Consider the following 72089-nt stretch of genomic DNA (forward strand, 5'->3'; position numbering starts at 1 on the left):
ATTAGCAGACTTGTTTTCCCTTTAAGGGAAGCTCTTAACTTTGTTTTGACCAAACCTTATTTCCCATTTTGGGAAGGTCTAGGAATTTTGATTCTCTCTAGGTCTGCATCTACATATTATGTTTATGTGGTCTTTAGTTAGGCATGTTAGACCATTTTGGAAAATGGATCACTAGTCATAAACCAAAACCTACCTTATATTATGTTTTGATAATCTAATTAAATAAAAACTAACTTTTGGAAAAAGAAGAAAGTAAAGTATTCTTTTTTTCCATGTAACTTAGGCCCCATCCTCTAGCCTATAAACATGGGTAAGATATTCTTCAGGACTTAAGGTCATTGAATAACAAGGCTCTAAGCCATTACAACAATATACTCTTATAGAATCAACATGTCATTAGCCAAAATTGAACTTGTGTGGGAAGAATAACAATCATTCCTCCCAACTAGTCAAAATAAACTTAATTTACAATTTTATATATATATAACTTTTACAACTTTTTCTTAAATATTTGCTGAAAATTAAATTAAGTGTTTCTATGACTTTTATAACAAATAGATAACTTTCACACTTTTACTAATTATTCATCTAAAATTACATATATTTACAAGTTCTATTTCATATATAAAATTAAGCTTATATTTTTATTACTATAAAATAAAAATTTATCATTTCAATTTATATATGTATATATATAAATACAATAAAAAAATTTAAACTAAATATAAATATTGATTAACATCATTTTAACTTTACCAACACCACAACAAAAACATAAACTCATATGACTTAGAGTAATAAAATTGTAACTTCAACTAATGTCATATCAAATCTATTTCCTCAAAGAATAATCATAAACAATATTAGTTTTCCCAAAAAAATGACCATAATTTTATTTTTGGTTCTTTTTAAACCATTATTGACCATTTTCAATTAATATCAATCTATAACTCAAACATAACAATGCTACACACATAGTCATTTTTCAGGGCTAGAGACCCATTTTTTTATATTATATCTGCAAAGATTACAAGATATGCCAGGTATCTAGTTGTAAATATTAGGTAGAAAATGCCCAAAGTAAGACAACTTTTAACTTCTTTGAAAATTATTTAAAAGTTTTTTTTATTATTTTTGAACAATAAAATTTAAAGAAATAAAAAAAACTTTATTGTTTTACTTTTCAGTTCTTTTTGGAGCTGAAATTTATTGATATTATTCTGTGTGAAATCATTATTTTCCATTTTATTGGATGACATTTTTATATTTATTTTGAAATTTATATTTAAATGTATAAATAGAAAACACTTATTTATATAAATTTAACTAAATCTATTATTTCATATTATTTATGTGAAAAAAATATATATACACTTAAACCTGTAATACGAAATTTATTTTTCTCTAAATAGAACATAACATAAATTAATATTTAAATTTAAAAAAAATAATAACTAGCATTTTGCACCAGATGTTGCAAAGGAAACGCCGTAAGGTATAAATTGAAGAACACAAATACAACAAAAGAATACTTTGATAAAGAATAAAAATATATTGAACGCTCAAATCAATGCCCCATTAACTGGGACCACTTAGTAGACATATCTATCAACATTAAGATTACACACAATGATCAAGAAATTTCCCATATACAAACGACACCTTTATTGACCAAAAGACCCTGATTTGGCCTTTTGTTGAAACATCCATATATATTTGCATTGGCAATGCTTGTGTTTGAAGAATTTTACTATTTAAATGGTTGGAATTTATCCACACCCTATTTGTATATGCCAACTTTATTTGGGATTCAATATTTCCATGGCCTCTTGTGTGGTGTGAATTCATGTCTCTTATTATTCGAATTTATTATTCTATCTACAATTGCTATTTATCATTAGGAGATTAAATTGTTTTAAGAGATTGCTAATAAAACATAAGAATTAGGGTAGAAGTGATTGTAACAACATATAACGGTGGTAAATTAACAATATCAATGTACCATTCAAACACAATATTTATAATAAGAAGGAAGTACAACATTAGGAGAGAAACCCATTATTAAAATGGCACAATACTAATCTTTAAATCAAGCTAGAGGATCTAGATGTATAATATTGACCACTCAACTCTAAGTGCTTAGATCATCAATCAATGTGTAATTAGTGTAATTACAATTTCATATGACTATGTCTATTTATAGTTTAAATTCATTCCACAATATTAATTAGTAAAATCAAAATTAATTATACATTATATGCATCTTAACTTTATACAGCTCTACCAAATTTTTAAAATTGGAAATATACATTATTACACTGAGGGATCAAAACCCATAGTATTACATTGATATCAATTTTTTAAATATTTTCTTATACTACAGTATTTTATTCTCTTTATTTTATTGCCCATTTCCCTGTTTGTTTGTAAAGGGATGTATCACATTTTTCTTATGGAGGGATGTAATACATTTTTCTTATATTTCCATATTTTACATATGTCATGTTAGGAATCAATGTCAGAAGTGTTTTTCAAATTTATCTCTTTGTGGAATGCTAGGACGAAAGCAGATCTTGCATTGGTGGCAAATTATGTGGTGTCATTACTGAAAAATAATAAGCCCGAGAAGGAGTTGCAAAAGATCCGCGTTACTCAACTTAAGGAGATTTTAACATTTTTGTGCTTATTATTTAATTAGAATTTCTGATGTTATATCTAAACTTATAGACCAGAAATATTTCTAATGCCTATATATGTGCAGTTCGTGTTTTTTATTTTATTTTTACTGAAATGGAAGATAGCACGAATCTGGCTTCTGTGGATGATATAGAATTTAGGAATCTTGTATTATGCTTTTTCTTTCTGAGAAAAAAAATAGAATTTAGGAATCTTGTATATTCCACTACTACTATTGTCCTTGCTGATTCTGCAGGTATGAGTTCGTCTCTTCAGAATTAGAGACTTCCTACTTCCTAGTGCTATTGTTGATGCTTTTTCTGAACATGATGAACAGGAGCGAAGTAATGATGAAGACGCTGACCGAAACTCTAAACACAGAAGGCAAATTGTTGACTCTCCATCATTTACACATGGTGAAGATTTAAGAGGTATTTGAAACAGGAGGGTCAGGTCTCATTCTAACTGTTTGGATATCAATAGGTTATTAAAATAAACTTGTAATAATGGAAAGAGAAATAAGGTTCTGGAATTTAGTTAATTGTTTTACTTTCAGAATTATAAGTATTAAATCTGTGAAACTACAGTGAAAATGAATATTAACAAATATATAAAATAATTAAACATAAAATAATTATAAAATTTTCAAAATCACAATGATAATCATGATTACTGAATTGAAAATTACAGCGAAAACAGGTCTTTTGCTGATACACCAGTCCTAAAAACATCCTTGATACTGAACATATGATTCCCTGCAACATTTCATATGTTTAACCATTTTCAACCTGCAAAGTGGTTTACCAAACTTTTGGGTGTTAGTGACATAGATATGTTTAAATGAAGTTTATACCATTACTTTCTCTCTTTTAATGATTAATATAAGTGGACTGTAGACTAATTTGTGCTCATAGGGAACTGAATACTCAACAGTGGACCAAATTATCTGATAAAATAAAGCGATGTCTTGAAAGAGGAACTCTTAAATTGCCAACTTACACAAGTTCTGGAGATATCCAGCTAGGTGCCCCAAATGAAACCTTCATTCCTGATGACTTGAAGTTGAACGAGTTGTTCATGGGATCTTCTGCAAGCCCAAAATTTGCATGGCATCCTAACCCTTCTGATCCCAGGATACCACTGGACTCATTGCTCTCAATTTATATCCATTTTGGAGCTCGGAACATATCCCAAGAAACACAAAAGGTTGACATATCTTTGCAAAAGATTTCTGCAGGAAAGGGGATGGTCGGAGTAGGACTATCCAGAGTTATTTTAGAATATCTTGCAAACCCTTTCGCCAAATTGCCACCTAATACAAGGCATCAAAATCTATAATAAAAAATGAGTTGCATTAAAACACTAAGCAGTGAGGGCAGAAAATCTATAAAAAAGAATAACAGAATAACAATCTCACCCATTTTTTTAACAATTTGAGAAAGAACAGTATGAGGGTTTAACCTCTGGAACAGAGCATAGCATATTGAACTTTTGGGTGTTAGTGACGTAGATCTGTTTAAATGAAGTTTATACCGTTACTTTCTCTCTTTTAATGATTAATATAAGTGGACTGCAGACTAATTTGTGCTCATAGGGAATTGAATACTCAACACTAGACCAAATTATCTGATAAAATAAAGCGATGTCTTGAAAGAGGACCTCTTAAATTGCCAGCTTACACAAGTTCTAGAGATATCCAGCTAGGTGCCCCAAATGAAACCTTCATTCCTGATGACTTGAAGTTAAACGAGTTGTTCATGGGATCTTCTGCAAGCCCAAAATTTGCATGGCATCCTAACCCTTCTGATCCCAGGATACCACTGGACTCATTGCTCTCAATTTATATCCATCTTGGAGCTCAGAACATATCCCAAGAAACACAAAAGGTTGACATATCTTTGCAAAAGATTTCTGCTGGAAAGGGGATGGTCGGAGTAGGACTATACAGAGTTATTTTAGCATATCTTGCAAACCCTTTCGGCAAATTGCCACCTGAGTTTTTGGTCCTTTAATTATACATATGATCCACATTGTTTTGGTCCCCTCCACATACTATTTAGGTCTAGCAACGTGATCTTGTAAAAAGAAAAAAACCAAAATGTCATGAGTCTGTCATCCACTCTAACGAGGTCAACTTAAAATTACATTGAACATCATCACTTCATACATGTCACAAGGATGATGATCCTTAGATAACAAACTTATGTCCTTTGCATATATCTGGGAGTAACGTCTCGCAGGTCCTCACATATAATGTGTCTCAAGATTCAAATATAATGACAAGAGGAATTGCTATAAAAATGCATAAGAGATATAGACACATATTGTCACAGAATTCACTAATACATAGCCATAGAACTTCGCACAAGTTCTCATAGAATGGAATCTTGGATTCTTCCACAGAGAAATTTATCATTTTACTGCTTAGAAAATTTCAAATATATTTCAGTGTCACCATAAAGGTTTGATGATATAGTAAGCTTAGATGTCATAGAGAAATATTACCACAAAACCTTCGTATTGATCTCATGAAAAATGCTTCAGATATCCGCATGTCACGGAGAAATTTGTGCCTCATATTTGTATTAATTATAGTGCATCAGAACTTTTCAGAGTAGAGATGATTAATTCCAGAACTTTGCTTGGATTTATTGTCCTTCTATATTTCGACCTTCATTCTTTATGAATTTTGCAAAGATGGATAACTTGGTATCAAATTTATCTCTTTGTGGAATGCTAGGACGAAAGCAGATCTTGCATTGGTCGCAAATTATGAGGTGGCATTACTGAAAAATAATAAGCCCAAGAAGGAGTTGCAAAAGATCCGCGTTACTCAACTTAAGGAGATTTTAACATTTTTGTGCTTATTATTTAATTAGAATTTTTGATGTTATATCTAAACTTATAGACCAGAAATATTTTCAATGCCTATATATGTGCAGTTCGTGATTTTTATTTTATTTTTACTGAAATGGAAGATAGCACGAATCTGGCTTCTGTGGATGATATACAATTTAGGAATCTTGTATATTCCACTACTACTATTGTCCTTGCTGATTCTACAGGTATGAGTTCGTCTCTTCAGAATTAGAGACTTCCTAGTGCTATTGTTGATGCCTTTCCTGAACATGATGAACAAGAGCGAAGTAATGATGAAGACACTGACTGAAACTCTAAACACAGAAGGCAAATTGTTGACTCTCCATCATTTACACATGGTGAAGATTTAAGAGGTATTTGAAACAGGAGGGTAATATAAGTGGACTGTAGACTAATTTGTGCACATAGGGAACTAAATACTCAACACTGGACCAAATTAGATGATAAAATAAAGCGATGTCTTGAAAGAGGACCTCTTAAATTGCCAGCTTACACAAGTTTTGGAGATATCCAGCTAGGTGCCCCAAATGGAACCTTCATTCCTGATGACTTGAAGTTGAACGAGTTGTTCATGGGATCTTCTGCAAGCCCAAAATTTGCATGGCATCCTAACCCTTCTGATCCCAAGATACCACTGGACTCATTACTCTCAATTTATATCCATTTTGGAGCTCGGAACATATCCCAAGAAACACAAAAGGTTGACATATCTTTGCAAAAAATTTTTGCAGGAAAGGCGATGGTCAAAGTAGGACTATCCAGAGTTATTTTAGCATATCTTGCAAACCCTTTCGCCAAATTGCCACCTGATACAAGGCATCAAAATCTATAATAAAAAATGAGTTGCATTAAAACACTAAGCAGTGAGGGCAGAAAATCTATAAAAAAGAATAACAGAATAACAATCTCACCCATTTTTTAAATAATTTGAGAAAGAACAGTATGAGGGTTTAACCTCTGGAACAGAGCATAGCATATTGAACTTTTGGGTGTTAGCGATGTAGATCTATTCAAATGAAGTTTATATCATTACTTTCCATCTTTTAGAGTTATTTTAGCATATCTTGCAAACCCTTTCGCCAAATTGCCACCTGATACAAGGCATCAAAATCTATAACAAAAAATGAGTTGCATTAAAACACTAAGTAGTGAGGGCAGAAAATCTATAAAAAAGAATAACAGAATAACAATCTCACCCATTTTTTTAACAATTTGAGAAAGAACAATATGAGGGTTTAACCTCTAGAACAGAGCATAGCATATTGAACTTTCGGGTGTTAGTGACGTAGATCTGTTCAAATGAAGTTTATACCGTTACTTTCTCTCTTTTAATGATTAATATAAGTGGATTGCAGACTAATTTGTGCTGATAGGGAACTGAATACTCAACACTGGACCAAATTATCGGATAAAATAAAGCGATCTCTTGAAAGAGGACCTCTTAAATTGCCAGCTTACACAAGTTCTGGAGATATCCAGCTAGGTGCCCTAAATGAAACCTTCATTCCTGATGACTTGAAGTTGAACGAGTTGTTCATGGGATCTTCTGCAAGCCCAAAATTTGCATGGCATCCTAACCCTTCTGATCCCAGGATACCACTAGACTCATTGCTCTCAATTTATATCCATCTTGGAGCTCGGAACATATCCCAAGAAACACAAAAGGTTGACATATCTTTGCAAAAGATTTCTACTGCAAAGGGGATGGTCGGAGTAGGACTATACAGAGTTATTTTAGCATATCTTGCAAACCCTTTCGCCAAATTGCCACCTGAGTTTTTGGTCCTTTAATTATACATATGATCCACATTGTTTTGGTCCCCTCCACATACTATTTAGGTCTAGCAACGTGATCTTGTAAAAAGAAAAAAACCAAAATGTCATGAGTCTGTCATCCACTCTAACGAGGTCAACTTAAAATTACATTGAACATCATCACTTCATACATGTCACAAGGATGATGATCCTTAGATAAAAAACTTATATCCTTTGCATATATCTGGGAGTAACGTCTCGCAGGTCCTCACATATAATGTGTCTCGAGATTCAAATATAATGACAAGAGGAATTGCCATAAAAATGCATTAAGAGATGTAGACACATATTGTCACAGAATTCACTAATACATAGCCACAGAACTTCACACAAGTTCTCATAGAATGGAATCTTGGATTCTTCCACAGAGAAATTGATCATTTTACTGCTTAGAAAATTTCAAATATATTTTATAAGGTTGATGCATAGGTTAACCTTTTAAACTACATAAGATTTGTTATGTTACATTTTTAATATTTTCTAACAAAATGAAAATTATATATAAAATATACTTTTAATTCTCATCCTATTGTAACATACAATAATTTTAATCATACACATACACATAAAAGTGACCAAACAAATATTTATTAGATACACAGCCCATTACAATTTCTCTATATTTACCAAATTACAATATTAGCAAAATTACAATATCACATTCTAATCAAAACAGTGTTAAATAGACACTCACAACTATGCATTCAGGTACTCACAGCTCCGCCTTTTTTTGGAGGATATTGGTTGTTGTAAACTAAAAAGATTGCATGTTTGCCCTTGCCAAGTAAGATAAAAGACCAACTTGATGTGTCATATTCTTTAACAACCAAACCAATACATGGTCTAGTTCTCTGCCATCCTTTAACTGAGCTACAAGTTGGTGCTTTCCAGATGCCATGCCATTTTTAGGTTGGAACATAATATATTTATAAAAGAGTAATGTAGCACGTTGCATCCTAGACAAAGAGGTTTCATAGACTCAACCTGCATAAAGTATGGCAATCAACCTGCATAAAGTATTGCAATCATATGATATGAAAGTAAGAATGTGTTTAATTTGTGATTCACCAATTGATAATGATGTTGATAAGAATGTATGAAATGGATTAAACTATTTTTTTTGCTAAGGCAAGACCGAAACCTTCTATTCAATCGGAAAAAGAAATATTGTACAAAAGGCTTAACACACAACTAGTCGTTGGATTAAACTGTTATTCATAAAGTATGTATTTTAATTATATGATATGAAACTAAGAATGTGTTTAAAGCATAGCTACCAAATACGTCTGTATCAGAGAAATAAATACGGAAATTTGGCAATTCGATTCAAACATCGAATAATTTGATGAAAATTCAATTCGGTTCATGGTAGCTTCGTTTGGATGACAGAAAATTCACCATTTGTAATTTATTATAGTTTATTGCACGAATTTGTTAATTTGTGTCTAAGATAATAGTAAGTTCAGTGATCCCTAAGTACCATTTATAGTTTATTTCAGGGATTTGTTAATTTGCATTTTTTAGAATAGTAAAGTAGTAATCCTTAAGGATAAAATAGATAACTGCCTTATGGCAAGTAGGAAATGGAAAGGCCACCTGATTGTAGGTAGGAAATGGAAATAAATTTTGAGTGGAGAAAATTTGTTATTTTTAATTTGAGTATTGTTTTAAAGATTTAAAAAGTTGAAATAATAAAAAAAAAGCAAAATCTTGAAGAGTAAATTTTATAATAATTAATTGATTTTTTAAATATAATATATTTATATTTAGAGAAATCTTATAAACATATTTTTGAATGTTTGATTTTTAAACATGTATTTTTTTTTTCTCAATTAGTCTACTCCTATATTCATACAAAAAAGTTACAGCGAGGCTGGCCTCGAGAATTCATGCCATGAAGTTGGCATAGAGCAGAAAAACATGACATCCTCACTGTGGAACCGGCAAAATGACTTACATCAGAGAGAATAATTTCAAGGAACATTGAACATTCCAGAAAGACTCAAAAAAACTGACCCAAACAACGATACCGGACTGAGTAAAACACTGTTGTTTCAAGGACCGATTTTTACATAAACAGAAACATAAACAGACCCCGACCTGTATCATAGACAAAAGCCTGAGACAGGCATGAACCCTGTGAATCGAAAAGGAGGTGAGCTTTGTCTTTGGAGGCAAAACCAAAAAACCAGAGGCGCTGACTGGTTCAATCTTCATCTGAGGTAGACGGTTGTTCCTCTAAAATTCGGCACCCAAATTGACCAGAGTCCATGGAGTCAGAAGAATGGACCACAGAGCTTGAAGGCTCTCCTCTCGTGGGTTCGCTTGGGCCGACATTGGCTTCAGAGTGCGTAGTAGGCATGCCTCCGGTGACATGGTGCAGGGTGGCAATTTGACTTGCCAACCTCTGTTCCGCCATAGCCCTCTGTTGAACTGCTCCCGAACCCGTGTTATGCTCACATCTTTCGATAGTCACAGAGACGATGAAGGAGGAATTTTCCAGTGAACAAGAAATGTGGAAGCGGGCAATGGGATGCATGTGATGCATACAGGCTTCGCCTCTATCTTGCCCTCTTCCCTTGCCCCTGCCACTTTTGGTGGCTGGAAAGACCGACACATCTTCAGAGGGATCCAGAGTGGTGGAGGAGTGCTGGTTGGTGCCTCGACCATGTGAACCGCCATGCCTACTTACCATTCTCAGCCTTTCTTTCGGCATTTTTATGGGATGGGGACTGTTAAACTGAGGAGGGAAGGCGGATAAACGACTGAGGGGCGTATGCATCGAGAGAGCAGAAGACTGAGCCCGTGAAAAGCGGTAAGCGTCAGGAACCGGAGCTGAATGGAGGCCAGAGATGGTAAAGGCACATATAGCCCTGCAGAGCCAGACCAACAGGGAAGAACTTTCAGCATGCACCAGTGCCGATGGGAAGCAGGTGGGCGAGCTATCGCTCGGAGAGTCGCCCAGGACTGCAACCTTGATGGAGTCGAATGCATATGATAGAACAACAACAATGAGAATTAAACTGAGTGCCATCGTGCCTATAACCAGAAGCAGGGAAGGCAGAGTTAATGTTGCCATTAATGTATTTGTGCGAGGCCAGCTTTCCAGGCCATGACTCATACACCTGACGCAGATGGGCTGCCACTTGCCCACCTTGCGTGCCTCCATCGTACCTTTATATCTGTCAATCACCCGCATCCGGGAGCGAGTAGTCCTGTTGCACCAGAGAAGTGCATTCATGTTTGAGTTGTTCATCATCTGAGTCGCCGAGAGGTCCTGAGAAATATGGGATCTGCTGGTTTACCCCTTGATTGGCCAGTCTATCTGCTACTTTGTTGGCAATGTGTCTTACATGCTTGAAGGTGATGCTTTGGGGGTTCCGGAGCCGTTCCTCCAAAAGTTCCAATCTGCTGAGCAGCCTCCAGCTAGAAGCTATCTTGGCTGCCGAGGTACCTGCTTGAATCCTGGTGGCTGCTGTTATTAGGATAAGGGAGTCTCCCTCGACCTCTAATGGGAAGAAGTTTTTTTGATCTGCAATGCAAATCCCTTTCCACAGTCCTTCCAATTCAATAGCGTTGTTGGTGTCTTTGCCAATAGTTCCATAGTAGATATGCAGTGTTGCGCCCACATCGTTCCTCTAGACCCCCCCAAAGCTCGTCGACCCAGGATTGCCCTTGGCTGCCCCATCAAAATTCAATTTGTATGAGTTGGATGCAGGAGGAGACCAAGTGAGAGGAGAGGCAGAACTAGTTGGAGGACGAGCTTTGACATGGGCCAAAAAGGACAGGTCCAGATTCCAGGCTTTCATGATGAGGCATTCCTGAGGTGATTCTAGCAGATTCGTGTCTTTCCAGTGTCTAATAGCTAGAGTTTCTTGGAGATTTTGCTTCAGAAGAAGCCACAGAGTATCAATTGGCCTGCTGATATTGTTAAAAATTCTGTTGTTCCTTTCCTTCCAGAGTATCCAGTAGAGAAAGCCTGGGATTAGATTCCACAGAGAGTTTAGAAGAGGGCTTTGAAAAGGGTGCTTTGGCCATTTTCTAATGGTATCTGTTATATCTCCCATCCGTTCTCCTGATCTTCTATTGCATTGTTCAGTTTTCTCCCATAACTGAGTAGCTAGAGGACAAGTCTCCATGAGATGCATGATGGATTCAGAGTTGAGATTGCAGTTGGGACATCTCGATGGGCCAATGAATCCCCTTTTTTGCAGATTGTCCCAAGTGAGGATATGCCTCTTGCTTAAGAGCCATAGAAAGGTGGAGACCTTAGGCCATATTCCTGGTTGCCAGACCCGTTCCCAGAGCTGATCCTTGTCTGTCTGAGTGGCTGAGTAGCGAAGCTGGTAAGCTTCCTTGGTGGTAAACATTCCTCTTGGCGTATGTCCCCATCGCAGTTTGTCTTGCTGATCTGAGTATTTGATTCTTCTGTGATTTAACTCCTGATCGATCTCGGTATAGGTTTCCCCTTGCCAATTGGCCTGCCAGGTGCTAGCGGGTTTCCATAGTTGAAAGTCTTGGGGCGTTTGCTGCTGCCAGAATTGATGAACATGGGTGAGATTTGCTTGCTGCATAGAAACCTGCCAGATTGGCTTGTGGAAAAGAGAGGCTAGTTTTGGGAGCTGTTGCCAAGAGTCCTCCCAGAACCTAGCTGTGGTTCCTGAATGAATTTCCCAGAAGCTATGCTCTTGAATGAAGGCGCTGTGAAGCTTGGCAGCATTCCAAATCAAAGAGCCTGGGGTTGTAGTGCTAATTCTTATGAGGTCGTTCCATTGACTTCCTGGGGCATATTTTGCTTGCCATAGCCGCGCCCAGGGTATATGTGGTTTGGAGATCCAATTCCACCATATACGGGCTCCCATTGTGTTGTTGCTTTGGAGAGGATCCCTTAATCCGAGCCCACCCTCTAATTTTGGCTGGCAGACCTCCTTCCAATTAACAAGAGCCCATTTCCTATTGAGACCAGAAGATCCCCACAGAAAGTTTCTCTGAAGATTGCGGATTGCCTTAAGGACCCATTTTGGCACTGCCAGAATAGAAAAAAGATACAGAGGCATGGCCTGGAGAACAGATTTGATCAAAATGAGTCTGTCGGCCATATTGAGAGAGCGGAAAGTCCAGGACGAGAGCCTTGAATCCAATTTGTCGAGAAGAGTCCTCCAGGAGGTGTGTTTTATGGCTGAGTCCAACAAAGGAGCCCCCAGGTATTTTGAGGGTAGCGTTGCTGTAGAGAATCCCAGAATACGAGCGATGTTCCTTTGAGTGGTGGCAGGGGTGTTAAAAAAGAAGAGTTGGGATTTGGAGGCATTGATAGAGGTACCAGAGGCTTCAGAGAAGAGAGAGAGTAGATCTTTGAAGGCTTTTGCCTCTTGAGATGAGGGGTGGCCAAAAAGCATCGTATCGTCTACAAACTATTGGTGGGATAAGGGATGAAGACCATGGAGAGAAATGCCCTTTAGAGCTTGAGAGGATACGACAGAGTGAAGCAGACGACTGAGCCCTTCTGCCATGAGGACAAAAAGGAAGGGGGATAGGGGATCCCCTTGACGAATACCACGTGAGGGGTGGAAGGGCAAAGAGGGGGAGCCATTGAGCAGGACCGAAAAACAGGGAGAGGAGATGAGATTCATGATCCATCTTGTCCAAGTGGCATTGAAGCCAAAAGCCAATAACATCTGATGAATATAGTTCCAGCTAAGTTTGTCAAAAGCTTTAGAGAGATCAAGCTTTAGAATCATACCTGGCTTTTTTAGAAGCTTCAGAGAGTGGATTACTTCATTTGAAAGAATAATGCCATCCATTATCTGACGCCCTTCTACGTATCCAGTCTGCTCCGGTGAGATGAGAAGAGGGAGGAGAGGTTTGAGCCTGTTCGCCAGTACTTTGGAGATGAGCTTGTAGATGACGTTGCATAATGCAATCGGCCTGTATTTGTCGGGCGTATTTGGTTCATCCCCTTTAGGTACTAGCACTAAGAAAGTGGCATTTAGGGAGGGGAGAATCCAGTGCATAGATCTTGATTCCTCCACTAATTCCCATACCTCTGTCTTGATGAGCTCCCAAAACTCGTGAAAGAAATTGGCGGTGAAACCATCAGGACCAGGTGCCTTGCCATCCTTGAGTTGGGCCATCGCAGCTTCTACTTCCTGCAGTGAAATAGATTGGAGCAGTTTATTGTTGTGGTCCTCCGTTATGATTTTAGGAATGTGCTGCGTGATGGTTCTAATGGCTTGATCTCTGCTTCCTGGAGGCTCCCTAAGAGTTTCCTGAAAGTACTCTTTAAATTCCTTTTCCATGTCTTCATGCACTTCTAATCTTTCCCCTTGACGATTGTTGATGAATGCAATATTGTTGTGCATTCTTCTTTGAATGGCGGATCTATGGAAGAATTTTGTATTCTTCTCCCCTTCCTTGAGCCACCGGATTCTGGACTTTTGTCGCCACAGGATTTCTTCTTGCTGCCTGCGTGCTTCAATTTTAGTCCAAAGGGTTTGCTCCTGTTGCGCCTGCTCTTCTGTCCTACCCTCCAAGATGATAGTCTGTTGAAGTGAGCACATTTGCTGTTCCAACTTTTTCCGATTCTCAAAAATGTTGCCAAACTGAGTACGGTTCCAAACTTTGAGAACTTGTTTTAGGTTTTTTAGTTTCTGTTGGAATTGGAACATTTTGGCTCCTTCAGGTGGGGTAAAGGATTTCCAGGCCTCACTGACCACTGCTTTGAAGTTAGGATTTGAGAACCAGAAGGCTTCAAATCGAAAAGGTCTGTTGCATCTTGTACCTGGCCGTGACCATTGTAACATAATGGGCCAGTGATCTGATCCTCCTTGGGGCAATATGGAAGCATGAAAGTCCCCTCCCAGGTGTATGGCATTGTCCGAGATGAGGAACCGATCTAGCCTAGAAGCAATATGCTGAGTACCCCTCCGCTTATTGGTCCAGGTATATACACCATTGGAAGTCTGAATATCCATTAATTGATTGCTTTGAATAAATTCTTTGAAGCCACTACTGTCACCTTCTAACCTTGATCTGCTGCCGTGTTTCTCCTCCAGCGTCGTTATGATGTTGAAGTCGCCGCCACCAATCTAGAGGGGGAACTGCCTGTTAGAATTGAGAATGGTGAGAGTATCCAAAAGTTCCAGTTTTTGCTATAAATTTTGCGGAAAATATACATTTGAGAGATGCCTGTGAATGTTTGTCCCGATGAGATGGAAGGACGCTTGGATGAGGAAGTGGGTAGCAGAGTGAGAACCTGTGGGTTCCACATAATTTCCAGCCCTCCAGAAGCTTCGGAGGTGTCTACTGAAACTGAGCAGCTGCCTGACCAGACCTTATTAAGGATTCTTTCTATAGCAGTGTTATTACTTTTCGTTTCTTGAAGAAAAACTAATGATGGTTTTTCTTGCTGGATCAAGTTTTTTAACATTCTGTGTTTTGAGGGGCTATTGAGCCCTCTCACATTCCAAGAGATGAGCTTCATGAGGAACAATGGGGTTGGGGTTTGTAGAACTTTGTCAACTTAGGGAATCGCCCGGATTCCATTAGTATTTCTCCTACGATAATGGTCCTTTGCAAATCTGTTTTGCGCCCTCTTTTCTTCGTTTCTTTTAGAATTTTTTTTCCATCCCAGGGGCTTCCTGCTTGTATACCTAGACATTTATTGTGCTGAACTTTGGTGAGAACTCCTTCCAGCCTTTCGATTTGCCATGGGGGTATTGAATTGTATTCTTTCTGCTTGCATGCTGTTTCCAATTTGAGGATATCCAGACCTTCCAGACTAACATTCTCTGGATCCTCGTCCATTATTGTGGGAGTATTCTGATCTTCCATGGATGCGTTGTCATGCAGACTAAGAGCTAGAGCAGCATCTAGCTCCATTGAAGAAGACTGTTGGCCAGACTCTGGAACAGTTTTCTCCGAGGTAGAGGGATTTAGGCCAGTATCTGGAACAGGTTTCTCCGAGTCAGAGGATATTAGAAGGCTGGAGGGAGCGGAGGCTGAGGATGGCCGAGAAGCTTTGATAATCTGGGAGGATGAGGGTGGGGAAGGGATCGCCTGAGGATCTAAGCTTTGATTCTCTGAGGGATCTTGAGAGGAGAGTATTATAAATCTATTCTGGGATTCAGGCTTTTTGGGGCTTTCTGGGGCTGCGGGATTTTTCTTTGCATGCCACCGGCGATTAGGGACTTTAATGAATCCTTCAGAGTCTTTGCTGGTTTCATTAGCAGAGGTTTTGGGCAGAGTATTCAGAGGACAATCCCAGAAGAGATGGCCATGTATTAATTATAAAAGATTTTAGATAAAATTTGAAATTAAAGAAAAGTAGTTCTCAGTTTAGAATATTTAATTTTTAAATAAATATTAATCATAAAATATTTTTAAATAAGATTTCAAAGTAAGAGGGAAGTTTTGAATTTTGAGAAGAAGAGAGATCTTGGAGCTAAGATAAATGTGGTTATAATTTTGATAAGTAAACTCTATTTTTAAAATTGTTTATATTGATTAAAATTATTAAAAATTATTTAAATTTCAAAATGAATGGGAAGAAATTGATAACGCATTGTTGTTACAAGAAAAACAGTATATATATTTAAATGTTTAAGATATATACTTTCGAATTTTTTCCGAATTGAAATTTTTCCAGTCGAATTTTAATCGTATCGTATCAAATCCGAATTCGAGTTCTAACTCGAACTTGGTAACTATGGTTTAAAGTATGTGTTGTAATTATATGATATGAAACTAAGAATGTGTTTAATCTCTGATTTACCAATTGATAATGATGTTGATACAGAAAGTATGTCATTCCTCAGTTAATAACAATGAAAAGAATATCAACCACGAAAAGGAAAGAAACAAACATATGTATGTTAGCTGCTATTACTATTTACAAACCAAAACAGCAAATTTACACCCATTATCTTTTTTTGAGATATATATTACGTTGATGATGAGAATATTAACCATGAAAAGGAAAAATAAAAAACATAATGTACGTTACCTGCTATTACAAACCAAAACAACATTGCACCCATTATAATTTTTGGTGACACATATTGCGTGGTTGCTCTCCCTGATATTATTTGATGCTCTGCAAACAAATACCAACAGTTTCGTTAGATACTCACTGAAGGAGAGCTCATTGTAATAACAATAACCAAATACCAATAGTTTCGTTAGATACTTACTGAAGGAGAGCTCACTGTAATAACAATAACCAGGTGCTCAAAAACTTGGCTGAGGTGGCTACCCCTGACCATGTATTAGGGTTAATAAAAAGTAAACAAAACCAAAGTACTTTTTAAAATTACTCTAACAAGAAAAACCAGAGTATTATTTCCTCTATTGATCATATTTAGACAACTATTATAAATAAACTGAGCATAAATTGATCTTACTTTTTTCCTAATGTGCCTCAGAGGGATCCATCGTAAAACCACTGCAAATAACATAATATAAATTGAGCTTAACCTTTTATCTAATGTGACTCAGAGGGATCCATCTTATATGAGATAGAGTGGATATGGTAACTTTGCATCTATTGAGTACCAAGAGTGCGAGATGGATAGTAAAAAAATGAAAATCAAGTATAAATTTTTAGAGATATAGATATGCTATTTTATTTTTCTAGTTAAGTTAAGGAAGAATCTATCTTAAATGAATCAGGAATCAAAAAAAGATATGCTATTTTATTTTTCCACCTTATCATATTTAATATAATGTACTTAAACGAATCCATTTTAAATGATGTGCAGTAACTTTGAATCAATTGAGCCCAAGAGTGTGAGAGGGATAGAGAAACAAAAAACAAAAAAAAGGTGCAAACTTTTTGTTGTTTTAAAAATCAGGAATTAAGACAGACATGTTATTTTATTTTTCCACTTTTATCCTATTTATAAATGGTTTTCTTATAGTAGAGGCCAGTCCAAAAAGATTGAGGTTTGTTTATCTTATTTATAGCATGTCACAAGGATGATGATCCTCAGATAACAAACTTATGTCCTTTGCATTTATTTGGGAGTAACGTCTCACAGGTCCTCACATATAATGTGTCTCAAGATTCAAATATAATGACGAGGAATTGCTGTAAAAATGCATACGAGATATAGACACATATTGTCACAAAATTCACTAATACATAGCGATAGAACTTCGCACAAGTTCTCATAGAATGGAATCTTGGATTCTTCCACAGAGAAATTTATCATTTTACTGCTTAGAAAATTTCAAATATATTTTAGTGTCACCATAAAGGTTTGATGATATAGTAAGCTTAGATGTCATAGAGAAATATTACAACAAAACCTTTGTATTGATCACATGAAAAATGCTTTAGATATCCTCATGTCACGGAGAAATTTGTGCCTCATATTTGTATTAATTATAGTGCATCAGAACTTTTCAGAGTAGAGATGATTAATTCCAGAACTTTGCTTGGATTTATTGTCCTTCTATATTTCGACCTTCATTCTTTATGAATTTTGCAAAGATGGATAACTTGGTATCAAATTTATCTCTTTGTGGAATGCTAGGACAAAAGCAGATCTTGCATCGGTCGCAAATTATGAGTTGGCATTAGTGAAAAATAATAAGCCCGAGAAGGAGTTGCAAAAGATCCACGTTACTCAACTTAAGGAGATTTTAACATTTTTGTGCTTATTATTTAATTAGAATTTCTGATGTTATATCTGAACTTATAGACCAGAAATATTTCCAATGCCTATATATGTGCAGTTCGTGATTTTTATTTTATTTTTACTGAAATGGAAGATAGCACGAATCTGGCTTCTGTGGATGATATACAATTTAGGAATCTTGTATATTCCACTACTACTATTGTCCTTGCTGATTCTGTAGGTATGAGTTCATCTCTTCAGAATTAGAGACTTCCTAGTGCTATTGTTGATGCTTTTCCTGAACATGATGAACAGGAGCAAAGTAATGATGAAGACACTGACAGAAACTCTAAACACAGAAGGCAAATTGTTGACTCTCCATCATTTACACATGGTGAAGATTTAAGAGGTATTTGAAACAAGAGGGTAATATAAGTGGACTGTAGACTAATTTGTGCTCATAGGGAACTGAATACTCAACACTGGACCAAATTATCTGATAAAATAAAGCGATGTCTTGAAAAAGGACCTCTTAAATTGCCAGCTTACACAAGTTCTGGAGATATCCAGCTAGGTGCCCCAAATGAAACCTTCATTCTTGATGACTTGAAGTTGAACGAGTTGTTCATGGGATCTTCTGCAAGCCCAAAATTTGCATGGAATCCTAACCCTTCTGATCCCAGGATACCACTGGACTCATTGCTCTCAATTTATATCCATTTTGGAGCTCGGGACATATCCCAAGAAACACAAAAGGTTGACATATCTTTGCAAAAGATTTCTGCAGGAAAGGAGATGGTCGGAGTAGGACTATCCAGAGTTATTTTAGCATATCTTGCAAACCCTTTTGCCAAATTTCCACCTGATACAAGGCATCAAAATCTATAATAAAAAATGAGTTGCATTAAATACTAAGCAGTGAGGGCAGAAAATCTATAAAAAAGAATAACAGAATAACAATCTCACCCATTTTTTTAACAATTTGAGAAAGAACAGTATGAGGGTTTGACCTCTGGAACAGAGCATAGCATATTGAACTTTTGGGTGTTAGTGACGTAGATCTATTCAAATGAAGTTTATACCGTTACTTTCTCTCTTTTAATGATTAATATAAGTGGACTGCGGACTAATTTGTGCTCATAGGGAACTGAATACTCAACACTGGACCAAATTATCTGATAAAATAAAGCGATCTCTTGAAAGAGGACCTCTTAAATTGCCAGCTTACACAAGTTCTAGAGATATCCAGCTAGGTGCCCCAAATGAAACCTTCATTCCTAATGACTTGAAGTTCAACGAGTTGTTCATGGGATCTTCTGCAAGCCCAAAATTTGCATGGCATCCTAACCCTTCTGATCCCAGGATACCACTGGACTCATTTCTCTCAATTTATATCCATCTTGGAGCTCGGAACATATCCCAAGAAACACAAAAGGTTGACATATCTTTGCAAAAGATTTCTACTGCAAAGGGGATGGTCGGAGTAGGACTATCCAGAGTTATTTTAGAATATCTTGCAAACCCTTTCGCCAAATTGCCACCTGAGTTTTTGGTCCTTTAATTATACATATGATCCACATTGTTTTGGTCCCCTCCACATACTATTTAGGTCTAGCAACATGATCTTGTAAAAAGAAAAAAACCAAAATGTCATGAGTCTGTCATCCACTCTAACAAGGTCAACTTAAAATTACATTGAACATCATCACTTCATACATGTCACAAGGATGATGATCCTTAGATAACAAACTTATGTACTTTGCATATATCTGGGAGTAACGTCTCGCAGGTCCTCACATATAATGTGTCTCAAGATTCAAATACAATGACAAGAGGAATTGCCATAAAAATGCATTAAGTGATATAGACACATATTGTCACAGAATTCAATAATACATAGCCATAGAACTTCGCACAAGTTCTCATAGAATGGAATCTTGGATTCTTCCATAGAGAAATTTATCATTTCACTGCTTAGAAAATTTCAAATATATTTTATAAGGTTGATGCATAGGTTAACCTTTTAAACTACATAAGATTTTTTATGTTACATTTTTAATATTTTCTAACAAAATGCAAATTATATATAAAATATACTTTTAATTCTCATCCTATTGTAACACACAATAATTTTAATCATACACATACACATACACATAAAAGTGACCAAACAAATATTTATTAGATACTTAGCCCATTACAATTTCTCTATATTTACCAAATTACAATATCAGCCCAATTACAATATCACATTGTAATCAAAACAGTGTTAAATAGACACTCACAACTCTGCGTTCAGGTACTCACAACTCTGCCTTTTTTTTGGAGGATATTGGTTGTTGTAAACTAAAAAGATTGCATGTTTTCCCTTGCCAAGTAAGATCAAAGACCAACTTGATGTGTCATATTCTTTAACAACCAAACCAATACATGGTCTAGTTCTCTGCCATCCTTTAACTGAGCTACAAGTTGGTGCTTTCCAGATGCCATGCCATTTTTAGGTTGGAACATAATATATTTATAGAAGAGTAATGTAGCACGTTGCATCTTAGACAAAGAGGTTTCATAGACTCAACCTGGATAAAGTATGGCAATCAACCTGCATAAAGTATTGCAATCATATGATATGAAAGTAAGAATGTGTTTAATCTGTGATTCACCAATTGATAATGTTGATACAGAACGTATGAAATGGATTAAACTGTTTTTTTTGCTAAGGCAAGAGCGAAACCTTCTATTCAATTGGAAAAAGAAATATTGTACAAAAGGCTTAACACATAACTAGTCGTTGGATTAAACTGTTATTCGTAAAGTATGTATTGTAATTATATGATATGAAACTAAGAATGTGTTTAAAGCATAGCTACCAAATACGTTTGTATCAGAGAAATAAATACGGAAATTTGGCAATTCGATTCAAACATCGAATAATTTGATGAAAATTCGATTCGGTTCATGGTAGCTTCGTTTGGATGATAGAAATTCACCATTTGTAATTTATTACAGTTTATTCCACGGATTTGTTCATTTGTGTCTAAGATAATAGTAAGTCTAGTGATCCCTAAGTACCGTTTATAGTTTATTGCAGGGATTTGTTAATTTGCGTTTTTTAGAATAGTAAAGTAGTAATCCTTAAGCATGAAATAGATAACTGCCTTATGGCAGGTAGGAAATGGAAAGGCCACCGGATTGTAGGTAGGAAATGGAAATAAATTTTGAGTGGAGAAAATTTGTTATTTTTAATTTGAGTATTGTTTTAAAGAGTTTAAAAAGCTGAAATAGTAAAAAAAAAAAGCATAATCTTGAAGAGTAAATTTTATAATAATTAATTGATTTTTTAAATATAATATATATATATTTAGAGAAATCTTATAAACATATTTTTGAATGTTTGATTCTTTGAGGGATCTTGAGAGGAGAGTATTATAAATCTATTCTGGGATTCAGGGTTTTTGGGGCTGCGGGATTTTTCTTTGCATGCCGCCGGCTATTAGGGACTTTAATGAATCCTTCAGAGTCTTTGCTAGTTTCATTAGCAGAGGTTTTGGGCAGAGTATTCAGAGGAGATTCCCGGAAGAGATGGCCATGTATTAATTATAAAAGATTTTAGATAAAATTTGAAATTAAAGAAAAGTAGTTCTCAGTTTAGAATATTTAATTTTTAAATAAATATTAATCATAAAATATTTTTAAATAAGATTTCAAAGTAAGAGGGAAGTTTTGAATTTTGAGAAGAAGAGAGATCTTGGAGCTAAGATAAATGTGGTTATAATTTTGATAAGTAAACTCTATTTTTAAAATTGTTTATATTGATTAAAATTATTAAAAATTATTTAAATTTCAAAATGAATGGGAAGAAATTGATAAGGCATTGTTGTTACAAGAAAAAGAGGATATATATTTAAATGTTTAAGATATATACTTTCGAATTTTTTCCGAATTGAAATTTTTCGAGTCTGAATTCAAATTCTAACTCGAACTTGGTAACTATGGTTTAAAGTATGTGTTGTAATTATATGATATGAAACTAAAAATGTGTTTAATCTCTGATTTACCAATTGATAATGATGTTGATACAAAAAGTATGTCATTCCTCAGTTAATAACGATGAAAAGAATATCAACCACGAAAAGGAAAGAAACAAACATCATGTATGTTAGCTGCTATTACTATTTACAAACCAAAACAACAAATTTACACCCATTATATTTTTTGTGATATATATTACGTTGATGATGAGAATATTAACCATGAAAAGGAAAAAGAAAAAACATAATGTACGTTACCTGCTATTACAAACCAAAACAACATTGCACCTATTATAATTTTTGGTGACACATATTGCGTGGTTGCTCTCCCTGATATTATTTGATGCTCTGCAAACAAATATCAACAGTTTCGTTAGATACTCACTGAAGGAGAGCTCACTGTAATTACAATAACCAGGTGCTTAAAAACCTGGCTGAGGTGGGTACCCCTGACCATGTATCAGGGTTAATAAAAAGTAAACAAAACCAAAGTACTTTTTAAAATTACTCTAACAAGAAAAACCAGAGTATTATTTCCTCTATTGATCATATTTAGAAAACTATTATAAATAAACTGAGCATAAATTGATCTTACCTTTTTCCTAATGTGCCTTAGAGGGATCCATCGTAAAACCACTGCAAATAACATAATATAAATTGAGCTTAACCTTTTATCTAATGTGACTCAGAGGGATCCATCTTATATGAGATAGAGTGGATATGGTAACTTTGCATCTATTGAGTACCAAGAGTGCGAGAGGGATAGTAAAAAAATGAAAATCAAGTATAAATTTTTAGAGATATAGATATTCTATTTTATTTTTCTGGTTAAGTTAAGGAAGAATCTATCTTAAATGAATCAGGAATCAAAAAAAGATATGCTATTTTATTTTTCCACCTTATCATATTTAATATAATGTACTTAAACGAATCCATTTTAAATGATGTGCAGTAACTTTGAATCAATTGAGCCCAAGAGTGTGAGAGGGATAGAGAAACAAGAAACAAAAAAAGGGGTGCAAACTTTTTGTTGTTTTAAAAATCAGGAATTAAGACAGACATGTTATTTTATTTTTCCACTTTTATCCTATTTATAAATGATTTTCTTATAGTAGAGGCTAGTCCAAAAAGATTGAGGTTTGCTTATAGTAGAGGCTAGTCCAAAAAGATTGAGGTTTGTTTATCTTATTTATAGTATTTAAATATTTTAAATAAAATAATATAATCTAAATATAATATTAAATTTATTTATTTTAAATTATATAAATTTATGTAAATTGATAATTTATTGAAAATTTAGAGGGATAGATTTTTTTATATATATTTTTAGTTGTTTAAAGATTTGGGATTAAGATGAATATATTTTCATTTATTTTTTTCATCTTTAATATATTTCTAAATAATTTGCAAATAATATATAAAAATAAGAAAAAAATTGAGCTTTACAACTTATATATCCTGCTTGATACTTGATATTTCTAAATTAAAATGAATCTATGCTACTTAAAATAAAATAAGTAATGTAATTTCTAAATGTTTTCTAGAGCAACAAAGTAACAATTTACTTTTTTCTCTCTCTATGGACCTGTGATCTGAAATCTACATTTTCAACTCACTAATATCTTCATGGGAAGTTACACTAGGAACAATATTTCACATGCTTGGAAACTGAATTGTAATCTGAACACTATATCATCAAGGGCCTAATATGAAGGATAGCTTGTAAAAGTTAGTGATCCAAGTGACAGCGAATAGCAGGTTGGATAGAAGTGAAAACTGATAGCTGGTGAGGTAGGAATAATGGCACCAGAGATAAGACCAATCCAATATTTGCCCATGACATGGATTCTTAAAATGTTGAGTGGCCATTTTTGTATGAGCCACTCTTCAGTGAGTTGGAGGGAAGATGTTCTCCCTAGGGACTACACAAAATTTCATAATAATGGAGTTTGAGTATTTGCAATGTTGCAGTTGAAGTATGCAGTGTTGCAAAAAGTTAAAATTTGAAGCCAGATTTGTGGAATTGTTAGAAATTAAATGGATGTTTCTAAATCTTAATGTGACCCAACTAATTAAGTCATTCCATAATTAAAAGCATTAAAGCATTAAAGCATTAAAGGATTAAAGCATTAAAGCGTTGAATTGGTATATGATGGACGTACCAGATTTAAAGTTAAAAATATAAAGGATTGGGTCCTCTCTCTCCCACACAAGAGTTGCATTCTTCTCTATCAAGAAGCACATAAAGAAAGTGAGGGCAAGAGGAGAGAAACCGAATTCTGAAGAAGAGGAACAGTCAGGAGTCAGATCAAAGTAGATGGCAGCCATTACATCTTCCGCTGTTGATCAAGGTATGTCATCTCATATAAAGTTCTGTTTGTGAAATATTCAGTATTGATGATCTTTGGGCTGTAAGTTAAGACCTTTACATTTGGTATCGGAGCCACAATCAATAACTGAATATTTCCTATGATTGTAATTGATCTGTTCTGTGCTTTACTCATGTGATTGAGCCTTCGGGAAATTGTGGGGGTTTCATGAAATGATCACGAAACAAATCCTGCGCATGCTTCACAACCCCCATCGTGGGTTAAGAGTGATTGCCCTTTGCTTATACTCTGGTTTCGAGATTAAATACCTCTTGCTGGCTATATAATCATGCTTTGTTGGATTGTTTTCTACTGATCGAGATTAATCTTTTAATCAAGAGCTCATATTTCTCATCTACGACATTCCCATTTGGCATCACTAATAGAGTTCTGGGAATAATGGGTATTTTAAGTGATCATTGCTTCCTGAGTTTTGTGTACTTGGGGCAATTTGAGTCGGACTTCATTCCAGTATCTGAAGCATGCATCAGGGATGAGTTTTGATCCGTGGAATCATTAGACATAACGTTGCTGTGTGAAATCAATGTTTTGAAGCATGGATCATAACACGACTACGTTTCTCAGTAATTGGATCTCGAACCTAGATTAGCTTGTTAAACACACATTACAGGGTGATTTATTTATTTTATCCTATAAATTTAAAAGTGTGATATGACGCCCAATCAAATTGGAAATCCAATCTGTTGTTTGAATGAACCACTCATGTGAAAATCCAGACCTTCGTAGAGACAGTCAATATCAATCATAGTCTCTACCCTAAAGACAAATTTCTTTTTGCCCTTTCGCATTTTGAACGGAGCTTCCGAAGGGCTTTGGCGCTTGTGGTCTAGGCATTATCTGTTGTTTACATTGTTTAACTAGATATGCGTTCGTGTCATGGTACTCTTCCCATCATCGTGGTATTCGTAGGAGCTTGTTAATACCATTTCAAAGGCTATCTTCCTGCCTTGACTCCTATGGACGCATTTGAATTATTAGCTGGAGACTTTTATTTGCACGTAGGACATGCATACTCTTCGTTGCTTGTTCGGAATTTACATTCATGTTCAAATGAGTATTATGGTGTAATATTGCATTTAAAGACCACATCCCTATTCCCGAACAATTGCTTGTCTCATTTACATGCATGCGTGAACAATAATGTGAAAACACTTAAAGGGGTCCGTAGTAAAATGAAAATAAAATGTATGATCCTCGGAGACCACGTAACTATGGACAGAGATATTTGGTTTGAATTCCTTGTTACTATTCATATGGGCGTCTTCCCTTCAATCCAGATTGAAATTATTGACACATTTATTTTGATCATGAAGGATTAAATATTTGAAGAGTTTTGATGATGAAACGTTGACTTTACACGAAAGTGTATGCTTGCATCATAGTTCTGCAGTGTTTACAAATTAATTAAGGAAAAAATAATGTGACGCGTAGCAGGGACAAATATTTGAAAGTGTGCATTCTTTAATTGTCTGTGCATGCATGGTTTCAATACCAATTAAGAACTGGCGTCACTAATGATAGAACCTGAGAACTTACCCAAAGGAAAGTCTTGTCCTATAACTAGTTGACATGATGAGGTTTAATAGATATTTTGATTAAATAAATATTGATCATCCATTTGATTGAATATATTTATTACCTGCTTATGTTTTGGTATTTAATTATGTTAAGTATAAGATAGTATCTACCCAAAGGAGTGCTATATTACACCATTATGTCTACATCTGAATCGCGTTACTTATGAGCTTATAGTGATTTCATTTTTAATTTGCAGGAGTTACCATGAATACACATGCTTCATCTGTTACATTGTTCACTGGTGTTAATTTTTCTGAATGGAAAGAACAAGTCAATTTCCATTTAGGTATTCAGGATCTTGACTTGGCACTCCTTGTGGATAAGCCTGCTGCTCTTACAAGAGATAGTACTGAGGCAGAAAAATCACACCATAAAGCATGGGAACGCAGTAACAAATTGAGCCTTATGTTTATTAAGATGACTGTTGCTAACAACATCAAGTCAACAATTCCACAAACAAAAAGTGCTAAGGAATATATGCAGTCTGTGGAAGAGCGTTTTTGTTCAGCTGATAAGTCACTCGCTGGTACTCTTATGGCAGAACTCACGACCATGAAGTTTGATGGGTTGCGAACTATGCAAGAGCACATTATAGAGATGACTAATATTGCAGCAAGGTTAAACTCCCTGGGACTTACAGTAGAGGATTCTTTTCTTGTCCAGTTCATCCTGAACTCGCTACCTTCTGAATATGGACCTTTTCAGATTAACTATAACACTATAAAGGATAAGTGGAATGTTAATGAATTGGCCAGTAGACTTGTTCAGGAATAAAGACGTTTGAAAAATCAAGTGAATCACTCAGTAAGTTTTGTGAGTAATAAAGTTGGTAAAGAAAAGAAAGGAAAATCAAGTCATTTCAAGAAGGAAAAGGCACCTGCTAAGAATGGGCAGGATGAGCAAAAGAAGGAACTAAAGAGTGTTCAATGTCGTATCTGTAAAAAGAGACTTATCGTCTAATTCTAGAAAGTGGATATGTATTAAACTTATATAGTACCCTTTATGTACCTTCATTATCTAGAAACCTTATTTCCGCAAGTAAGTTGGATATTTCTGGTTTTAGATGTATGATTGGATCTGGTTGTTTCGATTTATATAAGAATGCTGATAATGTTGGTTCTGGTATTCTAATTGATGGTTTATATAAATTGAAACTGAATGACACTTATGCGAATTCCTTGTTGAATGTAGTAAATAATGTTGGATGAAAACGTAGCATGTTGAATGAAAATTCTGCTTTCTTGTGGCATAAACGACTAGGTCATATATCCAAAGAAAGAATGATGAGATTAATAAGTAATGAAATTTTGTCAATTTTGGACTTTAGTGATCTAGAATTATGTGTGGATTGTATTAAAGGTAAACAAACCAAACATAATAACATAATAAGAAAGGAGCCACTAGAAGCAGCCAGCTTCTTGAACTAATACACACTGATATTTGTGAATGTCCTTGAGACGTTTGTAAATGAAGTTGAGAGGCAATTAGAAACTGGTAATGCAAGATTCATTGAGAATGGTGAAGTCAGTGGGAGTACTAGAAGAGAAATAGTAGAAATAAAGGAAACAAGGGTAAATGTTACATTACCTAGAATAGTTCCTCCATCTACTATTACTCCAAATGTTGTTCCAGCTGTTGTATAACAGCATGATGATAATGAACAACATATAAATGAAGAAGTACTTCCTGAAGTAAATGACTTACATAATGCTGATATGCATGAACCACAACAAGTAGCATTAAGAAGACCTCAAAGAAATCGTAGGTCAGCTATTTCTAATGATTATGTGGTTTATATGCAAGAATCAGATTATGATATTGGAATCAATAAGGATCCAATTTCGTTTTCACATGCTGTAGAAAGTAAAGAGTCAAAGGAATGGATTAATGCCATGAAAGAAGAACTGAAATCCATGCAACAGAATGAAGTTTGGGATCTCGTTGAGTTACCACATGGCTGTAAAAGAGTCGGATGCAAATGGGTTTTTAAAACCAAACACGACTCTAGTGGTAATATCAAACGGTATAAAGCTAGACTTGTTGCTAAGGGTTACACTCAGAAAGATGGTGTTGATTACAAGGAGACATTTTCTCCTATTTCGAAAAATGACTCACTAAGAATAATAATGACATTAGTAGCTCATTATGATTTGGAGTTGCATCAAATCGATGTGAAAACAGCTTTTCTGAATGGAGATCTTGATGAGGATGTTTATATGGATCAACCTGAGGGTTTTTCTGTAGAAAGTAAAGAACAATTGGTGTGTAAACTTAAGAAGTCAATGTATGGGCTTAAACAAGCATCCCGGCAGTGGTATATTAAGTTCAATACCATTATTACATCTTTTGGTTTTAAGGAAAATACGGTTGATCACTGTATATACCGAAAGATCAGTGGGAGCAAGTTTATTTATCTGGTCCTTTATGTTGATGACGTCTTGCTTGCTGCAAATAATTTAAGTATATTGCATGAGACTAAGGAATTTCTCTCAACGAAAGATTACATGCTCATCCAATGAATCGGAAGTGATTGGATATAGCGATTCAGATTTTGCTGGATGCATCGATACTAGAAAATGGACTTTTGGTTACCTGTTTATGTTTGCTCAAGGTGCCATATCATGGAAAAGTGCGAAACAGACTATCGTTGCTTCATCCACTATGGAGGCAGAATTTGTGGCATATTTTGAAGCCACAATTCATGCATTATGGTTGCGGAACTTTATTTCAAGACTTGCGGTTGTCGACACCATTAGCAAGCCGCTGAAAATTTATTGTGATAACTCTGCAGCAGTATTTTTCTCAAAGAACGACAAGTACTCTAAAGGTGCCAAACATATGGAACTGAAGTATCTTGTTGTGAAAGATGAGGTTCAGAAACAAAGAATGTCAATCATGCACATCAGGACAGAACTTATGATTACAGACCCTTTGACGAAAGGGTTACAACCAAGACAATTTAAGGAACATGTTCAAAGAATGGGTCTTGGTTGTATTAATGATAATTGATGTGTGACATTCTGAGCTCTTTTATGTGTTTCTGATATACAATCATGTGTTTCTTGTTTTAATGTAGTAATACGTATTTTATGTAATTTTAAACAAGAAAGAGTCTTATAAAGATATTATGTTTAATCATTATGATATAAGACATTATGTGGATCATTATGCTGTTTTATATAAATTATGAGTATGAATTGATGGATTGCTGGTATTGTAGTATATGGAAGGGAATGCACTGAATTAATAGTGCACAACCGCCATAACTCTCAGCAATTTATCATAGTATGATGTTCAACGCTTAATATTATGAATAGTCGGGTCAAGTGGGAGAATGTTAGAAATCTGCAGTTTCTAAATCTTAATGTGACGCGATTAATTAAGTCATAAATAAATCATTCTATAATTGAAGCATTAAAGCGTTAAAAGCATTAAAGCATTAAAGCATGCATTAAAGCATTAAAGCGTTGAATTGGTATATGATGGACGTACCAGATTAGAGTTAAATAATATATAAAGGATTGGGTCCTCTCTCTCCCACACACAAGAGTTGCATTCTTCTCCATCAAGAAGCACATAAAGAAAGTGAGGGCAAGAGGAGAGAAACTGAATTCTGAAGAAGAGGAACAGTCATGAGTCAGATCAAAGTAGATGGTAGCCATTACATCTTCCCCTGTTGATCAAGGTATGTCATCTCATATAAAGTTCTGTTTGTGAAATATTCGGTATTGATGATCTTTGGGCTGTAAGTTAAGAGTTTTACATTTAATATATTAAGATTAGAAACTGCTTTAACGTTAAAAAGCAATGAGCCTTTTGCTGTTTCTAATAGCAGTTTCTAACATTCTCCCACTTGACCCGACTATTCATAATATTAAGTGTTGAACATCATACTATGATAAATTGCTGAGAGTTATGGCGGTTGTGCACTATTAATTCAGTGCATTCCCTTCCATATACTACAATACCAGCAATCCATCAATTCATATTCATAATTTATATAAAATAGCATAATGGTCCACATAATGTCTTATATCATAATGATTAAACATAATATCTTTATAAGACTCTTTCTTGTTTAAAATTACATAAAATACGTATTACAACATTAAAACAAGAAACACATGATTGTATATCAGAAACACATAAAAGAGCTCAGAGTGTCACACATCAATTATCATTAATACAACCAAGACCCATTCTTTGAACATGTTCCTTAAATTGTCTTGGTTGTAACCCTTTCGTCAAAGGGTCTGTAATCATAAGTTCTGTCCTGATGTGCATGATTGACATTCTTTGTTTCTGAACCTCATATTTCACAACAAGATACTTCAGTTCCATATGTTTGGCACCTTTAGAGTACTTGTCGTTCTTTGAGAAAAATACTGCTACAGAGTTATCAAAATAAATTTTCAGCGGCTTGCTAATGGTGTCGACAACCGCAAGTGCTAAAATAAAGTTCCGCAACCATAATGCATGAATTGTGGCTTCAAACAAATTCTGCCTCCATAGTGGATGAAGCAACGATAGTCTGTTTCGCACTTTTCCATGATATGGCACCTTGAGCAAACATAAACAGGTAACCAAAAGTCGATTTTCTAGTATCGATGCATCCAGCAAAATCTGAATCGCTATATCCAATCACTTCCGATTCATTGGATGAGCATGTAATCTTTCGTTGAGAGAAATTCCTTAGTCTCATGCAATATACTTAAATTATTTGCAGCAAGCAAGACGTCATCAACATAAAGGACCAGATAAATAAACTTGCTCCCACTGATCTTTCGGTATATACAGTGATCAACCGTATTTTCCTTAAAACCAAAAGATGTAATAATGGTATTGAACTTAATATACCACTGCCGGAATGCTTGTTTAAGCCCATACATTGACTTCTTAAGTTTACACACCAATTGTTCTTTACTTTCTACAGAAAAACCCTCAGGTTGATCCATATAAACATCCTCATCAATATCTCCATTCAGAAAAGCTGTTTTCACATCCATTTGATGCAACTCCAAATCATAATGAGCTACTAATGTCATTATTATTCTTAGTGAGTCATTTTTCGAAACAGGAGAAAATGTCTCCTTGTAATCAACGCCATCTTTCTGAGTGTAACCCTTAGCAACAAGTCTAGCTTTATACCGTTTGATATTACCACTAGAGTCGTGTTTGGTTTTAAAAACCCATTTGCATCCGACTCTTTTACAGCCATGTGGTAACTCAACGAGATCCCAAACTTCATTCTGTTGCATGGATTTCAGTTCTTCTTTCATGGCATTAATCCATTCCTTTGACTCTTTACTTTCTACAGCATGTGAAAACGAAACTGGATCCTTATTGATTCCAATATCATAATTTGATTCTTGCATATAAACCACATAATCATTAGAAATAGCTGACCTACGATTTCTTTGAGGTCTTCTTAATGCTACTTGTTGTGGTTCATGCATATCAGCATTATGTAAGTCATTTCCTTCAGGAACTACTTCTTCATTTATATGTTGTTCATTATCATCATGCTGTTATACAACAGCTGGAACAACATTTGGAGTAATAGTAGATGGAGGAACTATTCTAGGTAATGTAACATTTACCCTTGTTTCCTTTATTTCTACTATTTCTCTTCTAGTACTCCCACTGACTTCACCATTCTCAATGAATCTTGCATTACCAGTTTCTAATTGCCTCTCAACTTCATTTACAAACATCTCAAGGACATTCACAAATATCAGTGTGTATTAGTTCAAGAAGTTGGCTGCTTCTAGTGGCTCCTTTCTTATTATGTTATTATGTTTGGTTTGTTTACCTTTAATACAATCCACACATAATTCTAGATCACTAAAGTCCAAATTTGACAAAATTTCATTACTTACTAATCTCATCATTCTTTCTTTGGATATATGACCTAGTCGTTTATGCCACAAGAAAGCAGAATTTTCATTCAACATGCTACGTTTTCATCCAACATTATTTACTACATTCAACAAGGAATTCGCATAAGTGTCATTCAGTTTCAATTTATATAAACCATCAATTAGAATACCAAAACCAACATTATCAGCATTCTTATATAAATCGAAACAACCAGATCCAATCATACATCTAAAACCAGAAATATCCAATTTACTTGCGGAAATAAGGTTTCTAGATAATGAAGGTACATAAAGGGTACTGTATAAGTTTAATACATATCCACTTTCTAGAATTAGACGATAAGTCTCTTTTTACAGATACGACATTGAACACTCTTTAGTTCCTTCTTTTCCTCATCCTGCCCATTCTTAGCAGGTGCCTTTTCCTTCTTGAAATGACTTGATTTTCCTTTCTTTTCTTTACCAGCTTTATTACTCACAAAACTTACTGAGTGATTCACTTGATTTTTCAAATGTCCTTCGTCCTGAACAAGTCTACTGGCCAATTCATTAACATTCCACTTATCCTTTATAGTGTTATAGTTAATCTGAAAAGGTCCATATTCAGAAGGTAGCGAGTTCAGGATGAACTGGACAAGAAAGGAATCCTCTACTGTAAGTCCCAGGGAGTTTAACCTTGCTGCAATATTAGTCATCTCTATAATGTGCTCTTGCATAGTTCGCGACCCATCAAACTTCATGGTCATGAGTTCTGCCATAAGAGTGCCAGCGAGTGACTTATCAGCTGAACGAAAACGCTCTTCCACAGACTGCATATATTCCTTAGCACTTTCTGTTTGTGGAATTGTTGACTTGATGTTGTTAGCAACAGTCATCTTAATAAACATAAGGCTCAATCTGTTACTGTGTTCCCATGCTTTATGGTGTGATTTTTCTGCCTCAGTACTATCTTTTGTAAGAGCAGCAGGTTTATCCTCAAGGAGTGCCAAGTCAAGATCCTGAGCACCTAAATGGAAATTGACTTGTTCACTCCATTCAGAAAAATTAACACCAGTGAACAATGTAACAGATGAAGCATGTGTATTCATGGTAACTCCTGCAAATTAAAATTGAAATCACTATAAGCTCATAACTAACGTGATTCAGATGTAGGCATAATAGTATAATATAGCACTCCTTTGGGTAGATACTATCTTATACTTAACATAATTAAATACCAAACATAAGTAGGTAATAAATATATTCAATTAAATAGAACTGACATCTTTGGATGATCAATATTTATTTAATCAAAATATCTATTAAACCTCATCATGTCAACTAGTTATAGAACAAGACTTTCCTTTGGGTAAGTTCTCAGGTTCTATCATTAGTGACGCCAGTTCTTAATTGGTAATGAAACCATGCATGCACAGACAGCTAAAGAATGCACACTTTCAAATATTTGTCCCTGCTACGCGTCACATTATTTTTCCCTTCATTAATTTGTAAACACTGCAGAACTATAATGCAAGCATACACTTTCGTGTAAAGTCAACGTTTCATCATCAAAACTCTTCAAATATTTAATCCTTCATGATCAAAATAAATGTGTCAATAATTTCAATCTGGATTGAAGGGAAGACGCCCATATGAATAGTAACAAGGAATTCAAACCAAATATCTCTGTCCATAGTTACGTGGTCTCCGAGGATCATACATTTTATTTTCATTTTACTACGGACCCCTTTAAGTGTTTTCACATTATTGTTCACGCATGCATGTAAATGAGACAAGCAATTGTTCGGGAATAGGGATGTGGTCTTTAAATGCAATATTACAGCATAATACTCATTTGAACATGAATGTAAATTCCGAACAAGCAACGAAGAGTATGCATGTCCTACGTGCAAATAAAAGTCTCCAGCTAATAATTCAAATGTGTCCATAGGAGTCAAGGCAGGAAGATAGCCTTTGAAATGGTATTAACAAGCTCCTACGAATACCACGATGATGGGAAGAGTACCATGACACGAACGCATATCTAGTTAAACAATGTAAACAACAGATAATGCCTAGACCACAAGCGCCAAAGCCCTTCGGAAGCTCCGTTCAGAATGCGAAAGGGCAAAAAGAAATTTGTCTTTAGGGTAGAGACTATGATTGATATTGACTGTCTCTACGAAGGTTTGGATTTTCACATGAACGGTTCATTCAAACAACAGATTGGATTTCCAATTTGATTGGGCGTCATATCACACTTTTAAATTTATAGGATAAAATAAATAAATCACCCTGTAATGTGTGTTTAACAAGCTAATCTAGGTTCGAGATCCAATTACTGAGAAACGTAGTCGTGTTATGATCCATGCTTCAAAACATTGATTTCGCACAGCAACGTTATGTCTAATGATTCCACGGATCAAAACTCATCCCTGATGCATGCTTCAGATACTGGAATGAAGTCCGACTCAAATTGCCCCAAGTACACAAAACTCAGGAAGCAATGATCACTTAAAATACCCATTATTCCCAGAACTCTGTTAGTGACGCCAAATGGGAATGTCGTAGATGAGAAATATGAGCTCTTGATTAAAAGATTAATCTCGATCAGTAGAAAACAATCCAACAAAGCATGATTATATAGCTAGCAAGAGGTATTTAATCTCGAAACCAGAGTATAAGCAAAGGGCAATCACTCTTAACCCACGATGGGGGTTGTGAAGCATGCGCAGGATTTGTTTCGTGATCATTTCATGAAACCCCCACAATTTCCCGAAGGCTCAATCACATGAGTAAAGCACAGAACAGATCAATTACAATCATAGGAAATATTCAGTTATTGATTGTGGCTCCGATACCAAATGTAAAAGTCTTGTCAAAGTCTTAACTTAACAGCCCAAAGATCATCAATGCTGAATATTTCACAAACAGAACTTTATATGAGATGACATACCTTGATCAACAGCGGAAGATGTAATGGCTGCCATCTACTTTGATCTGACTCCTGACTGTTCCTCTTCTTCAGAATTCGGTTTCTCTCCTCTTGCCCTCACTTTCTTTATGTGCTTCTTGATGGAGAAGAATGCAACTCTTGTGTGTGGGAGAGAGAGGACCCAATCCTTTATATATTATTTAACTCTAATCTGGTACGTCCATCATATACCAATTCAACGCTTAAGATCTAATGCTTTAGATTAGAAACTGCTTTAGGATAAAATCTAAATGCTTTAAGATTAGATCGGGTCACATTAAGATTAGAAACTGCTTTAACGTTAAAAAGAAATGAGCCTTTTGCTGTTTCTAATAGCAGTTTCTAACATTCTCCCACTTGACCCGACTATTCATAATATTAAGTGTTGAACATCATACTATGATAAATTGCTGAGAGTTATGGCGGTTGTGCACTATTAATTCAATGCATTCCCTTCCATATACTACAATACCAGCAATCCATCAATTCATACTCATAATTTATATAAAACAGCATAATGGTCCACATAATGTCTTATATCATAATGATTAAACATAATATCTTTATAAGACTCTTTCTTGTTTAAAATTACATAAAATATGTATTACTACATTAAAACAAGAAACACATGATTGTATATTAGAAACACATAAAAGAGATCAGAATGTCACACATCAATTATCATTAATACAACCAAGACCCATTCTTTGAACATGTTCCTTAAATTGTCTTGGTTGTAACCCTTTCGTCAAAGGGTCTGTAATCATAAGTTCTGTCCTGATGTGCATGATTGACATTCTTTGTTTCTGAACCTCATCTTTCACAACAAGATACTTCAGTTCCATATGTTTGGAACCTTTAGAGTACTTGTCGTTCTTTGAGAAAAATACTGCTGCAGAGTTATCACAATAAATTTTCAGTGGCTTGCTAATGGTGTCGACAACCGCAAGTCCTGAAATAAAGTTCCGCAACCATAATGCATGAATTGTGGCTTTAAAATATGCCACAAATTCTGCCTCCATAGTGGATGAAGCAACGATAGTCTGTTTCGCACTTTTCCATGATATGGCACCTTGAGCAAACATAAACAGGTAACCAAAAGTCGATTTTCTAGTATCGATGCATCCAGCAAAATCTGAATCGCTATATCCAATCACTTCCGATTCATTGGATGAGCATGTAATCTTTCGTTGAGAGAAATTCCTTAGTCTCATGCAATATACTTAAATTATTTGCAGCAAGCAAGACGTCATCAACATAAAGGACCAGATAAATAAACTTGCTCCCACTGATCTTTCGGTATATACAGTGATCAACCGTATTTTCCTTAAAACCAAAGATGTAATAATGGTATTGAACTTAATATACCATTGCCGGGATGCTTGTTTAAGCCCATATATTGACTTCTTAAGTTTACACACCAATTGTTCTTTACCTTCTACAGAAAAACCCTCAGGTTGATCCATATAAACATCCTCATCAAGATCTCCATTCAGAAAAGATGTTTTCACATCCATTTGATGCAACTCCAAATCATAATGAGCTACTAATGTCATTATTATTCTTAGTGAGTCCTTTTTCGAAACAGGAGAAAATGTCTCCTTGTAATCAGCACCATCTTTCTGAGTGTAACCCTTAGCAACAAGTCTAGCTTTATACCGTTTGATATTACCACTAGAGTCGTGTTTGGTTTTAAAAACCCATTTGCATCCGACTCTTTTACAGCCATGTGGTAACTCAACGAGATCCCAAACTTCATTCTGTTGCATGGATTTCAGTTCTTCTTTCATGGCATTAATCCATTCCTTTGACTCTTTACTTTCTACAGCATGTGAAAATGAAACTGGATCCTTATTGATTCCAATATCATAATCTGATTCTTCCATATAAACCACATAATCATTAGAAATAACTGACCTACGATTTCTTTGAGGTCTTCTTAATGGTACTTGTTGTGGTTCATGCATATCAGCATTATGTAAGTCATTTCCTTCAGGAAGTACTTCTTCATTTATATGTTGTTCATTATCATCATGCTGTTATACAACAGCTGGAACAACATTTGGAGTAATAGTAGATGGAGGAACTATTCTAGGTAATGTAACATTTACCCTTGTTTCCTTTATTTCTACTATTTCTCTTCTAGTACTCCCACTGACTTCACCATTCTCAATGAATCTTGCATTACCAGTTTCTAATTGCCTCTCAACTTCATTTACAAACGTCTCAAGGACATTCACAAATATCAGTGTGTATTAGTTCAAGAAGCTGGCTGCTTCTAGTGGCTCCTTTCTTATTATGTTATTATGTTTGGTTTGTTTACCTTTAATACAATCCACACATAATTCTAGATCACTAAAGTCCAAATTTGACAAAATTTCATTACTTACTAATCTCATCATTCTTTCTTTGGATATATGACCTAGTTGTTTATGCCACAAGAAAGCAGAATTTTCATTCAACATGCTACGTTTTCATCCAACATTATTCACTACACTCAACAAGGAATTCGCATAAGTGTCATTCAGTTTCAATTTATATAAACCATCAATTAGAATACCAGAACCAACATTATCAGCATTCTTATATAAATCGAAACAACCAGATCCAATCATACATCTAAAACCAGAAATATCCAATTTACTTGCGGAAATAAGGTTTCTAGATAATGAAGGTACATAAAGGGTACTGTATAAGTTTAATACATATCCACTTTCTAGAATTAGACGATAAGTCTCTTTTTACAAATACGACATTGAACACTCTTTAGTTCCTTCTTTTCCTCATCCTGCCCATTCTTAGCAGGTGCCTTTTTCTTCTTGAAATGACTTGATTTTCCTTTCTTTTCTTTACCAGCTTTATTACTCACAAAACTTACTGAGTGATTCACTTGATTTTTCAAACGTCCTTCTTCCTGAACAAGACTACTGGCCAATTCATTAACATTCCACTTATCCTTTATAGTGTTATAGTTAATGAAAAGGTCCATATTCAGAAGGTAGCGAGTTCAGAATGAACTGGACAAGAAAAGAATCCTCTACTGTAAGTCCCAGGGAGTTTAACCTTGCTGCAATATTAGTCATCTCTATAATGTGCTCTTGCATAGTTCGTGACCCATCAAACTTCATGGTCGTGAGTTCTGCCGTAAGAGTACCAGCGAGTGACTTATCAGCTGAACGAAAACGCTCTTCCACAGACTGCATATATTCCTTAGCACTTTCTGTTTGTGGAATTGTTGACTTGATGTTGTTAGCAACAGTCATCTTAATAAACATAAGGCTCAATCTGTTACTACGTTCCCATGCTTTATGGTGTGATTTTTCTGCCTCAGTACTATCTCTTGTAAGAGCAGCAGGCTTATCCACAAGGAGTGCCAAGTCAAGATCCTGAATACCTAAATGGAAATTGACTTGTTCTTTCCATTCAGAAAAATTAACACCAGTGAACAATGTAACAGATGAAGCATGTGTATTCATGGTAATTCCTGCAAATTAAAATTGAAATCACTATAAGCTCATAACTAACGCGATTCAGATGTAGGCATAATAGTATAATATAGCACTCCTTTGGGTAGATACTATCTTATACTTAACATAATTAAATACCAAAACATAAGCAGGTAATAAATATATTCAATCAAATAGAACTGACATCTTTGGATGATCAATATTTATTTAATCAAAATATCTATTAAACCTCATCATGTCAACTAGTTATAGAACAAGACTTTCCTTTGGGTAAGTTCTCAGGTTCTATCATTAGTGACGCCTGCTTTAATTGGTATTTTTTTTTATAACTGGCAATTTCTATCAATAATCGTTATGTCAATTATGCACTAAATGATTATTCTGATTTTGACCACTTTGGTGATTAACAAAATCATAAATCCCATGTGCATAAATAATTTATAACACATACCTTATGCAAAACAACATTCTGATTTTGACCACTTTGGTGATTAACAAAATCATAAATCTCATGTGCATAAATAATTTATAACACATACCTTATGCAAAACAATCAGTCATAGAGCAATTACTTTTATGCCTAAAATTTCAAACAATTATTTTGGATTTCCATTACTGGAAAGGCATACGAATGCGTCATTCAAACAACAGATTGGACTTTCATTACCGGATACCAAATTCTTCTAACACCTAAATCACACCATAAAGCATGGGAACGCAGTAACAGATTGAGCCTTATGTTTATTAAGATGACTGTTGCTAACAACATCAAGTCAACAATTCCACAAACAGAAAGTGCTAAGGAATATATGCAGTCTGTGGAAGAGCGTTTTCGTTCAGCTGATAAGTCACTCGCTGGTACTCTTATGGCAGAACTCACGACCATGAAGTTTGATGGGTCGTGAACTATGCAAGAGCACATTATAGAGATGACTAATATTGCAGCAAGGTTAAACTCCCTGGGACTTACAGTAGAGGATTCTTTTCTTGTCCAGTTCATTCTGAACTCGCTACCTTCTGAATATGGACCTTTTCAGATTAACTATAACACTATAAAGGATAAGTGGAATGTTAATGAATTGGCCAATAGACTTGTTCAGGAAGAAGGACGTTTGAAAAATCAAGTGAATCACTCAGTAAGTTTTGTGAGTAATAAAGCTGGTAAAGAAAAGAAAGGAAAATCAAGTCATTTCAAGAAGGAAAAGGCACCTGCTAAGAATGGGCAGGATGAGGAAAAGAAGGAACTAAAGAGTGTTCAATGTCGTATCTGTAAAAAGAGACTTATCGTCTAATTCTAGAAAGTGGATATGTATTAAACTTATACAGTACCCTTTATGTACCTTCATTATCTAGAAACCTTATTTCCGCAAGTAAATTGGATATTTCTGGTTTTAGATGTATGATTGGATCTGGTTGTTTCGATTTATATAAGAATGCTGATAATGTTGGTTCTGGTATTCTAATTGATGGTTTATATAAATTGAAACTGAATGACACTTATGCGAATTCCTTGTTGAATGTAGTAAATAATGTTGGATGAAAACGTAGCATGTTGAATGAAAATTCTGCTTTCTTGTGGCATAAACGACTAGGTCATATATCCAAAGAAAGAATGATGAGATTAGTAAGTAATGAAATTTTGTCAAATTTGGACTTTAGTGATCTAGAATTATGTGTGGATTGTATTAAAGGTAAACAAACCAAACATAATAACATAATAAGAAAGGAGCCACTAGAAGCAGCCAGCTTCTTGAACTAATACACACTGATATTTGTGAATGTCCTTGAGACGTTTGTAAATGAAGTTGAGAGGCAATTAGAAACTGGTAATGCAAGATTCATTGAGAATGGTGAAGTCAGTGGGAGTACTAGAAGAGAAATAGTAGAAATAAAGGAAACAAGGGAGGATGTTACATTACCTAGAATAGTTCCTCCATCTACTATTACTCCAAATGTTGTTCCAGCTGTTTTATAACAGCATGATGATAATGAACAACATATAAATGAAGAAGTACTTTCTGAAGGAAATGACTTACATAATCTGATTCTTGCATATAAACCACATAATCATTAGAAATAGCTGACCTACGATTTTTTTGAGGTCTTCTTAATGCTACTTGTTGTGGTTCATGCATATCAGCATTATGTAAGTCATTTCCTTCAGAAAGTACTTCTTCATTTATATGTTGTTCATTATCATCATGCTGTTATACAACAGCTGGAACAACATTTGGAGTAATAGTAGATGGAGGAACTATTCTAGGTAATGTAACATTTACCCTTGTTTCCTTTATTTCTACTATTTCTCTTCTAGTATTCCCACTGACTTCACCATTCTCAATGAATCTTGCATTACCAGTTTCTAATTGCCTCTCAACTTCATTTACAAACGTCTCAAGGACATTCACAAATATCAGTGTGTATTAGTTCAAGAAGCTAGCTGCTTCTAGTGGCTCCTTTCGTATTATGTTATTATGTTTGGTTTGTTTACCTTTAATACAATCCACACATAATTCTAGATCACTAAAGTCCAAATTTGACAAAATTTCATTACTTACTAATCTCATCATTCTTTCTTTGGATATATGACCTAGTCGTTTATGCCACAAGAAAGCAGAATTTTCATTCAACATGCTACGTTTTCATCGAACATTATTTACTACATTCAACAAGGAATTCACATAAGTGTCATTCAGTTTCAATTTATATAAACCATCAATTAGAATACCAGAACCAACATTATCAGAATTCTTATATAAATCGAAACAACCAGATCCAATCATACATCTAAAACCAGAAATATCCAATTTACTTGCGGAAATAAGGTTTCTAGATAATGAAGGTACATAAAGGGTACTGTATAAGTCTAATACATATCCACTTTCTAGAATTAGACGATAAGTCCCAATGCCTTCAATTGAAGATTTCATTCCGTTTCCCATAAAGAGAAAACGATCTTCATTTGGATTTATGGTTCGGATCATAAGAAATCCCTGCATATTGTTGGAAACATGAGTTGTAGCACCAGTATCAAGCCACCATGTATTAATAGGAACTTCAACTAAATTTGATTCAAAACATACGAAAGATAGACAACCTGCAAATCAAAAATGAAATAACTATAAGCTCATAACTAACGCGATTCAGATGTAGACATAATAGTATAATATAGCACTCCTTTGGGTAGATACTATCTTATACTTGACATAATTAAATACCAAAACATAAGTAGGTAATAAATATATTCCATTAAATAGAACTGACATCTTTGGATGATCAATATTTATTTAATCAAAATATCTATCAAACCTCATCATGTCAACTAGTTATAGAACAAGACTTTCCTTTGGGTAAGTTCTCAGGTTCTTTCATTAGTGACGCCAGTTCTTAATTGGTATTAATATAACTGGCAATTTCTATCAATAATCATTATGTCACTTATGCACTAAATGATTATTCTGATTTTGACCACTTTGGTGATTAACAAAATCATAAATCTCATGTGCATAAATAATTTGTAACACATACCTTATGCAAAACAACATTCTGATTTTGACCACTTTGGTGATTAACAAAATCATAAATCTCATGTGCATAAAAAAATTATAACACATACCAAGTACCCTAAATACTTGAAAGAGTTCTGCAGCAGAAGATGTAATGGCTGCCATCTTCTGTCTTCTGTCTTCTGTCTTCTTCTCAGAATTCGGTTTCTCTCCTCTTGCCCTCACTTCCTTTATGTGCTTCTTGATGGAGAAGAATGCAACTCTTGTGTGGGAGAGAGAGGACCCAATTCTTTATATATTATTTAACTCTAATCTGGTACGTCCATCATATACCAATTCAACGCTTAAGATCTAATGCTTTAGATTAGAAACTGCTTTAGTGCTTTAATGCTTTAATGCTTTTAACCGGGTCACATTAAGATTTAGAAACTGCAGATTTCTAACATTCTCCCACTTGACCCGATTATTCATAATATTAAGTGTTGAACATCATACTATGATAAATTGCTGAGAGTTATGGCGGTTGTGCACTATTAATTCAATGCATTCCCTTCCATATACTACAATACCAGCAATCCATCAATTCATACTCATAATCTATATAAAACAGCATAATGGTCCACATAATGTCTTATATCATAATGATTAAACATAATATCTTTATAAGACTCTTTCTTGTTTAAAATTACATAAAATACGTATTACTACATTAAAACAAGAAATACATGATTGTATATCAGAAACACATAAAAGAGCTCAGAATGTCACACATCAATTATTATTAATACAACCAAGACCCATTCTTTGAACATGTTCCTTAAATTGTCTTGGTTGTAACCCTTTCGTCAAAGGGTCTGCAATCATAAGTTCTGTCCTGATGTGCATGATTGACACTCTCTGTTTCTGAACCTCATCTTTCACAACAAGATACTTCAAATCTATGTGTTTGGCACCTTTAGAGTACTTGTCGTTCTTTGAGAAAAATACTGCTGCAGAGTTATCACAATAAATTTTCAGCGGCTTGCTAATGGTGTCGACAACCGCAAGTCCTGAAATAAAGTTCTGCAACCATAATGCATGAATTGTGGCTTCAAAACATGCCACAAATTCTGCCTCCATAGTGGATGAAGCAACGATAGTCTGTTTCGCACTTTTCCATGATATGGCGCCTTGAGCAAACATAAACAGGTAACCAAAAGTCGATTTTCTAGTATCGATGCATCCAGCAAAATCTGAATCGCTATATCCAATCACCTATGATTCATTGGATCTTCTATACATGAGCATGTAATCTTTCGTGCCTTGTAAGTACCTCAAAACTTTCTTTGCAGCTTGCCAATGTTCCCTTCCTGGATTACTTTGATACCTCCCTAACATACCGACCGCAAAGCTGATATCCGGTCTAGTACAGGTTTGAGCATACATTAGGCTACCAACAACAGATGCATATGGAATTGATTCCATTTCCTTTCGTTCAACATCATTCTTAGGACATTGCATGAGATTGAATTTATCACCTTTCTGTACAGGAACTATTCCAGGTGAACACTTACTCATTCCAAATCTCTCTAGAATCCTTTCGACATATCCTTTCTGAGACAATCCCAATATTCCTTGTGATCGATCACGGAATATTTCTATTCCAATCACATAGGATGCCTCTCCCATATCTTTCATTTCAAAGTTCGTTGAGAGAAACTCCTTAGTCTCATGCAATATACTTAAATTATTTGTAGCAAGCAAAATGTCATCAACATAAAGGACCAGAAAAATAAACTTGCTCCCACTGATCTTTTGGTATATACAGTGATCAACCGTATTTTCCTTAAAACCAAAAGATGTAATAATGGTATTGAACTTAATATACCATTGTCGGGATGCTTGTTTAAGCCCATATATTGACTTCTTAAGTTTACACACCAATTGTTCTTTACCTTCTACAGAAAAACCCTCAGGTTGATCCATATAAACATCCTCATCAAGATCTCCATTCAGAAAGGCTGTTTTCACATCCATTTGATGTAACTCCAAATCATAATGAGCTACTAATGCCATTATTATTCTTAGTGAGTCCTTTTTCGAAACAGGAGAAAATGTCTCCTTGTAATCAACACCATCTTTCTGAGTGTAACCCTTAGCAACAAGTCTAGCTTTATACCGTTCGATATTACCACTAGAGTCGTGTTTGGTTTTAAAAACCCATTTGCATCCGACTCTTTTACAGCCATGTGGTAACTCAACGAGATCCCAAACTTCATTATGTTGCATGGATTTCATTTCTTCTTTCATGGCATTAATCCATTCCTTTGACTCTTTACTTTCTACAGCATGTGAAAACGAAACTGGATCCTTATTGATTCCAATATCATAATCTGATTCTTGCATATAAACCACATAATCATCAGAAATAGCTGACCTTCGATTTCTTTGAGGTCTTCTTAATGCTACTTGTTGTGGTTCATGCATATCAGTATTATGTAAGTCATTTCCTTCAGGAAGTACTTCTTCATTTATATGTTGTTCATTATCATCATGCTGTTCTACAATAGCTGGAACAACATTTGGAGTAATAGTAGATGGAGGAACTATTCTAGGCAATGTAACATTTACCCTTGTTTCCTTTATTTCTACTATTTCTCTTCTAGTACTCCCACTGACTTCACCATTCTCAATGAATCTTGCATTACCAGTTTCTACAATTCTTGGACTATGATTAGGACAATAAAACACATACCCTTTAGATTTCTCAGGGTAACCTAAAAAATACCCACTGATCGTTCGAGAATCTAATTTCTTTTCATGTGGATTATAAATTCTCGCTTCCGCTAGACAACCCCAAACATGCTGGTGTCTTAAGCTAGGTTTCCTATTAGTCCATAACTCAAAAGGAGTCTTTTGAACAGCTTTACTAGGAACCCTATTCAATAAATAGTTAGCGGTTTTGAGAGCATACGACCACAAATTCTTAGGTAGTGTAGAATCTGACATCATACTCCTAATCATATCCATTAACGTCCTATTGCGCCTTTCTGCTACACCATTTTGCTGTGGTGTACCTGGCATTGTGTATTGCGCACATATGCCATGACTTTCGAGGAATTTTGCAAATGGACCTGGACACTGGCCTGACTCATTATATTTACCATAGTATTCACCACCTCTATCAGACCTTATGATTTTCACCTTTTTATCTAATTGCCTCTCAACTTCCTTTACAAACGTCTTAAGGACATTCACAGATTGAGATTTTTCATGAAGCAAATAGACATAACCATAACGGGAAAAATCGTCAATGAAAGTGATGAAATACTTTTCTCCATTAAAGGCTGGAGTGTCCATAGGTCCGCAAATATCAGTGTGTATTATTTCAAGAAGCTGGCTGCTTCTAGTGGCTCCTTTCTTATTATGTTTGGTTTGTTTACCTTTAATACAATCCACACATAATTCTAGATCACTAAAGTCCAAATTTGACAAAATTTCATTACTTACTAATCTCATCATTCTTTCTTTGGATATATGACCTAGTCATTTATGCCACAAGAAAGCAGAATTTTCATTCAACCTGCTACGTTTACATCCAACATTATTTACTACATTCAACAAGGAATTCGCATAAGTGTCATTCAGTTTCAATTTATATAAACCATCAATTAGAATACCAGAACCAACATTATCAGTATTCTTATATAAATCAAAACAACCAGATCCAATCATACATCTAAAACCAGAAATATCCAATTTACTTGCGGAAATAAGGTTTCTAGATAATGAAGGTACATAAAGGGTACTGTATAAGTCTAATACATATCCACTTTCTTGAATTAGACGATAAGTCCCAATGCCTTCAATTGAAGATTTCATTCCGTTTCCCATAAAGAGAAAACGATCTTCATTTGGATTTATGGTTCGGATCGTAAGAAATCCCTGCATATTGTTGGAAACATGAGTTGTAGCACCAGTATGAAGCCACCATGTATTAATAGGAACTTCAACTAAATTTGATTCAAAACATACGAAAGATAGACAACCTGCAAATCAAAAATGAAATAACTATAAGCTCATAACTAACGCGATTCAGATGTAGACATAATAGTATAATATAGCACTCCTTTGGGTAGATACTATCTTATACTTAACATAATTAAATACCAAAACATAAGTAGGTAATAAATATATTCAATTAAATAGAACTGACATCTTTGGATGATCAATATTTATTTAATCAAAATATCTATCAAACCTCATCATGTCAACTAGTTATAGAACAAGACTTTCCTTTGGGTAAGTTCTCAGGTTCTATCATTAGTGACGCCAGATTTTAATTGGTATTATTATAACTGGCAATTTCTATCAATAATCATTATGTCACTTATGCACTAAATGATTATTCTGATTTTGACCACTTTGGTGATTAACAAAATCATAAATCTCATGTGCATAAATAATTTGCAAAACAACATTCTGATTTTGACCACTTTGGTGATTAACAAAATCATAAATCTCATGTGCATAAATAATTTATAACACATACCTTATGCAAAACAATCAGTCATAGAGCAATTACTTTTATGCCCAAATTTCAAACAATTATTTTGCACCAGTAAACTTTACCAAAACAGTAAATGATGCACGAAAAGACCCGATTGAAACCCCTTTATTTCAACTTCAAATATTCAGATCATGCATTTCTAAACACCCAATATTGGCGGCCTCAATCTGGTCCCATGTGACCAAGCTCCCAAACACCGAATCCACAATGCCGCGCACTCAATAAAATCTTAAGGCCCAATGGTCTACCACATGTAATGTTTTCAATAAAACCTCCAGATCCAATCGCCCATCGGGAAACCCCACCGCGTCTTACTATTTATTGGCCAGCAAAGTACAGGTTTCTTCACATTACATATATAATAAACCTTAAGTTGGTGGGAGTTCAGCATCACACATTTAATGAGAGGAATAGCTAACGCAAGTGGAGATGTGAATGTTTATGGAATTGGGTATCCGTGAAGCAGACGGAAATTTTAATTTCTTGGTCGGTTTTTTAGTTGGATTTCAGAGGTCAGAGGATCGAATCCATTGGCTTTGTAGTTGTTTTATGAAATGCAAAGAGCAGGCGTCAAACCAAATCAGTTCACCTTGACCAGCGTGAAAATCTTGCTTTAATACATCTCCGCGCCATCAATTATACTTACTACTTGCAAATACTTGAAAATTAATGCATAAATATGACATCACGTGCATAATGGGAGAAACAAGTTCGGACATCACTTCAGAAACTCGGAAAAGAGTACACAGTTCAGTCAATGGAATTCGGATCCGCCTGAGAGGTAAAGTGAAGGACGACCTTGTTCTCATTTCAAATGGCCATACCTACGAGAGGGAGGCGATCTCGCACGAGTTTGCCAAAGGCGGATTGAAGGATCCCATTACAGGCGAAGGCCTAAAGGATGGCGTTTTGACACCGGCAGCGCAATTACATGGCTCGGATTTTGAAGGCAAGAATTGAGCTTGAAAATCGAAACGATGCTGAGCGAGTAAGGGCGCTTATGGATTTGATTAACATCATGAGTAAAGCTCAATTGCAATCATAGGAAATGTGCGAAACAGACTATCGTTGCTTCATCCACTATGGAGGCAGAATTTGTGGCATGTTTTGAAGCCACAATTCATGCATTATGGTTGCGAAACTTTATTTCAGGACTTGCGGTTGTCGACACCATTAGCAAGCCGCTGAAAATTTATTGTGATAACTCTGCAGCAGTATTTTTCTCAAAGAACGACAAGTACTCTAAAGGTGCCAAACACATAGATCTAAAGTATCTTGTTGTGAAAGATGAGGTTCAGAAACAAAGAGTGTCAATCATGCACATCAGGATAGAACTTATGATTGCAGACCCTTTGACGAAAGGGTTACAACCAAGACAATTTAAGGAACATGTTCAAAGAATGGGTCTTGGTTGTATTAATAATAATTGATGTGTGACATTCTGAGCTCTTTTATGTGTTTTTGATATACAATTATGTGTCTCTTGTTTTAATATAGTACTACATATATCATGTAATTTTAAACAAGAAAAAGTCTTATAAAGATATTATGTTTAATCATTATGATATAAGACATTATGTGGACCATTATGCTGTTTTATATAAATTATGAGTATGAATTGATGGATTGCTGGTATTGTAGTATATGGAAGGAAATGCATTGAATTAATAGTGCACAACCGCCATAACTCTCAGCAATTTATCATAGTATGATGTTCAACACTTAATATTATGAATAGTCAGGTCAAGTGGGAGAATGTTAGAAATCTGCAGTTTCTAAATCTTAATGTGACCCAACTAATTAAGTCATTCTATAATTAAAAGCATTAAAGCATTAAAGCGTTAAAGGATTAAAGCATTAAAGCGTTGAATTGGTATATGATGGACGTGTTAGAAATCTGCAGTTTCTAAATCTTAATGTGACCCAACTAATTAAGTCATTCTATAATTAAAAGCATTAAAGCATTAAAGCATTAAAGCATTAAAGGATTAAAGCATTAAAGCGTTGAATTGGTATATGATGGACGTACCAGACTTAAAGTTAAATATATAAAGGATTGGGTCCTCTCTCTCCCACACAAGAGTTGTATTCTTCTCCATCAAGAAACACATAAGGAAGTGAGGGCAAGAGGAGAGAAACCGAATTCTGAGAAGAAGACAGAAGACAGAAGACAGAAGATGGCAGCCATTACATCTTCCGCTGTTAGTCAAGGTATGTCATCTTAAACAACATATTAAGTTCTGAATGTGAAATATTTGGTGTTGATGATCTTTGGGCTGTTAGTAGTTATATTTTACATTTGGTATCAGCGCCACCAATCAATAACTGAATATTTCCTATGCAATTGATCTGTTCATGGCTTGACGAAAATACATTGTCCTCTATGGTGACACATAAACCCCATATTTGCGTGTCCGCCTTTTGATTCAAGCGCTTTCATCCAAATGGATTAATCAAGATAACAATACCAGCGGAAGCGAGAATTTATAATCCACATGAAAAGAAATTAGATTCTCGAACGATCAGTGGGTATTTTTTAGGATACCCTGAGAAATCTAAAGGGTACGTGTTTTACTGTCCTAATCATAGTCCAAGAATTGTAGAAACTGGTAATGCAAGATTCATTGAGAATGGTGAAGTCAGTGGGAGTACTCGAAGAGAAATAGTAGAAATAAAGGAAACAAGGGTAAATGTTACATTGCCTAGAATAGTTCCTCCATCTACTATTACTCCAAATGTTGTTCCAGCTGTTGTATAACAGCATGATGATAATGAACAACATATAAATGAAGAAGTACTTCCTGAAGGAAATGACTTACATAATACTGATATGCATGAACCACAACAAGTAGCATTAAGAAGACCTCAAATAAATCGTAGGTCAGCTATTTTTAATGATTATGTGGTTTATATGCAAGAATCAGATTATGATATTGGAATCAATAAGGATCCAGTTTCGTTTTCACATGCTGTAGAAAGTAAAGAGTCAAAGGAATGGATTAATGCCATGAAAGAAGAACTGAAATCCATGCAACAGAATGAAGTTTGGGATCTCGTTGAGTTACCACATGGCTGTAAAAGAGTCGGATGCAAATGGGTTTTTAAAACCAAACACGACTCTAGTGGTAATATCAAACGGTATAAAGCTGGACTTGTTGCTAAGGGTTACACTCAGAAAGATGGTGTTGATTACAAGGAGACATTTTCTCCTGTTTCGAAAAAGGACTCACTAAGAATACTAATGACATTAGTAGCTCATTATGATTTGGAGTTGCATCAAATGGATGTGAAAACAGCTTTTCTGAATGGAGATCTTGATGAGGATGTTTATATGGATCAACCTAAGGGTTTTTTTTTGTAGAAAGTAAAGAACAATTGGTGTGTAAACTTAAGAAGTCAATATATGGGCTTAAACAAGCATCCCGGCAGTGGTATATTAAGTTCAATACCATTATTACATCTTTTGGTTTTAAGGAAAATACAGTTGATCACTGTATATTTAAGAAGTCAATATATGGGCTTAAACAAGCATCCCGGCAGTGGTATATTAAGTTCAATACCATTATTACATCTTTTGGTTTTAAGGAAAATACGGTTGATCACTGTATATACCGAAAGATCAGTGGGAGCAAGTTTATTTATCTGGTCCTTTATGTTGATGACGTCTTGCTTGCTGCAAATAATTTAAGTATATTGCATGAGACTAAGGAATTTCTCTCAACGAAATATTACATGCTCATCCAATGAATCGGAAGTGATTGGATATAGCGATTCAGATTTTGCTGGATGCATCGATACTAGAAAATCGACTTTTGGTTACCTGTTTATGTTTGCTCAAGGTGCCATATCATGGAAAAGTGCGAAACAGACTATCGTTGCTTCATCCACTATGGAGGCAGAATTTGTGGCATATTTTGAAGCCACAATTCATGCATTATGGTTGCGGAACTTTATTTCAGGACTTGCGGTTGTCGACACCATTAGCAAGCCGCTGAAAATTTATTGTGATAACTCTGCAGCAGTATTTTTCTCAAAGAACGACAAGTACTCTAAAGGTGCCAAACATATGGAACTGAAGTATCTTGTTGTGAAAGATGAGGTTCAGAAACAAAGAATGTCAATCATGCACATCAGGACAGAACTTATGATTACAGACCCTTTGACGAAAGGGTTACAACCAAGACAATTTAAGGAACATGTTCAAAGAATGGGTCTTGGTTGTATTAATGATAATTGATGTGTGACATTCTGAGCTCTTTTATGTGTTTCTGATATACAATCATGTGTTTCTTGTTTTAATGTAGTAATACGTATTTTATGTAATTTTAAACAAGAAAGAGTCTTATAAAGATATTATGTTTAATCATTATGATATAAGACATTATGTGGACCATTATGCTGTTTTATATAAATTATGAGTATGAATTGATGGATTGCTGGTATTGTAGTATATGGAAGGGAATGCATTGAATTAATAGTGCACAACCGCCATAACTCTCAGCAATTTATCATAGTATGATGTTCAACACTTAATATTATGAATAGTCGGGTCAAGTGGGAGAATGTTAGAAACTGCTATTAGAAACAGCAAAAGGCTCATTGCTTTTTAACATTAAAGCAGTTTCTAATCTTAATGTGACCCGATCTAATCTTAAAGCATTTAGATTTTATCCTAAAGTAGTTTCTAATCTAAAGCATTAGATCTTAAGCGTTGAATTGGTATATGATGGACGTACCAGATTAGAGTTAAATAATATATAAAGGATTGGGTCCTCTCTCTCCCTGACACAAGAGTTGCATTCTTCTCCATCAAGAAGCACATAAAGGAAGTGAGGGCAAGAGGAGAGAAACTGAATTCTGAAGAAGAGGAACAGTCAGGAGTCAGATCAAAGTAGATGGCAGCCATTACATCTTCCGCTGTTGATCAAGGTATGTCATCTCATATAAAGTTCTGTTTGTGAAATATTCGGTATTGATGATCTTTGGGCTGTAAGTTAAGAGTTTTACATTTGGTATCAGAGCCACAATCAATAACTGAATATTTCCTATAATTGCAATTGATCTGTTCTGTGCTTTACTCATGTGATTGAGCCTTCGGGAAATTGTGGGGGTTTCATGAAATGATCACGAAACAAATCCACCGCAAGCAAATTCTGCATAACGTCTGGTTTTGTCCTCCATTAATCGAAGTCTTAAGCCAACGGGAATTAATTGGAATCCGCCCTCCCCTTCTCGTGTCGTATATTCGCCTTAAATTTCAGCGGGTATGGGGTACGTTTAAATCTTTTGGCTGAACATATACTCAAAACATTTGTCGTATATTCGGATGCAGTCCCTTGATAAACCCCAATCTGACTCCTGAATATCTCCTCAATTGGATAAGAGGTTGACTCCTATTGTGGGATCTCAACATCACGCCATGCATGCAGTGGACGGGCATAAATTTTCCTTACCACGCATGATCCACATCTAGCTTTTGTGAGATGTGCACAGTAAGATTACTAGCGTGATATTATGATTGCTTTCCATAGTTTTGAGATTGGGATTTGAGTTTCCGGAGGGGTGAGGCACTGTTGCTTTTGAGTTCCAGTTGTAAAACAACTAATTCATTGCCCTCATTAACTGCACCCTGGATTTCTGTTAATCAAGATTCCATTGAAGATATGCTTCGCTTTGCCAACGTTGAAGTATCTCTGTTCCGTGTTGATTCATAGTTACAATGTGATAAGTTGAGCATCTCCGCAACTGTGTTGTTTTTGAAGTTTGCATAGACTCTAGGACCATTCTCGTTGAAGTTTGAACGTTGGTTGAAGGGAAAACAATTGTGCTCTATTGATGACTGAATCATTTCTCTATGCGTTGATGTCATGTGTTGAATGTCTCTTCAAAATTTGCATATGCGTTGGTCGTTCTACTTAAATGATGCGTTGATCCATTACAATTTCAGAGTTTTTAGGGTCTTTTCGTGCATCATTTACTGTTTTGGCTTTGGACGATTAAAGTTTACTGGTACAAAATAATTGTTTGAAATTTGGGCATAAAAGTAATTGCTCTATGACTGATTGTTCTGCATAAGGTATGTGTTATAAATTTTTTATGCACATGAGATTTATGATTTTGTTAATCACCAAAGTGGTCAAAATCAGAATGTTGTTTTGCATAAGGTATGTGTTACAAATTATTTATGCACATGAGATTTATGATTTTGTTAATCACCAAAGTGGTCAAAATCAGAATAATCATTTAGTGCATAAGTGACATAATGATTATTGATAGAAATTGCCAGTTATAATAATACCAATTAAGAACTGGCGTCACTAATGATAGAACCTGAGAACTTACCCAAAGGAAAGTCTTGTTCTATAACTAGTTGACATGATGAGGTTTAATAGATATTTTGATTAAATAAATATTGATCATCCAAAGATGTCAGTTCTATTTGATTGAATATATTTATTACCTGCTTATGTTTTGGTATTTAATTATGTTAAGTATAAGATAGTATCTACCCAAAGGAGTGCTATATTATACTATTATGTCTACATCTGAATCGCGTTAGTTATGAGCTTATAGTTATTTCATTTTTGATTTACAGGTTGTCTATCTTTCGTATGTTTTGAATCAAATTTAGTTGAAGTTCCTATTAATACATGGTGGCTTGATACTGGTGCTACAACTCATATTTCCAACAATATGCAGGGATTTCTTACGATCCGAACCATAAATCCAAATGAAGATCGTTTTCTCTTTATGGGAAACGGAATGAAATCTTCAATTGAAGGCATTGGGACTTATCGTCTAATTCTAGAAAGTGGATATGTATTAGACTTATACAGTACCCTTTATGTACCTTCATTATCTAGAAACCTTATTTCAGCAAGTAAATTGGATATTTCTGGTTTTAGATGTATTATTGGATCTGGTTGTTTTGATTTATATAAGAATACTGATAATGTTGGTTCTGGTATTCTAATTGATGGTTTATATAAATTGAAACTGAATGACACTTATGCGAATTCCTTGTTGAATGTAGTAAATAATGTTGGATGTAAACGTAGCAGGTTGAATGAAAATTCTGCTTTCTTGTGGCATAAAAGACTAGGTCATATATCCAAAGAAAGAATGATGAGATTAGTAAGTAATGAAATTTTGTCAAATTTGGACTTTAGTGATCTAGAATTATGTGTGGATTGTATTAAAGGTAAACAAACCAAACATAATAAGAAAGGAGCCACTAGAAGCAGCCAGCTTCTTGAAATAATACACACTGATATTTGCGGACCTATGGACACTCCAGCCTTTAATGGAGAAAAGTATTTCATCACTTTCATTGACGATTTTTCCCGTTATGGTTATGTCTATTTGCTTCATGAAAAATCTCAATCTGTGAATGTCCTTGAGACGTTTGTAAGGGAAGTTGAGAGGAAATTAGATAAAAAGGTGAAAATCATAAGGTCTGATAGAGGTGGTGAATATTATGGTAAATATAATGAGTCAGGCAGTGTCCAGGTCCATTTGCAAAATTCCTCGAAAGTCATGGCATATGTGCGCAATACACAATGCCAGGTACACCACAGTAAAATGGTGTAGCAGAAAGGCGCAATAGGACATTAATAGATATGATTAGGAGTATGATGTCAGATTCTACACTACCTAAGAATTTGTGGTCGTATGCTCTCAAAACCGCTAATTATTTGTTGAATAGGGTTCCTAGTAAAGCTGTTCAAAAGACTCCTTTTGAGTTATGGACTAACAGGAAACCTAGATTAAGACACCTGCATGTTTGGGGTTGTCCAGCAGAAGCGAGAATTTATAATCCACATGAAAAGAAATTAGATTCTCGAACGATCAGTGGGTATTTTTTAGGATACCCTGAGAAATCTAAAGGGTACGTGTTTTACTGTCCTAATCATAGTCCAAGAATTGTAGAAACTGGTAATGAAAGATTCATTGAGAATGGTGAAGTCAGTGCGAGTACTCGAAGAGAAATAGTAGAAATAAAGGAAACAAGGGTAAATGTTACATTGCCTAGAATAGTTCCTCCATCTACTATTACTCCAAATGTTGTTCCAGCTGTTGTAGAACAGCATGATGATAATGAACAACATATAAATGAAGAAGTACTTGCTGAAGGAAATGACTTACATAATGCTGATATACATGAACCACAACAAGTAGCATTAAGAATACCTCAAAGAAATCGTAGGTCAGCTATTTCTGATGATTATGTGGTTTATATGCAAGAATCAGATTATGATATTGGAATCAATAAGGATCCAGTTTCGTTTTCACATGCTGTAGAAAGTAAAGAGTCAAAGGAATGGATTAATGCCATGAAAGAAGAAATGAAATCCATGCAACATAATGAAGTTTGGGATCTTGTTGAATTACCACATGGCTGTAAAAGAGTCGGATGCAAATGGGTTTTTAAAACCAAACACGACTCTAGTGGTAATATCGAACGATATAAAGCTAGACTTGTTGCTAAGGGTTACACTCAGAAAGATGGTGTTGATTACAAGGAGACATTTTCTCCTGTTTTGAAAAAGGACTCACTAAGAATAATAATGGCATTAGTAGCTCATTATGATTTGGAGTTGCATCAAATGGATGTGAAAACAGCCTTTCTGAATGGAGATCTTGATGAGGATGTTTATATGGATCAACCTGAGGGTTTTTATATAGAAGGTAAAGAACAATTGGTGTGTAAACTTAAGAAGTCAATATATGGGCTTAAACAAGCATCCCGGCAATGGTATATTAAGTTCAATACCATTATTACATCTTTTGGTTTTAAGGAAAATACGGTTGATCACTGTATATACCGAAAGATCAGTGGGAGCAAGTTTATTTATCTGGTCCTTTATGTTGATGACGTCTTGCTTGCTGCAAATAATTTAAGTATATTGCATGAGACTAAGGAATTTCTCTCAACGAAAGATTACATGCTCATCCAATGAATCGGAAGTGATTGGATATAGCGATTCAGATTTTGCTGGATGCATCGATACTAGAAAATCGACTTTTGGTTACCTGTTTATGTTTGCTCAAGGTGCCATATCATGGAAAAGTGCGAAACAGACTATCGTTGCTTCATCCACTATGGAGGCAGAATTTGTGGCATATTTTGAAGCCACAATTCATGCATTATGGTTGCGGAACTTTATTTCAGGACTTGCGGTTGTCGACACCATTAGCAAGCCGCTGAAAATTTATTGTGATAACTCTGCAGCAGTATTTTTCTCAAAGAACGACAAGTACTCTAAAGGTGCCAAACATATGGAACTGAAGTATCTTGTTGTGAAAGATGAGGTTCAGAAACAAAGAATGTCAATCATGCACATCAGGACAGAACTTATGATTACAGACCCTTTGGCGAAAGGGTTACAACCAAGACAATTTAAGGAACATGTTCAAAGAATGGGTCTTGGTTGTATTAATAATAATTGATGTGTGACATTCTGAGCTCTTTTATGTGTTTCTAATATACAATTATGTGTCTCTTGTTTTAATGAAGTAGTACGTATTTTATGTAATTTTAAACAAGAAAGAGTCTTATAAAGATATTATGTTTAATCATTATGATATAAGACATTATGTGGACCATTATGCTGTTTTATATAAATTATGAGTATGAATTGATGGATTGCTGGTATTGTAGTATATGGAAGGGAATGCATTGAATTAATAGTGCACAACCGCCATAACTCTCAGCAATTTATCATAGTATGATGTTCAACACTTAATATTATGAATAATCGGGTCAAGTGGGAGAATGTTAGAAATCTGCAGTTTCTAAATCTTAATGTGACCCGGTTAAAAGCATTAAAGCATTAAAGCACTAAAGCAGTTTCTAATCTAAAGCATTAGATCTTAAGCGTTGAATTGGTATATGATGGACGTACCAGATTAGAGTTAAATAATATATAAAGGATTGGGTCCTCTCTCTCCCACACACAAGAGTTGCATTCTTCTCCATCAAGAAGCACATAAAGGAAGTGAGGGCAAGAGGAGAGAAACCAAATTCTGAGAAGAAGATAGAAGACAGAAGACAGAAGATGGCAGCCATTACATCTTCCGCTGTTAGTCAAGGTATGTCATCTTAAACAACATATTAAGTTCTGAATGTGAAATATTTGGTATTGATAATCTTGGGCTGTTAATGGAAACTTTTACATTTGGTATCGGACATTCTCAACATTATACAAACTAATACACAATAACCAAATATGGCTGTACTTCCATGCGATTTGTACTTCATGTATGTGACCCGATTAAAGCATTCAATCTTACATGCATTTCCGAAAAGGCATTCTTTATTTCGGTTTCATCAATTTAATTCAATACGAACTATTCAAGTCTTTATTTTACGGCCTAGTGGAATGCGTGGACGTTTCAAATTCCTCTTGTCGGTGTTTAAGATTAAAGGTTTCGAAATCGGTACATGCTTGCCACAATTATGATGAATTTCACAATTATGACAAGTATGATGAATTAAATTGATGAAACCGAAATAAAGAATGTCTTTTAGTGCTTTTAACGCTTTAATGCTTTAATCGGGTCACATTAAGCTTTAGAAACTGCAGATTTCTAACATTCTCCCACTTGACCCGACTATTCATAATATTAAGCGTTGAACATCATAATATGATAAATTGCTGAGAGTTATGGCAGTTGTGCACTATTAATTCAGTGCATTCCCTTCCATATACTACAATACCAGCAATCCATCAATTCATATTCATAATTTATATAAAACAGCATAATGGTCCACATAATGTCTTATATCATAATGATTAAACATAATATCTTTATAAGACTCTTTCTTGTTTAAAATTACATAAAATACGTATTACTACATTAAAACAAGAAACACATGATTGTATATCAGAAACACATAAAAGAGCTCAGAATGTCACACATCAATTATCATTAATACAACCAAGACCCATTCTTTGAACATGTTCCTTAAATTGTCTTGGTTGTAACCCTTTCGTCAAAGGGTCTGTAATCATAAGTTCTGTCCTGATGTGCATGATTGACATTCTTTGTTTCTGAACCTCATCTTTCACAACAAGATACTTTAGTTCCATATGTTTGGCACCTTTAGAGTACTTGTCGTTCTTTGAGAAAAATACTGCTGCAGAGTTATCACAATAAATTTTCAGCGGCTTGCTAATGGTGTCGACAACCGCAAGTCCTGAAATAAAGTTCCGCAACCATAATGCATGAATTGTGGCTTCAAAATATGCCACAAATTCTGCCTCCATAGTGGATGAAGCAACGATAGTCTGTTTCGCACTTTTCCATGATATGGCACCTTGAGCAAACATAAACAGGTAACCAAAAGTCGATTTTCTAGTATCGATGCATCCAGCAAAATCTGAATTGCTATATCCAATCACTTCCGATTCATTGGATGAGCATGTAATCTTTCGTTGAGAGAAATTCCTTAGTCTCATGCAATATACTTAAATTATTTGCAGCAAGCAAGACGTCATCAACATAAAGGAACAGATAAATAAACTTGCTCCCACTGATCTTTCGGTATATACAGTGATCAACCGTATTTTCCTTAAAACCAAAAGATGTAATAATGGTATTGAACTTAATATACCATTGCGGGGATGCTTGTTTAAGCCCATATATTGACTTCTTAAGTTTACACACCAATTGTTCTTTACCTTCTACAGAAAAACCCTCAGGTTGATCCATATAAACATCCTCATCAAGATCTCCATTCAGAAAAGCTGTTTTCACATCCATTTGATGCAACTCCAAATCATAATGAGCTACTAATGTCATTATTATTCTTAGTGAGTCCTTTTTTGAAACAGGAGAAAATGTCTCCTTGTAATCAACAACATCTTTCTGAGTGTAACCCTTAGCAACAAGTCTAGCTTTATACCGTTTGATATTACCACTAGAGTCGTGTTTGGTTTTAAAAACCCATTTGCATCCGACTCTTTTACAGCCATGTGGTAACTCAACGAGATCCCAAACTTCATTCTGTTGCATGGATTTCAGTTCTTCTTTCATGGCATTAATCCATTCCTTTGACTCTTTACTTTCTACAGCATGTGAAAATGAAACTGGATCCTTATTGATTCCAATATCATAATCTGATTCTTGCATATAAACCACATAATCATTAGAAATAGCTGACCTACGATTTCTTTGAGGTCTTCTTAATGCTACTTGTTGTGGTTCATGCATATCAGCGTTATGTAAGTCATTTCCTTCAGGAAGTACTTCTTCATTTATATGTTGTTCATTATCATCATGTTGTTATACAACAGCTGGAACAACATTTGGAGTAATAGTAGATGGAGGAACTATTCTAGGTAATGTAACATTTACCCTTGTTTCCTTTATTTCTACTATTTCTCTTCTAGTACTCCCACTGACTTCACCATTCTCAATGAATCTTGCATTACCAGTTTCTAATTTCCTCTCAACTTCATTTACAAACGTCTCAAGGACATTCACAAATATCAGTGTGTATTAGTTCAAGAAGCTGGCTGCTTCTAGTGGCTCCTTTCTTATTATGTTATTATGTTTGGTTTGTTTACCTTTAATACAATCCACACATAATTCTAGATCACTAAAGTCCAAATTTGACAAAATTTCATTACTTACTAATCTTATCATTCTTTCTTTGGATATATGACCTAGTCGTTTATGCCACAAGAAAGCAGAATTTTCATTCAACATGCTACGTTTTCATCCAACATTATTCACTACACTCAACAAGGAATTCGCATAAGTGTCATTCAGTTTCAATTTATATAAACCATCAATTAGAATACCAGAACCAACATTATCAGCATTCTTATATAAATCGAAACAACCAGATCCAATCATACATCTAAAACCAGAAATATCCAATTTACTTGCGGAAATAAGGTTTCTAGATAATGAAGGTACATAAAGGGTACTGGATAAGTTTAATAAATATCCACTTTCTAGAATTAGACGATAAGTCTCTTTTTACAGATACGACATTGAACACTCTTTAGTTCCTTCTTTTCCTCATCCTGCCCATTCTTAGCAGGTGCCTTTTTCTTCTTGAAATGACTTGATTTTCCTTTCTTTTCTTTACCAGCTTTATTACTCACAAAACTTACTGAGTGATTCACTTGATTTTTCAAACGTCCTTCTTCCTGAACAAGACTACTGGCCAATTCATTAACATTCCACTTATCCTTTATAGTGTTATAGTTAATCTGAAAAGGTCCATATTCAGAAGGTAGCGAGTTCAGAATGAACTGGACAAGAAAAGAATCCTCTACTGTAAGTCCCAGGGAGTTTAACCTTGCTGCAATATTAGTCATCTCTATAATGTGCTCTTGCATAGTTCGCGACCCATCAAACTTCATGGTCGTGAGTTCTGCCATAAGAGTACCAGCGAGTGACTTATCAGCTGAACGAAAATGCTCTTCCACATACTGCATATATTCCTTAGCACTTTCTGTTTGTGGAATTGTTGACTTGATGTTGTTAGCAACAGTCATCTTAATAAACATAAGGCTCAATCTGTTACTACGTTCCCATGCTTTATGGTGTGATTTTTCTGCCTCAGTACTATCTCTTGTAAGAGCAACAGGCTTATCCACAAGGAGTGCCAAGTCAAGATCCTGAATACCTAAATGGAAATTGACTTGTTCTTTCCATTCAGAAAAATTAACACCAGTGAACAATGTAACAGATGAAGCATGTGTATTCATGGTAACTCCTGCAAATTAAAATTGAAATCACTATAAGCTCATAACTAACACGATTCAGATGTAGGCATAATAGTATAATATAGCACTCCTTTGGGTAGATACTATCTTATACTTAACATAATTAAATACCAAAACATAAGCAGGTAATAAATATATTCAATCAAATAGAACTGACATCTTTGGATGATCAATATTTATTTAATCAAAATATCTATTAAACCTCATCATGTCAACTAGTTATAGAACAAGACTTTCCTTTGCGTAAGTTCTCAGGTTCTATCATTAGTGACGCCAGCTTTAATTGGTATTTTTTTTTTTATAACTGGCAATTTCTATCAATAATCGTTATGTCAATTATGCACTAAATGATTATTCTGATTTTGACCACTTTGGTGATTAACAAAATCATTAATCTCATGTGCATAAATAATTTATAACACATACCTTATGCAAAACAACATTCTGATTTTGACCACTTTGGTGATTAACAAAATCATAAATCTCATGTGCATAAATAATTTATAACACATACCTTATGCAAAACAATCAGTCATAGAGCAATTACTTTTATGCCTAAAATTTCAAACAATTATTTTGGATTTCCATTACTGGAAAGGCATACGAATGCGTCATTTAAACAACAGATTGGACTTTCATTACCGGATCAGGATTCTTTATGCCGGAATCACATGAACGGTTCATTCAAACAACAGATTGGACATGCATTTCTGAAAAGGCATTCTTTATTTCGGTTTCATCAATTTAATTCAATACGAACTGTTCAAGTCTTTATTTTACGGCCTGGTGGAATGCGTGGACGTTTCAAATTCCTCTTGTCGGTGTTTAAGATTAAAGGTTTCGAAATTGGTACATGCTTGCCATTTATTTAAACAATGTTCGGACTCATTCAAACAATTCGATTGAATGGAGAATTCGTTCTGTTATCACCATAAAAATAAAAAAAAATTAAAAAAAAAACCTGGCGTCCAAGTTAGTTTGACTGCTGACTGTGGCAGTTTCTTGAAAAAACGAAACTCTTAAATTCTTACCCGACAAAGAAACATTATACCCCATGCCTAGTCCAGTCCACAGACTCTCAGTGAGGTCCGACAATATGAATCGTTCATTCTTATCTTAAACAAATTGTTGGAGGTTCTAGTCAAAGAGAATCATGAACTTGTCCAGCTGTCATAAGAATCCTATTATTTCCACCATGTTAACAAAGCGTATTGAATACGGTATGACAAAGTCCACTGGCAAAGCCATTTTCGGCCTCTGATTCGTGGAAAAGAAAAAAGCAGAGAAATTGGGTAGACTGAGAAGTGATGGCGAGTGATCACGAGATATACATATCTCTCTTAAACATCACCGTCTCTTCCTCTTTATCACACCAACTGGTCACGCAAACCATAATATAACAACTCAGCGCGCAAACTGCCAAATTCTTGATGAATTTGTAGTCGTATGGAAAAAAAGAAGATCAAACATGGACTGTGAGGGGAGGCCATGTTGTGGGCTTGATTGTGTTTTTCACACAGGGTTTATTTTTTAGTTATAGCGGAGGGTTTTGATTAACATCATGAGTAAAGCACAGAACAGATCAATTGCAATCATAGGAAATATTCAGTTATTGATTGTGGCTCCGATACCAAATGTAAAAGTCTTGTCAAAGTCTTAACTTAACAGCCCAAAGATCATCAATACCGAATATTTCACAAACAGAACTTTATATGAGATGACATACCTTGATCAACAGCGGAAGATGTAATGGCTGCCATCTACTTTGATCTGACTCCTGACTGTCCCTCTTCTTCAGAATTCAGTTTCTCTCCTCTTGCCCTCACTTTCTTTATGTGCTTCTTGATGGAGAAGAATGCAACTCTTGTGTGTGGGAGAGAGAGGACCCAATCCTTTATATATTATTTAACTCTAATCTGGTACGTCCATCATATACCAATTCAACGCTTTAATGCTTTAATGCTTTAATGCTTTTAACGCTTTAATGCTTCAATTATAGAATGATTTATTTATGACTTAATTAATCGGGTCATATTAAGATTTAGAAATTGCAGATTTCTAACATTCTCCCACTTGACCCGACTATTCATAATATTAAGCGTTGAACATCATAATATGATAAATTGCTGAGAGTTATGGCAGTTGTGCACTATTAATTCAGTGCATTCCCTTCCATATACTACAATACCAGCAATCCATCAATTCATATTCATAATTTATATAAAACAGCATAATGGTCCACATAATGTCTTATATCATAATGATTAAACATAATATCTTTATAAGACTCTTTCTTGTTTAAAATTACATAAAATACGTATTACTACATTAAAACAAGAAACACATGATTGTATATCAGAAACACATAAAAGAGCTCAGAATGTCACACATCAATTATCATTAATACAACCAAGACCCATTCTTTGAACATGTTCCTTAAATTGTCTTGGTTGTAACCCTTTCGTCAAAGGGTCTGTAATCATAAGTTCTGTCCTGATGTGCATGATTGACATTCTTTGTTTCTGAACCTCATCTTTCACAACAAGATACTTTAGTTCCATATGTTTGGCACCTTTAGAGTACTTGTCGTTCTTTGAGAAAAATACTGCTGCAGAGTTATCACAATAAATTTTCAGCGGCTTGCTAATGGTGTCGACAACCGCAAGTCCTGAAATAAAGTTCCGCAACCATAATGCATGAATTGTGGCTTCAAAATATGCCACAAATTCTGCCTCCATAGTGGATGAAGCAACGATAGTCTGTTTCGCACTTTTCCATGATATGGCACCTTGAGCAAACATAAACAGGTAACCAAAAGTCGATTTTCTAGTATCGATGCATCCAGCAAAATCTGAATTGCTATATCCAATCACTTCCGATTCATTGGATGAGCATGTAATCTTTCGTTGAGAGAAATTCCTTAGTCTCATGCAATATACTTAAATTATTTGCAGCAAGCAAGACGTCATCAACATAAAGGAACAGATAAATAAACTTGCTCCCACTGATCTTTCGGTATATACAGTGATCAACCGTATTTTCCTTAAAACCAAAAGATGTAATAATGGTATTGAACTTAATATACCATTGCGGGATGCTTGTTTAAGCCCATATATTGACTTCTTAAGTTTACACACCAATTGTTCTTTACCTTCTACAGAAAAACCCTCAGGTTGATCCATATAAACATCCTCATCAAGATCTCCATTCAGAAAAGCTGTTTTCACATCCATTTGATGCAACTCCAAATCATAATGAGCTACTAATGTCATTATTATTCTTAGTGAGTCCTTTTTTGAAACAGGAGAAAATGTCTCCTTGTAATCAACAACATCTTTCTGAGTGTAACCCTTAGCAACAAGTCTAGCTTTATACCGTTTGATATTACCACTAGAGTCGTGTTTGGTTTTAAAAACCCATTTGCATCCGACTCTTTTACAGCCATGTGGTAACTCAACGAGATCCCAAACTTCATTCTGTTGCATGGATTTCAGTTCTTCTTTCATGGCATTAATCCATTCCTTTGACTCTTTACTTTCTACAGCATGTGAAAATGAAACTGGATCCTTATTGATTCCAATATCATAATCTGATTCTTGCATATAAACCACATAATCATTAGAAATAGCTGACCTACGATTTCTTTGAGGTCTTCTTAATGCTACTTGTTGTGGTTCATGCATATCAGCGTTATGTAAGTCATTTCCTTCAGGAAGTACTTCTTCATTTATATGTTGTTCATTATCATCATGTTGTTATACAACAACTGGAACAACATTTGGAGTAATAGTAGATGGAGGAACTATTCTAGGTAATGTAACATTTACCCTTGTTTCCTTTATTTCTACTATTTCTCTTCTAGTACTCCCACTGACTTCACCATTCTCAATGAATCTTGCATTACCAGTTTCTAATTGCCTCTCAACTTCATTTACAAACGTCTCAAGGACATTCACAAATATCAGTGTGTATTAGTTCAAGAAGCTGGCTGCTTCTAGTGGCTCCTTTCTTATTATGTTATTATGTTTGGTTTGTTTACCTTTAATACAATCCACACATAATTCTAGATCACTAAAGTCCAAATTTGACAAAATTTCATTACTTACTAATCTTATCATTCTTTCTTTGGATATATGACCTAGTCGTTTATGCCACAAGAAAGCAGAATTTTCATTCAACATGCTACGTTTTCATCCAACATTATTCACTACACTCAACAAGGAATTCGCATAAGTGTCATTCAGTTTCAATTTATATAAACCATCAATTAGAATACCAGAACCAACATTATCAGCATTCTTATATAAATCGAAACAACCAGATCCAATCATACATCTAAAACCAGAAATATCCAATTTACTTGCGGAAATAAGGTTTCTAGATAATGAAGGTACATAAAGGGTACTGGATAAGTTTAATAAATATCCACTTTCTAGAATTAGACGATAAGTCTCTTTTTACAGATACGACATTGAACACTCTTTAGTTCCTTCTTTTCCTCATCCTGCCCATTCTTAGCAGGTGCCTTTTTCTTCTTGAAATGACTTGATTTTCCTTTCTTTTCTTTACCAGCTTTATTACTCACAAAACTTACTGAGTGATTCACTTGATTTTTCAAACGTCCTTCTTCCTGAACAAGACTACTGGCCAATTCATTAACATTCCACTTATCCTTTATAGTGTTATAGTTAATCTGAAAAGGTCCATATTCAGAAGGTAGCGAGTTCAGAATGAACTGGACAAGAAAAGAATCCTCTACTGTAAGTCCCAGGGAGTTTAACCTTGCTGCAATATTAGTCATCTCTATAATGTGCTCTTGCATAGTTCGCGACCCATCAAACTTCATGGTCGTGAGTTCTGCCATAAGAGTACCAGCGAGTGACTTATCAGCTGAACGAAAATGCTCTTCCACATACTGCATATATTCCTTAGCACTTTCTGTTTGTGGAATTGTTGACTTGATGTTGTTAGCAACAGTCATCTTAATAAACATAAGGCTCAATCTGTTACTACGTTCCCATGCTTTATGGTGTGATTTTTCTGCCTCAGTACTATCTCTTGTAAGAGCAACAGGCTTATCCACAAGGAGTGCCAAGTCAAGATCCTGAATACCTAAATGGAAATTGACTTGTTCTTTCCATTCAGAAAAATTAACACCAGTGAACAATGTAACAGATGAAGCATGTGTATTCATGGTAACTCCTGCAAATTAAAATTGAAATCACTATAAGCTCATAACTAACACGATTCAGATGTAGGCATAATAGTATAATATAGCACTCCTTTGGGTAGATACTATCTTATACTTAACATAATTAAATACCAAAACATAAGCAGGTAATAAATATATTCAATCAAATAGAACTGACATCTTTGGATGATCAATATTTATTTTATCAAAATATCTATTAAACCTCATCATGTCAACTAGTTATAGAACAAGACTTTCCTTTGCGTAAGTTCTCAGGTTCTATCATTAGTGACGCCAGCTTTAATTGGTATTTTTTTTTTATAACTGGCAATTTCTATCAATAATCGTTATGTCAATTATGCACTAAATGATTATTCTGATTTTGACCACTTTGGTGATTAACAAAATCATAAATCTCATGTGCATAAATAATTTATAACACATACCTTATGCAAAACAACATTCTGATTTTGACCACTTTGGTGATTAACAAAATCATAAATCTCATGTGCATAAATAATTTATAACACATACCTTATGCAAAACAATCAGTCATAGAGCAATTACTTTTATGCCTAAAATTTCAAACAATTATTTTGGATTTCCATTACTGGAAAGGCATACGAATGCGTCATTTAAACAACAGATTGGACTTTCATTACCGGATCGGGATTCTTTATGCCGGAATCACATGAACGGTTCATTCAAACAACAGATTGGACATGCATTTCTGAAAAGGCATTCTTTATTTCGGTTTCATCAATTTAATTCAATACGAACTGTTCAAGTCTTTATTTTACGGCCTGGTGGAATGCGTGGACGTTTCAAATTCCTCTTGTCGGTGTTTAAGATTAAAGGTTTCGAAATTGGTACATGCTTGCCATTTATTTAAACAATGTTCGGACTCATTCAAACAATTCGATTGAATGGAGAATTCGTTCTGTTATCACCATAAAAATAAAAAAAAATAAAAAAAAAAACCTGGCGTCCAAGTTAGTTTGACTGCTGACTGTGGCAGTTTCTTGAAAAAACGAAACTCTTAAATTCTTACCCGACAAAGAAACATTATACCCCATGCCTAGTCCAGTCCACAGACTCTCAGTGAGGTCCGACAATATGAATTGTTCATTCTTATCTTAAGCAAATTGTTGGAGGTTCTAGTCAAAGAGAATCATGAACTTGTCCAGCTGTCATAAGAATCCTATTATTTCCACCATGTTAACAAAGCGTATTGAATACGGTATGACAAAGTCCACTGGCAAAGCCATTTTCGGCCTCTGATTCGTGGAAAAGAAAAAAGCAGAGAAATTGGGTAGACTGAGAAGTGATGGCGAGTGATCACGAGATATACATATCTCTCTTAAACATCACCGTCTCTTCCTCTTTATCACACCAACTGGTCACGCAAACCATAATATAACAACTCAGCGCGCAAACTGCCAAATTCTTGATGAATTTGTAGTCGTATGGAAAAAAAGAAGATCAAACATGGACTGTGAGGGGAGGCCATGTTGTGGGCTTGATTGTGTTTTTCACACAGGGTTTATTTTTTAGTTATAGCGGAGGGTTTTGATTAACATCATGAGTAAAGCACAGAACAGATCAATTGCAATCATAGGAAATATTCAGTTATTGATTGTGGCTCCGATACCAAATGTAAAAGTCTTGTCAAAGTCTTAACTTAACAGCCCAAAGATCATCAATACCGAATATTTCACAAACAGAACTTTATATGAGATGACATACCTTGATCAACAGCGGAAGATGTAATGGCTGCCATCTACTTTGATCTGACTCCTGACTGTCCCTCTTCTTCAGAATTCAGTTTCTCTCCTCTTGCCCTCACTTTCTTTATGTGCTTCTTGATGGAGAAGAATGCAACTCTTGTGTGTGGGAGAGAGAGGACCCAATCCTTTATATATTATTTAACTCTAATCTGGTACGTCCATCATATACCAATTCAACGCTTTAATGCTTTAATGCTTTAATGCTTTTAACGCTTTAATGCTTCAATTATAGAATGATTTATTTATGACTTAATTAATCGGGTCATATTAAGATTTAGAAATTGCAGATTTCTAACATTCTCCCACTTGACCCGACTATTCATAATATTAAGCGTTGAACATCATAATATGATAAATTGCTGAGAGTTATGGCAGTTGTGCACTATTAATTCAGTGCATTCCCTTCCATATACTACAATACCAGCAATCCATCAATTCATATTCATAATTTATATAAAACAGCATAATGGTCCACATAATGTCTTATATCATAATGATTAAACATAATATCTTTATAAGACTCTTTCTTGTTTAAAATTACATAAAATACGTATTACTACATTAAAACAAGAAACACATGATTGTATATCAGAAACACATAAAAGAGCTCAGAATGTCACACATCAATTATCATTAATACAACCAAGACCCATTCTTTGAACATGTTCCTTAAATTGTCTTGGTTGTAACCCTTTCGTCAAAGGGTCTGTAATCATAAGTTCTGTCCTGATGTGCATGATTGACATTCTTTGTTTCTGAACCTCATCTTTCACAACAAGATACTTTAGTTCCATATGTTTGGCACCTTTAGAGTACTTGTCGTTCTTTGAGAAAAATACTGCTGCAGAGTTATCACAATAAATTTTCAGCGGCTTGCTAATGGTGTCGACAACCGCAAGTCCTGAAATAAAGTTCCGCAACCATAATGCATGAATTGTGGCTTCAAACAAATTCTGCCTCCATAGTGGATGAAGCAACGATAGTCTGTTTCGCACTTTTCCATGATATGGCACCTTGAGCAAACATAAACAGGTAACCAAAAGTCAATTTTCTAGTATCGATGCATCCAGCAAAATCTGAATCGCTATATCCAATCACTTCCGATTCATTGGATGAGCATGTAATCTTTCGTTGAGAGAAATTCCTTAGTCTCATGCAATATACTTATATTATTTGCAGCAAGCAAGACATCATCAACATAAAGGACCAGATAAATAAACTTGCTCCCACTGATCTTTCGGTATATACAGTGATCAACCGTATTTTCCTTAAAACCAAAAGATGTAATAATGGTATTGAACTTAATATACCACTGCCGGGATGCTTGTTTAAGCCCATACATTGACTTCTTAAGTTTACACACCAACTGTTCTTTACTTTCTACAGAAAAACCCTCAGGTTGATCCATATAAACATCCTCATCAAGATCTCCATTCAGAAAAGCTGTTTTCACATCCATTTGATGCAACTCCAAATCATAATGAGCTACTAATGTCATTATTATTCTTAGTGAGTCCTTTTTCGAAACAGGAGAAAATGTCTCCTTGTAATCAACACCATTTTTCTGAGTGTAACCCTTAGCAACAAGTCTAGCTTTATACCGTTTGATATTACCACTAGTGTCGTGTTTGGTTTTAAAAACCCATTTGCATCCGACTCTTTTACAGCCATGTGGTAAGTCAACGAGATCCCAAACTTCATTCTGTTGCATGGATTTCAGTTCTTCTTTCATGGCATTAATCCATTCCTTTGACTCTTTACTTTCTACAGCATGTGAAAACGAAACTGGATCCTTATTGATTCCAATATCATAATCTGATTCTTGCATATAAACCACATAATCATTAGAAATAGCTGACCTATGATTTCTTTGAGGTCTTCTTAATGCTACTTGTTGTGGTTCATGCATATCAGCATTATGTAAGTCATTTACTTCAGGAAGTACTTCTTCATTTATATGTTGTTCATTATCATCATGCTGTTATACAATAGCTGGAACAACATTTGGAGTAATAGTAGATGGAGGAACTATTCTAGGTAATGTAACATTTACCCTTGTTTCCTTTATTTCTACTATTTCTCTTCTAGTACTCCCATTGACTTCACCATTCTCAATGAATCTTGCATTACCAGTTTCTAATTGCCTCTCAACTTCATTTACAAACGTCTCAAGGACATTCACAAATATCAGTGTGTATTAGTTCAAGAAGCTGGCTGCTTCTAGTGGCTCCTTTCTTATTATGTTATTATGTTTGGTTTGTTTACCTTTAATACAATCCACACATAATTCTAGATCACTAAAGTCCAAATTTGACAAAATTTCATTACTTACTAATCTCATCATTCTTTCTTTGGATATATGACCTAGTCGTTTATGCCACAAGAAAGCAGAATTTTCATTCAACATGCTACATTTTCATCCAACATTATTTACTACATTCAACAAGGAATTCGCATAAGTGTCATTCAGTTTCAATTTATATAAACCATCAATTAGAATACCAGAACCAACATTATCAGCATTCTTATATAAATCGAAACAACCAGATCCAATCATACATCTAAAACCAGAAATATCCAATTTACTTGCGGAAATAAGGTTTCTAGATAATGAAGGTACATAAAGGGTACTGTATAAGTTTAATACATATCCACTTTCTAGAATTAGACGATAAGTCTCTTTTTACAGATACGACATTGAACACTCTTTAGTTCCTTCTTTTCCTCATCCTGCCCATTCTTAGCAGGTGCCTTTTCCTTCTTGAAATGACTTGATTTTCCTTTCTTTTCTTTACCAGCTTTATTACTCACAAAACTTACTGAGTGATTCACTTGATTTTTCAAACGTCCTTCTTCCTGAACAATTCTACTGGCCAATTCATTAACATTCCACTTATCCTTTATAGTGTTATAGTTGATATGAAAAGGTCCATATTCAGAAGGTAGCGAGTTCAGGATGAACTGGGCAAGAAAGGAATCCTCTACTGTAAGTCCCAGGGAGTTTAACCTTGCTGCAAGATTAGTCATCTCTATAATGTGCTCTTGCATAGTTCACGACCCATCAAACTTCATGGTCGTGAGTTCTGCCATAAGAGTGCCAGCGAGTGACTTATCAGCTGAACGAAAACGCTCTTCCACAGACTGCATATATTCCTTAGCACTTTCTGTTTGTGGAATTGTTGACTTGATGTTGTTAGCAACAGTCATCTTAATAAACATAAGGCTCAATCTGTTACTGCGTTCCCATGCTTTATGGTGTGATTTTTCTGCCTCAGTACTATCTTTTGTAAGAGCAGCAAGTTTATCCTCAAGGAGTGCCAAGCCAAGATCCTGAGCACCTAAATGGAAATTGACTTGTTCACTCCATTCAGAAAAATTAACACCAGTGAACAATGTAATAGATGAAGCATGTGTATTCATGGTAACTCCTGCAAATTAAAATTGAAATCACTATAAGCTCATAACTAACACGATTCAGATGTAGGCATAATAGTATAATATAGCACTCCTTTGGGTAGATACTATCTTATACTTAACATAATTAAATACCAAACATAAGTAGGTAATAAATATATTCAATTAAATAGAACTGACATCTTTGGATGATCAATATTTATTTAATCAAAATATCTATTAAACCTCATCATGTCAACTAGTTATAGAACAAGACTTTCCTTTGGGTAAGTTCTCAGGTTCTATCATTAGTGACGCCAGTTCTTAATTGGTATTGAAACCATGCATGCACAGACAATTAAAGAATGCACACTTTCAAATATTTGTCCCTGCTACGCGTCACATTATTTTTCCCTTCATTAATTTGTAAACACTGCAGAACTATAATGCAAGCATACACTTTCGTGTAAAGTCAACGTTTCATCATCAAAACTCTTCAAATATTTAATCCTTCGTGATCAAAATAAATGTGTCAATAATTTCAATCTGGATTGAAGGGAAGACGCCCATATGAATAGTAACAAGGAATTCAAACCAAATATATTTGTCCATAGTTACGTGGTCTCCGAGGATCATACATTTTATTTTCATTTTACTACGGACCCCTTTAAGTGTTTTCACATTATTGTTCACGCATGCATGTAAATGAGACAAGCAATTGTTCGGGAATAGGGATGTGGTCTTTAAATGCAATATTACAGCATAATACTCATTTGAACATGAATGTAAATTCCGAACAAGCAACGAAGAGTATGCATGTCCTACGTGCAAATAAAAGTCTCCAGCTAATAATTCAAATACGTCCATAGGAGTCAAGGCAGGAAGATAGCCTTTGAAATGGTATTAACAAGCTCCTACGAATACCACAATGATGGGAAGAGTACCATGACACGAACGCATATCTAGTTAAACAATGTAAACAACAGATAATGCCTAGACCACAAGCGCCAATGCCCTTCGGAAGCTCCGTTCAGAATGCGAAAGGGCAAAAAGAAATTTGTCTTTAGGGTAGAGACTATGATTGATATTGACTGTCTCTACGAAGGTCTGGATTTTCACATGAACGGTTCATTCAAACAACAGATTGGATTTCCAATTTGATTGGGCGTCATATCACACTTTTAAATTTATAGGATAAAATAAATAAATCACCCTGTAAAGTGTGTTTAACAAGCTAATCTAGGTTTGAGATCCAATTACTGAGAAACGTAGTCGTGTTATGATCCATGCTTCAAAACATTGATTTCGCACAGCAACGTTATGTCTAATGATTCCACAGATAAAAACTCATCCCTGATGCATGCTTCAGATACTGGAATGAAGTCCGACTCAAATTGCCCCAAGTACACAAAACTCAAGAAGCAATGATCACTTAAAATACCCATTATTCCCAGAACTCTGTTAGTGATGCCAAATGGGAATGTCGTAGATGAGAAATATGAGCTCTTGATTAAAAGATTAATCTCGATCAGTAGAAAACAATCCAACAAAGCATGATTATATAGCCAGCAAGAGGTATTTAATCTCGAAACCAGAGTATAAGCAAAGGGCAATCACTCTTAACCCACGATGGGGG

Source organism: Pinus tabuliformis, chromosome 7 (assembly GCF_031772625.1).
Source record: "Pinus tabuliformis cultivar Carrire ecotype Pingquan chromosome 7, CPIR1, whole genome shotgun sequence".
NCBI lineage: Eukaryota > Viridiplantae > Streptophyta > Pinopsida > Pinales > Pinaceae > Pinus > Pinus tabuliformis.